Source organism: Mytilus edulis, chromosome 8 (assembly GCF_963676685.1).
Source record: "Mytilus edulis chromosome 8, xbMytEdul2.2, whole genome shotgun sequence".
Taxonomy (NCBI): domain Eukaryota; kingdom Metazoa; phylum Mollusca; class Bivalvia; order Mytilida; family Mytilidae; genus Mytilus; species Mytilus edulis.
In genome coordinates, this window is record NC_092351.1 from 72857595 (window position 1) to 72929683 (window position 72089).

The 72089-nt window shown below is 33.0% G+C and overlaps 1 protein-coding gene and 1 long non-coding RNA gene across 2 annotated transcripts; both read left to right on the forward strand.

Annotated features, from left to right (window-relative positions):
• The first annotated feature begins 1765 nt into the window (after positions 1-1765).
• On the forward strand, positions 1766-42527 carry LOC139486229 (uncharacterized). Its single transcript, XM_071271018.1, has 22 exons — positions 1766-1868; positions 2496-2544; positions 5828-5920; positions 7624-7722; positions 8078-8179; positions 8727-8825; positions 11126-11227; positions 12487-12585; positions 13721-13819; positions 14873-14971; positions 16496-16594; positions 18450-18548; positions 22036-22116; positions 23572-23587; positions 27528-27788; positions 29629-30426; positions 32228-32343; positions 35419-36684; positions 37100-37133; positions 39212-39490; positions 41016-41046; positions 42063-42527. Exons 2-20 carry the CDS (start codon positions 2509-2511, stop codon positions 39331-39333), a joined length of 3720 nt encoding a protein of 1239 aa, XP_071127119.1. The 5' UTR covers positions 1766-1868; positions 2496-2508; the 3' UTR covers positions 39334-39490; positions 41016-41046; positions 42063-42527.
• Positions 42528-57095: 14568 nt separating this feature from the next.
• Positions 57096-57994, forward strand: LOC139487099 (uncharacterized). The gene is made up of 2 exons (XR_011655746.1): positions 57096-57246; positions 57904-57994. It is a non-coding gene; the product is annotated as an uncharacterized lncRNA (long non-coding RNA).
• Positions 57995-72089: the final 14095 nt, after the last annotated feature.

Genomic DNA, 72089 nt, shown 5'->3' on the forward strand with positions numbered 1-72089 from the left:
ACTACAATATACATGTATGAAGGGGGGTTGGAATCCCAGCTGCACATCTGTATCCATAAATCCATGTTGAGACCACCCAAATACGCACCCCGGTGGCCAATAGCATGCACTTGATAAGTGGTTGTCATTGATTTATGTCTGTCATAATGGTATTTCGTAAATTATATTGTTTACATTCTGCCGTAAGCATGGTAAGTGTTCTCGTTTGAATTTCTTTTTTAATTGTTCATGCAGAACCGTTTATTGCTAACTGTACGGTAAAAGTTTTTTTTAATGAATGAGGGTTTTAACGTGGCTTATATTTGCTTTTCTTCTTCTTGAAATCTAGTATATAGTTGACTTATTTTATAACTAATGTAATTTAAATATTTATTTAATATCGGTTTAGAATTAGCTTCTCTTATTGGATAACAAGAGGCCACACGATATTCTTTATTCTTCAGTAATAATTTCCATCGGTCCAGAAAACTGGTCGTTAACAGATGTTTCAATGTTAATGGCCGGTGGGGCGTGGTTTCTCTGTCTAAGAGATGTCCCTATGATTAAAATTTATTTTCTTTTCAATTTTATATTGAAGTCGTTGAATTCTTTAATAACCATAATATTTTCTCGGGAATTATGAATTATAGAAACTTTATTTGTATTCCTATACTGAAAAATTGCACTTAAATGAATGACAGTGACTTAAAGTTATCACTATGACTGGTCTTCTATCTTTCCTATAGAAATAAGTCGAGTTTGCTTTGAACATTTAGCATTTATGTATGTGTATATTCAAAAACATGGTTCCTCAATGAAATAAACATAATAGTCATTAAAGAACTGGTCATTATCGTGATTCAAAGACTGCCTGTAGGACAGTGGGATTGACTGCGACAGCGAAAATGCCCTCGCCTATTACTCAGTACTTATCGCTCTCTTAGTCTACACCCCTGTTCTGTTGGCAGTTAATGATGATCCGTTTTTATGCCCCACCTACGATAGTAGAGGGGCATTATGTTTTCTGGTCTGTGCCTCCGTTCGTCCGTCCGTCCGTCCGGTTAAAGTTTTTGGTCGAGGTAGTTTTTGATGAAGCTGAAGTCCAATCAACTTGAAACTTAATACACATGTTCCCCATGATATGATCTTTCTAATTTTAATGCCAAATTATAGTTTTGACCCCAATTTCATGGTCCACTGAACATAGAAAATGATAGTGCAAAGTTCAGGTTAAAGTTTTTGGTCAAGGTAGTTTTTGATGAAGTTAAAGTTACATCAACTTGTTTAATTCCAAATTAAAGTTTTGACCCCAATTTCACGGTCCACTGAACATAAAAAATGATAGTGGGATTGGGGCATCCGTGTACTATGGACACATTCTTGTTAAATATTAAAGTAATATGTATTCCTCTCATATTAAACTTTATAATATTCGTTTAGATGTTATTACGTAATACACACAAATGTGAGATTTTTTTTTATACAATTTGGAGTTAAACTTTTCAGTTAAAAATTTATCTGATGAAGAAAAGTTGATTTTTTATACTCAATCCATCAACATCATTACAAGTAAATAAATTAGGGTCTTACATCAAAAAGTCATTAGAACTGAGTACAAGAAACACTGGACTATTTGCTGTATGTAGTTGAATGATTGTGTATATATATTTGAATTTAAGTTATATTGTTTATCTATTTATTATGTCAAAACTTAATATTTAAAGTTGATACGCCAACACATATTGGAAATCTAATAAACCAGGAAGGATATACTTGACGACATTGTCGTTTGTGATATAAAAAAAAAAGATTGCCATTTTTGTAAAAACAAAACATTCAAATCAAAGGCGTGTTTAGGATAAATTACTAATGCTTAAGAACAGATTATGGTAAGCTTTAATTGGAATGATAATAATAAAAAAAAAAATGTCTCATTTCTAAAGTAAAATGTATTGGAAGTAGTTAAATGAAGAACTTTGATATTACGTGAATATTTCTGTATTGGCCTTGTTTTTGGTCCGAGGCTTGCTGTTTTGGCCTGAATTATAATTCTAAAATGCCCTGTACCAAGTCAGGGAAATGGCCATTGTTATATTATAGTTTGTTTCTGTGTGTGTTACATGTTAATGTTGTGTTTCTGTTCTGTCGTAGTTCTCTTATATTTAATGCATTTCCCTCAGTTTTTGTATGTAACCCGGATTTGTTTTTCTCTATCGATTTATGAATTTCGAATAGCGGTATACTACTGTTGTCTTTATTTAATATCAACAATTTTGAAGGCAATATAAATTGCGAAAGAACATTTGGGCATACGTCTAATAGGTAGTAATACATCAAATACAACACAAGGGCAGTTATACATGAACACAGAATGAGAGCTCATTCCTGCCCATCATCAGGTGTCGTGATGATACAGACTTAAATTAATTACGTTCCAACTGACTTTTCATTTAGATAATTTCAGAACCAACTTTAATTTCAATTTTAACTTCGTATATTTTTGCTTTTTATTACAGTTAGCCTATTTATATGGATGTTGACGCAGATGTTGAGAGTTTAAATAGTGTAAGTAACAGGCCTGGGGTAATGGTAATTTGTAATTGTAATGCATTGTAATATTACATTTTTTGGATGTAATGCAAAGTAATTTGTAATGCACATTTTCTGCATTACAATTACATGTAATGTAATGATTACTTAAGTTAAAAATTGATGTAATGCCTCAATTACAGTACATTACTTTTCATTACAAATTGGTAAAATACATAAAATTGAAGAATATTGTATAATAAAAATAAAATGTTAACAAAAAGAAAAGAAAGTATGGAATAAAATTTTTGTCACAGTTAATTACTGTATTAAATACATTAGATCAATCTTTAAAACACACATTAAGGTAATAAACATAAAATGGTGAAAATTATCAAGTCTTGATCTTGGTTTCTGATATTTGTTTAAAATGATATTAGGAATATTTTGGTGTTTGGTGGTTTGGTGTTCAATGAAAAATGTTATAAAAATTTATCAAACAAAACTATATAGATGAATGGAAAAAATATGAAGATGAAATTTTCATAATTCTATACACACCTTACATGTATTTCAGTGAAAGATTGAATATGTCAAACAACATTTTTAAATCAAACTGTGGTTTGGGTCCTGTCTGTGTTGTTATTTCACCTAATTAATATCAAAATGTTTTTATTGCAATCAAATCTTCTCAACTTATGTTTGTCCTCACAGAGCCCTTGGGCATTTTAAAAGATAATCCTTTAATGACACATTTATTATATTCCTTTAAAATCCCTTAATGATGTCTTAATGATTAAGTGATCAATGTTAGAAACAAAATTATATGATAATTTAATTATTTTTTACCACCACCTAAGAAACTTAAAAGTGACTTTTCCAGTTTCATGCCTCCTACTACTCCATCAAAGAGTATAGACACAGGTATGGTGCAGTACATGTCTGAGCCATGTGAAGACAGTTCAATCAATGCACTGGAATGATGGAAGTCAAATTCAGTGTGCCTTTCTTCTTTGGCTAATACAGCTATCAAGTAGTTAGCCATTTCACACACATCAGCTGCTGTAGAAAGGCTTTTTAGTATTGCCAGAAAGGTGTACAGAACTGATCGCTGTTCTCTTAATGACACCACTTTTGAACCTCTTATGATGATAAAGTTCAATGGACATATTGATTAACCAGTATTTGAAGTCTATGTCACTAACACTGTATATATATCTACATATACCCCTGTAATATTTATCATTTTTGAAATGTTTTTAGTTTTTATATTGAAAAAGTAATGTGTAATGTAATGCATTACATAGGCAAAGTAATTGTAATGTAATGCATTACATGTGAGAAAAAATGTAATTGTAATTGTAATTGTAATGGAAGAATCACAAAGTAATTGTAATGTAATGCATTACATTGCAATGTAATGGCCCCAGGCCTGGTAAGTAACAATCTTCTCCTCATTTGATAAAAGTTACAATTTCGATAAATTTCTTTTTTCGAGTTCATTTTAAACATACGATGAGTGACAAATGCTTATGAAATCCAAAGTGAATAGCGCTATGAGTTAGAACTATAGACTCTAAAGAGCCTGTGTCGCCTACCTTGGTCTATGTGCATATTAAACAAATGACAAAGATGGATTCATGACAAAAATGTGTTTTGGTGATGGTCATGTGTTTGTAGATATTACTATACTGAACACTCTTGCTGTTAACAATATATCTATCTATAATGCACTTTGTCCAGTAGTTAAAGAGAAAAGCATATGGTAAACATTTACCAAAAAATACAAAATTTACGAAAATAGTTAAAATTGAGTATAAAGGGCAATAACTCCTTAAGGGGTCAATTGACCTTATGGTCATGTTTGACTTATTTGTAGATACTACTTTGCTGTACATTATTGCTGCTCACAGTTTATCTCTATCTATAATAATATTCAAGATAATAACCAAAAAACGGCAAAATTTCTTTAAAATTACCAATTCAAGGGGAGCAACCCATCAATCGGTTGTCCGATTCATCTAAAAATTTCAGTGCAGATAGATGTTGACTAACCAATATTACCCCATTTTAGATTTGCTCTAAATGCTTTGGTCTCAGAGTTATAAGCCAAAATCTACATTTTACCCCTATGTTCTATTTTAGCCATGGCGGCCATCTTGGTTAGCTGGCCGGGTCATAGGACACATTTTTTAAACTAGATACCCTAATGATGATTATGGCCAAGATTAGTTAAATTTGGCCCGGTAGTTTTAGAAGAGAAGATTTTTGTAAAAGATAACACACGACGCCGGACGCCGGACGACGGACGCCAAGTTATGAGAAAGGCTGTTTTATTTCGATACCTTATTTAATTCAAACATGTTGGGTTTAAACACAGTCTTCGATTACAGACAAGTTTCCGAAAAAATGTTCAAGCCTTATACGTTATATGTAACACTATCATTCAAGTCATCGACTTCAAAACATTATCGTTTAATTGTTATTGTTGTTGTCTTCGTTATTTTGTAAGAATCTCACGACTTTTCAAAAAGATTATACTGTGGATTCATTTATTTTCGTAGGTACCAAATTTAGTGGATTGCGGAAAAGTTACCTTTTCGTGGATAGTTGATTTTGTGGTTTTGCTAAATAGTCTGCATACAACCGGATAAAAATGTGTGTCGTTTATCATTTTAATTCGTGCTTTACGTACCAACGAAACCCGCGAAAACTAGAATCCAACGAATAAATATGATTCAACAGTAATCAGATGTTCAAAATTTTATTTGAAAACTATTTTGATTTCACAATTCGAAAAATCTATTTGGGAAGACAGAACAAACTTATACGTTGTTTGGCAAAACTTGCATGATGTACCTGTGTATCCATATAAGCAAAGTATATCTTTTAAACAAAAGAGGGATTAAAGATACCAGAGGAACTTTCAAACTCATAGATCGAAAACATACAGACAACACCAAGCTGAATAAGAAAAAGACAAACAGACAAAACATACAAGACACAACATAGAAAACTTGAGACAAAGCAACACCAACCCGACCAAAAACTGGGGTGATCTCATGTGCTCAGAAATGGTAGACAGATTCTGCTCCACATGTGGCAAACGACGTGTTGCTCATATTATTGCAAAATTTTTATAATCAGATGATGAAGATGTTAATCTTTTTTTTTAATATAACGACAAGTTTCATTAGCATGCAATTTCATACAAGCAATCACACATTCAAATGAATGTTAAAATTTGAAGAAGTTTTGTCAATTACGTTTTGGTTTATTTATAATTAAAATATATTTGCTCTTTTTTATATAAATAAAGGAGCTGATTGAGGCTGTGAAGAGTGGTAACCTAGACGCAGTGAAAAAATGCCTCCAGAAAGGAGCACTGCTTAATTATGTTGACCAATCCGATGTAAGTTTAATTTTCATCCATTGAAAAAACAAAGTAAGATTAATTTTATATAAAACTAACATTGCACTATCAAAAAACCCGCACAATGCATTTGATTAACGTTTTCAAGAAAACTTGAGTCATATCAGCTTACGAAACGAATAGAAAACAACTGTCACACGGTCCTGACTTGAATGATAAAAGCATCAATACGAAAATGGTGATCGAGTTGAACCTGGTTTTATATCTAGCTAAACCGCCCACTTGACAACATTGGGGAAGCAACCTAAAAAGAATTGATTGTAAACTACAACTGTGTAAACATATATTACAGACATACACAAACAACCCAATACTTTCCTGTAACAGTAGGCGTCAGAGGCACCAGGACTATAATTTAGTAAGCCAGACGCGCGCCTCGTCTACATAAGACTCATCAGTGATTCTCATATCAAAATATTCATAAATCCAAACAAGTACAAAGTTGAAGAGCATTAAGGTTCAAAATTCAAAAAAGTTGTGTCATGACTACTGGGTTGGTGCAGGGGTGGATCCAGCCATTTTAAAAAGGGAGGGTTCCTAACCCAGGAGAAAGGGGGAGTTCCAATTACATGTCCCCATTCAAATGCATTGATCGTCCAAAAAAGGGGGGTTCCAACCCCCGGAACCCCCCTCTGGATCCGCGCCTGTGGTGTTACCCTCGGGAACGAGACAGACACCAGTAGTGACATCGACCCAGAGGTGTAAATAGCCATTAAAGGCACCAGGACTATAATTTAGTACGCCAGACGCGCGCCTCGTCTTCATAAGACTCATAATCAGTGACGCTCATATCAAAATATTTATAAAGCCAAACAAGTACAAAGTTGAAGAGCATTGACGATCCAAAATTCCAAAAAGGTTTGCCAAATACGGCTAATTGTAGTCACTATTCGCGTACTGACTATTGAACAACGGACGCATTAATCTAATGAGGTGTCAGATCACCAATTAAAAATCTCTATCTGATTAGCCTAATTTTGCATTTTTCACAGCTTACTTGATATTTTACCTTAAGTTTAAACTTATAGGTGTGTCCTGAATTATACCTGTGTCAGCTTTCTGCATGCAAATTTTCAACATACCTTTAAAATCTTATAAGAAAAACTTACATTCGGAAAGAGTTACTCCAAAAATAACCACTGGAAATGTTTAATTAGTATACTATGGAGCGATGAATTTTTAATGCAGACTCATAAAAAAGTTAATTTTGAATCAAAATGGTCTTAATTATCTCTTTCACCAAAAGTTTCATTTCTGCAAATTTGTTGGTTAGTTTAAGTAAACACTGACATCAAATGCACTATTTTGTGTCAGAGTACATACGTTCTAAATTAGACGGAGTAATTGGTGGTCTGACACCTAATGATAACAAAATAAAATCATATATATTCCAAGCTCTTTGTTCAGTTCACCAGACGTGAAAGGAGGAAATAGCTTACAGAAATGGTGAAAAAGGAATAAGAAGTCATAGTTTAGTTAGTTTCTATTAACTTCACTGCTTGGTTTCGGTAACAAAAAACTACCACCACAATGAAACCTACAGAATAGGAATGGCAAATTTGTCTTACAGACAGTATTCTACATAACATACTTATTTTCTACACCGCATGTAATAAAAGTCATGTTTTAGCCTTTTTATAACATATTGATAAAGGTGTTTATGTGAATGATCTTTTTTGCAGAACTTGACTGCACTTCATTATGCATCTGCTTATGGACACAGGGACATCGTTTCAATTTTACTTGACAATGGCTTCAACTTAAATGCATTAACACTAGATGTAAGTACTGTGTCTATGTAAAAAGAGGGAAATATCAGAGTGTCTTTCAACAACTGAAAAAAGTACAATACCATGGCAAAAAACAAAAAATGAGGAAAAAAGACGAAGAAGGCCGCAAACAAGAGAAAATAAAAAATTGCAAAAAATAAACATCACACTATTGTTATATACATAATAATGCAGTTTCATGGATCTTCAGGATATGAGTCTCCTAGAGCGCCTGCATCAGACACACATTTATCTTAAGACAAACAGTCCATTAATAGATGCATGAGTTATTAGTCTAGTAAATAAACTATTTAAAGTTATCACTAGTATGTTAACAATTTCATATATTGTATTATCGTCAACACAGGGCTGGACAATCCTTCATATTGCTGCCTTATATGGACATAAAGAACTTGTTTCTGATCTTCTTGGTAGAGGACTTGACCCAAACAAAGTAACACGCACACATGTAAGTATTGGAAACACAAAATTTTAATCCTGATGGATTTGTTAACTTTTTTTAATGTTCTATAAATGTGATGCTCTAATTTGTAGATAAACATCACACTATGGACGTGACCGTGGTTTCGTGTGTATTGTAGAATCACAATATACAAAAACAAACTCATTTAGAAGTCAGGAGGCTTCAGAGAACCCTTTTCAAGATTGTAAAGGGTATTTCTAAAATGAAAGACGCCCCTGTTGGTGACCCTCTGCTGTTGTTTTTTATTTGGTCGGGTTGTTGTCTCTTTGACACATTCCCCATTTCCATTCTCAATTTTATCTCTTTATAACTGATTTCAATTTAACTTTCTGAGTAGAAAACTGCTAACCAAGCAAAAAAAGACGTGCTTACAATATTTTTAGCGGGTTCTCATACTGTGATTTTATGTTTTAATATCTTTTTTGTCTTTAGTTATTTTTTATGTTCATGGCCATCACTGGCTGTCTGGCATTTATTCATAGATGTTATATGTGTATGTTCATATAATTACAATTATACTGATTATTGACAGGGCGTGTCTGTACTCCACTGTGCAGTTGAAAATGGACAAGCGGAGATTGTGTCTGAACTACTTGACAACAATTGTGATCTTCACAGAGTGACAGACTATGTAAGTATCATTTGATATCTATCAGAAATAAATTGTACTTGATAGAATGGATAAAAGATAAGCTGAATACATAAATGATTCATTTTTTAATGATAAATCTTTGATAAAATTTATAAATCTCATATTAAATTTTAGAATGTTTAGACTCTTTCGCCATTGAGGGTACTCCATTGAGGTTACGACGAATAAGGCAAAATTGGTATATTGGTCAAAATAAAAGCGAGCTCATATTATTGAATAATATTTTTTACAGCGTAAAACTTAGCAAATTACAACTATCTTTCCAAATTGGTAAATTGTCTTTTATTAAACACCTGTACAGTTGGACTCCGTTTTAACTTTCCTAAAATATGTCAGAAAAAGTGAACAGAACTAAAATTTATTCTATTTGTTTATATTGTATTCATTTGTTGTTATCTAAAATATTATTAGTTACATAGTGTTCTAGTGACCTAATACGGTATATATAGGGTCAGTAAATTCCATATGGAATTTACTGACCCCATATATACCGTATTACGTCACTAGCACACTATGTAGCGAATTTATCTTACCGATTATCTGAACGTGTGAAATTAAGACTAGGGATTCTCAAAATGAGCAAGTCTTCAATACTGTTAGCATTTAGAAAATACTTCCATTGATCGAATTTACTGACCCTATATATACCGTATTAGGTCACTAGAACACTATGTAACGAATTTATCTTACCGATTATCTGAACGTGTGAAATTAAGACTAGGGATTCTCAAAATGAGCAAGTCTTCAATACTGTTAGCATTTAGAAAATACTTCCATTGATCGAATTTACTGACCCTATATATACCGTATTAGGTCACTAGAACACTATGTAACGAATTTATCTTACCGATTATCTGAACGTGTGAAATTAAGACTAGGGATTCTCAAAATGAGCAAGTCTTCAATACTGTTAGCATTTAGAAAATACTTCCATTGATCCTACAAAAACAGATGCCAACAATAACGACTTGTAAGGTTTAAATGTGTTTTATGAATTTATTTCAATCGTAATCATCAATTTCTTCGTCTGTTGGACCTTTTAAGATTTTTTCTCAGTACTGTTTTGTTTTTATAAAGAGGCATAACACCATTACTAACCGTGTAGGAAATAAGCCCCGCCCCCTTCTTATCTAATATGGAATATAAAGGGACATAACTCCACTTCTAATCGTGTATGAGATAAGCCCCGCCTCCCTTCTAACCAAATATCAAATATACACGGTTTGCACACGGACGCTTTTAACCAATCAGATTCCTCGAAATGTATAGGAGGTAAGATAATGTAGGATATGTTTGTTTCTTCTTTGAAAAGTTCTTATTATTGTATACAAAAAGGAGATGTGGTATGATTGCCAATGAGACAACTCTCTACAAGAGAGCAGAATGACACAGAAAATTTGTTTTAGAAAATTCGATTTATTGAACAGCGGTATGCTACAATTGCCTTTCTTTGCTAAATTGACCGTATGATCTTATGAACTATTGTTATTTACTAATAGCAAACTTTGAATGAATCTTGTTAAACCACTTTTGTAATACAAATCTATACAAAAAGATTTTAACATGTGATAATATTTATTTATAATTGATACGATCACCGTGTAATAAAATATTTACCTCTAATAAAAATCCCAAAAGAGTTCTGTATATATTTGTGTTTCTAAAGAACATGTACTATTTTTGTAAATAATAACTGAAATAGTACATATAGCTAGGATTATTAGATATGAATGCCAATGAGACAACTCTCCATCCAAGTCACAATGTACATTTTAAACTACATACGCATTATCATAAACAAACATTATTAAAATTAAATTTCAAACGTTAATCCATAGCAGCTTTCACCTATTCTATCCAACTGATGATAAATCTTAAAACAGTTTTGAGCAGCACACGCCTATAACATATTTTGACAGATACACAGGAGTACAGACCAGTACTTTGGCAGATTATTTTGGTTGATGTGAAAAAAGGTTACTGATCCGAACAAATATAATGCGACTTTCATACAAGTGGAAGGTTGCTAACTATCAAACCAGGTTTAATCCTCCATTTTCTACGTAAGAAAACGCCTGTATCTAATTAAGTTTATGACAGTTTTTATCCATTCAATTGTTGTAATTTTGTTGTTTTACTTTCTAAACATTTCAAACTTCTTTGTTTTCTTTATTTCTTTCGATTTTGTATTATCTATTTTGTGGTATACATCATTTTGACATTTCTACAGACGCCACATATAATTTTCTATTTATATATTTTATGTATTTATTTTGTAGGGTAGAACAGTCCTTCATTGGGCAGCTGACAATGGACATATAGAAATAGTTCCTGTACTGCTTGACAAAGATTTAGACTTGTTGAATTATGTAGACAAAGATGTTAGTATATGCATTAGGGTATATTCGTATTTTTTAACCAAATTGGAATTCAGAATGGTACATATTCATTCAGTATGAAATTTCTTTTACTATTGTGTAATATTGTGAATGTGGGAAATCTCTGATTGAAAAGCAAACAAAATCTGGAGTTATGCTAATCTTTTTTTTTTCTTTGATGCTTATATCGACCGTTTTTGTGCGATTTTTGGCGTGTAATGGTTCCATGGCAACTTTTTCCTCATTTTCCTTCTCTAAGACTCGCAGCGATTTTGTTTAAAAATATTTTACAACTTTTGTCCTTCAGTGATTTTTGCGTTGCTGATAGTTATCAAAGGTACAAGAATTATAATTTAGTACGCCAGACGCGCGTTTCGTCTACAAAGGACTCATCAGTGACGCTCATATCAAAATATTTATAAAGCCAAACAAGTACAAAGTTGAAGAGCATGGAGGATCCAAAATTCCAAATAGTTGTGCCGAATACGGCTAAGGTAATCAATGCCTGGGATAAGAAAATCCTTAATTTTTCGAAAAATTCAAAGTTTTTTAAACAGGAAATTTATAAAAAATGTCCACATAATGAATATTCATATCAACACCGAAGTGTTGACTACTGGACTAGTGATACCCTCGGGGACGAAAAGGCAACTAGCAGTGGCATCGACCCAGTGGTGTAAATAGTTATCACAGGTACCAGTATCATAATTTAGTACGCCAAACGCGCGTGTCGTCTACATACGACTCACCAGTGACGCTCATATCAAAATATTTATAAAGCCAAACAAGTACAAAATTGAAGAGCATTGAGGATTTAGTATAATTGCCAATGAGATAACTATCGATTCAACATGATTTGGACGCAAGTCACTAAAGGTAATCGTACAATGAGCTCAACCCATACCATATAATTACTCATATAAGACACCAATATGATACAATGCTAAAAAATTTAAACGAAAAAAATGGTATGATATATGATAAAACAATTATCAAAGAACAAATATGCCAGATAACAACAAACGACAACCACTGAATGATAGGCTTTTGACAGTAAAGTACCGATGACTTTCTCCATTGTTTTTGAACGATTTGTGGTGTTGTAGTTTGGTCTATAATTGGTATACCGTTAACACCTATTGTAATACATATACAAGGTGCGTACTTTGATATCGTCCCCTTACACAAGACAAATGAATCACAATCAGTGTTTGGTAGATTCATAAAGAATCAAATTATTATATCATTTTATAATTATACAGGGGTGCTTAGCACTCCATTTAGCAGCTCAAAATGGAATTATGGACATTGTTTGTGAATTACTCCGCAGAGGATCAGATTCGAATGCAGCTACTTCAGATGTAGGTATAATTTAAGGTAGATTCATGGTATACTGCCATCTTAGATTGTACAATCACGGTACAAAATCGGTCTAGTTATTTGCCTAAATCTGCAAATTTGGAGACGGATTTAGAATTCAATGGTTAGACTGTTTTTTTATATAAAGAAATCTTGTTAATTAATTGTATTACAGAAAATATTTGAACAAATATCATTTTTTTTTTTAAATAATATTTTTCAAATGAGCCATGTAAGGGAGATAACTCTTTTAGTACAAATATTATACTGGGCTAATAGGAATTTTTATTTTTTATTTTTACTTCTAGCAAGAAAACAAGTTCGGTGACACCATGTTTTCTTTTAAAATATATTATGAAACATATCTTCTCACAATTTATTTCAAAATTCTATATCATAGAATTTTTTTTTATTCACACTGACGTGGTTTTTCATGAACAAACTAACCAAATTTTGGCAATTTTAGCGAGACATAACTTAAAAAATAGTACGGTGACCCATACTTTTTATTAGATTTTTGATAAAAGCATAGTAAATTCTTCAATTTGGCAAATTATAAGAAAATTCTGTTTCAAAAAATATGTACTTATGATCTACCTTAATAGCTTGCGAGCAAAGGTTTCAGGATCATTATCATTTTTAAAAGAAGCCTACCATTTTAGGAATGGTATCATTGGTTTGCTATCAACTTCTGCATACAAAAAAAAACTTTTAAAGCGTGGGAAGAATGACTGAAAGCATGTATATAGAAGTTCGTGTAAAAAGTAAATTGGGAAAAGCATCATGAAATTTTCAGATATTTTCACAACGTTTTTACACTATTTCTTGTACATAAATCTTGTCGCTGTTTAGAAAAAAGTTGCCTATCATGAATTTAATATTATATATGAAATGAAATATGTTTAGTTATCATTTATCTAGACTAAATAACACATGAATTTTACCGTATGATAAAACCATTAAATTTATGAAAGTTCCATATTTTTCGAATTGGGCTGATATGAAAAGTTTCTCACATGCTTCAACTTTTATCACTTGGTGCTTGGGTTGATATTGCACCAATGGCTGATAATACATGCAATATAAAAAATGCCATGTAATAATCTGATAATATCAAATTTTATCACGACAATATAGGGCAATACAGCATTACATTTGTCATCAAGCACTGGACATAAGGAAGTGGTAACTGTCCTCCTTGACCATGCTGCAGATCCAAATACAAAAAACGAAGAAGTGAGATTTAGTCGTGTAATCTAATATCTTATGTAACGAACTTTACTTTCGATACACGAAAAAGCAAATTTCTATAAACGAAAAGTTAAATGCTGTTCATTTTCATAATCACTGTGATATCTGATAGTAATTAGAATTAAGGATTCTATTCAAATCTTAGATAATTCGGTGATATCGATGTATGATCTTATTTTGAATGCGGTATATACATTGGAGCTTAACATCTTGCACTTGAAATGGCATAAACATTATTCTGAATAAAAGGAAATGAGGCAAAACGTCAACGAGACGGGTGCAAAACAATAAAACTCTAAAACAAAATAAAGTAATTTTCGAAATCATGTATATTATTGATAAGCGTTTAATACAACGTAGTTTGACATAACGGATAGAATGGTATGCAATCAATTTTACATGAGAATGAAACACCTGAATTAAATCATATTCTTAGCATTATTGACCAATTAAACATTTACTATACAGAACTACATGTATCCAAAAGAAGATGTGGTATGATTGCCAATGAGAAACCTCTCCAAAAGAAACCAAATGACACATTAATTAACAAATATAGGTCACCGTACGGCCTTCACCAATGCGCAAAGCCAATACTGCATAATCAGCTTTAAAAGTCCCCGAAATGTATGTAGTTCTTGCAATTTACAACTCACAGAATTAGTAGCGAATATCAGTCTTTTAATTGGTTGTAAACTGTGCACGGTTAAATACTGTAGCAACCTTGAATTAAAGAAATAAGCAAAGCAGTCACCATGGGGGCGCAAATAAAACTCATATATGTATGGCGTCATCCATCTGAGGAGCTTCATGATTTGCACTATTATTATTCAATTGTTATTTATAATCTCCATTCGTTTGTATCTAGCCGTATTTGATCTTGTAATTTGAATAATTTGTTTGATTACAATAGGCACTTTTATATAATGCATTATTTAAGTATCGGGTAAAAACACATTTGCTTGATAATGCATTGCAGTAAAAGTACATATTAAATGACTGCATTTTTGAATATTAAATTGTATCATCACTGTGTAGGGAAACACAGCATTACATTTATCTGCAAGGAATAGACACAAGGATGTAGTTTTAGTTCTCCTTGACCATGCTGCAGACCCAAACGCAGTGGATGCAGATGTGAGTAATTAGCTAAGGAGGTTATGTCATGACACTATATATATGTTCCTTAAAATCATTTATTTAAGGGCATACGATACAGTTTTAGGGGAGGTAAAAACGTTGCTAACGTAAAATATTATTTTTGCAACTTCAAAATCTGACATATCGGCAAAAAAATGCATTTTTCGACTGGTTTTTATCAGTCAAACGTATTTGACTTGAAAACGAGTTCATAAACCCATATTTTTTTAAATGACATTTCGTTTGATTACGTATGAAGATTATTTTACCAATTTTTATCAAAACATCAATAGTGTAATTTTTTTTAATTTGATAAATATTCAGCAAAAAAAGACGTTTTGTTCTACATTCATGAACATTTGATAAAGATGATTTATTGGTAAAAATAAAATGCATGAATTTATAGGCCATTTATATGTAACAGGAGTAACAATAAATTTAACAAAAAACAGCTTGTGGGAGGGAAAAATCCTACTGCATAAAGAATCACTCTGATTCAAACCAAAAATTCTCTGAAACTCTAATTTTTGGTGGAGTTCGTGTTGCTTAGTATTTAGTATTCCATGTTGTGTCTTCTGTACTATTATTTTTCTGCTTGTCGTTTTATTTTTAGCCATGACCTGTCAGTTTATTTTCTGTCTATGAGTTTGACTCTCCCTCTGGTATCTTTCGTCCATCTTTTGTGTTTTTATCTTTTGAAAAAGATTTTTTGACCTCATTTTACTAAAAAAGTATCAAATGAAGGTATATTTTTAATTGCATATTTGATTTAATCAGGTGAAAAACAGCATATTTGGAAATTTTCATCAACATTTGAATACGGAAATTAACTGTTTTTGAATTTTGAATTTTTGAAATACTAAGGCTTTTCTACCTCAGGAAATGATTACCTTAGCTGTTCAATGTATTATGCAATCCTGATTAGTCTTTTGTAGACGAAACGCACTTCTGGCGTAAATACAAAATGTTATACTGGTATCTATGATGAGTTTATTTCCGTGCAGATACAAAAAGTAAATTATTAAAAAGTAAAATCACAAAAGTACAGAACTCGGAGGAAAATTCAAAATCAAATGACAAAATCAAAAGCTCAAACATGCCAAACGAGTAGACAACAACTTTCATATTCCTGACTTGGTACAGGCGTTTTTTATATGTATAAAAAAGTGGATTAAACTTGGTTCTATAGCAAGCTAAATCTGACACTTGAAATACATTGTCAACCAATGCGGTAAGTAAAATATAGTAACACAATTATGCAATACAGTGAAACCTGATTAAACCGAACCCTGAATAAACCGGACACCTGTCTAATCCAAACTTGTTCTGAAGGCCAATCATATCACATTTTATGCATTGTGAACCCGATGAAACCGAATACCTGCCAAAACCGAACAACATCTCATGTCCCGAAAGGGTTCGGTTTAGTCAGGTTTCACTGTAATAAAAAATATATATGTAAAATAATAGATGAATAAAATAACAGATATTTGAATGTGAAATTGTATCGTTACTGCATAGGGCAATACACCACTAATTTTATCAGCTGGTATTGGACACAAGGAAATCGTTTCTATTCTACTTGACAAAGATGCAGATCCAAACGCTAAAAATGTAGATGTGAGTTATGTACATGTATATGTGTTTGTGACGTTGTTCTGTTCTTTTCTGTAAGAAAACTATGTATATAAACAAAGAGCAATGTAATATATATGTCTTATAGATGTCTATTTATGATCTTGCAATTAATTGTGATTTTCCAAGAAATATTGCTCTGCCAGAACTATGTTTCATACTCACGAGAGATAACTAATTCCACCACCTTAGTAACGATATAAAACGCTTTTAATAGTTCCGTGCAAGTAAATCCTTTGGAGTATTATGCATTTATACTTATCTTTAATCGGACAATATACTTTGTACTACAAATGCTATGTGTAAACGGAGGTAGATGATTGTAGGTATATGATTGTGTAAGATTGATCTTTCAATTACCGAACGTGAGCTATTCCCGATTATTACTGTTTTGCTGAGTGTGAATTCGCATTGTTATAAGACGTGTCACGGTACTTTTCTATCCCAAAGTCATGTATTTAGTTTTGATGTTATATTTGTTATTCTCATCGGATTTTGTTAACTGTCTTAACGTCTTTTTTGTTATATTCGTGTGTTATGGTAATGATAATTAATCACCCCTTTATTTATAAGATTTTAGTTTGGGTCAAGGAAATTTATACGATATATTTGGTTTACAGTTTGATTCAGAAGAAACACCGACATAGCTAGATAATACAATTGATTATCTAATTACTACCACACTTTGATATTAATAAGTATTGCAATTTCCCTTGTTATTAATAAATGCAATATCAGTATTACAAATCTATTCTTGAATCAATCCTAATTCTATCTTATTTTTGGGAATTATAATTAGAAATTCAAATATGACGTCACTTTGTGTGATTTTTTAGAATTTCAAATGTGACGTCATTTTGTGCGTTTAGGCTTTGACTAACTCTGCTGTGTATTTTTATGTGCTGGATTATGTCGTTTATATTTTGTAGTTAGTCACCACTTCGGTTTTATCATGTATATCTATTATATAGTCATTTTATAAAATTGACTGTCTGCGGAAGTATAAATGATTCAAAATAATAAGGATGTTCTTATCCCAGGCAGAAAATTCTAGCCGTATTGCACACGACTTTTTGGAACTTTTATTCCCCAGTGCTCTTCAACTTGTTTTGGCTTTCGAACTTTTTTCATCTGAGCGTCACTGATTAGTCTTGTGTGGACGAAACGGACGTCTGGCGTATTAGATTTTAAACCTGGTACCTTTTTTAGCTATTATTCGTGTGTTTCTCTGTCCTATATGTTATCCCATTTATTCATATTGTAGTCCTGTCATGTAATGTTGTCATTTTAATGTTATATTCAACATTGTCATAAAAGCGGGAGGTTTGGCATGCCACAACACGAGGTTTAACCCACTATTTTGTTCTAATTAGTTATCAAAAGTACCAGAGTTATAATTTTATACGCCAGACGCGCGTTTCGTCTACATAAGACTCATCAGTGACGCTCAGATCAAAATAGTTTAAAAGCCAAACAAATACAAAGTTGAATAGCATTGAGGACCCAAAATTCCAAAATGTTGTGCCAAATACGGCTAAGGTAATTATCTACTCCTGGGGTAAGAAAATCCTTAGTTTTTCGAAAAATTCAAAGTTTTGTAAACAGAAAATTTATCTAAAAATGTCCTGTGCCAAGTCAAGAAAATGGCGATTGTTTAATAATAGCTCGTTTTTGTATGTGTTACATTTTAATGTTGTGTTTCTGTTGTGTCATTGTTCTCCTCTTATATTTGATGCGTTTCCCTCCATTTTAGTTTGTAACCCGGATATTTTATTTTCTTAATCGATTTATGTGTTTCGAACAGCGATATACAACTGTTAACTTTATTGATATTCTATAGGGATACACAGCACTCCATTATGCAGCTACTCATCTTAAAAGGGAAATAGTGTCAATACTTGTTGTGAGAGGCGCTAAATTAGATTCATCCACAACCGACGTAAGTATCTAATAAAAGTTATGATTTATATTTTTTTTTTCAATTTAATCCCTTTCATTATTTTATATCATATATTTTTATTTAAGAATACAAAAATATGAAAAGAGAAATTCGATATGATTGACAAATATATTCGCCTTCAGTAATGAACAATTGCATGCCATATAGATTTAAAAAAAAAAATAAATAACAAAAGATTGGACATTTCATAATAAGAAACCAAATCCCTGAGTTGTAAGCATATTTGATTAAAACAAAAGGGAGGAAATAAAAAAAAAAACAATATCTTAATTACAAGCTTCTACTGACTGTGGCCAGTTTGAACTTGTTTATTACTGCTCAACGACCCTTCTGACACAGACAATCACAAAATGAGAAGAAAAAAAAATGAAAATTGACTCATCACAACACCCAAAGAACCACAAAAAACCAAGTCAAGAGTATGTGCAGCCACTGAAAGTTAGCTAAAAAAATGTCGTCAATGTTCAAGACTGCTCGCATAGTTATACAAATGACGAACGTTGACGTCAAGCCATCAATGGACTATTGCTTGCGAATTTAATTTATTCTCGTTTCTTTTTCTCTGCATTCAAATGTCTTATATTCAAATACCAGCAATTGTAAACTAGAAGAGTATAGCTCCAACAAATATGTAAAATTTACAAAGTTTAATAAAACGTTTTTTAATTGTTAAAAACTTTTGTATCACGTAAAAACTCCGAATTCAGTGGTCACAATTCCCTGGCAAACATGTTTTTGGAAATTTGGGTATCAAAGGGTAACATTCATACTGAACCCCACTATTAATTGAAAAAGGTGAGAGCAAAGCAGCTACTATTACCTTCAACGACAGTTGATTATATAAATAAAATTCAGTAGGCAAGCAACACAGACATATTTCTCAAATAAATTTGTACTAACATGTTACCTATTGAACACTGTAATTAAATCTCTGAATATTGTTTTAATTGGTGTTTTAATTGGTTTTGATATCACTAAATTTAAACCATAATTAATATTACATGTAATTATGTAATTTCCAGCTGGTACTACTATCTGTCGATACTTATAGTGTGGCATTGCACAAAGTCGTGTTTTACTCTGTTCGTAAATGACGTCCTTATATACAGTCCGCCAAAAGTTAAGCACCACCTACTTTTATTGCATCGATTTTTTTTCAAATTTAAAAAATCAATTGTTCCTCGAAAAATAGAAAACAATCATATAGCAATTTTGCTAATGTATACCATAAACAAACCACAAATATAATTTTGGTCACTTATGAAGGTTCTATGCATATAGGTTTTTCGTTCATAGAAATAGTGTAAATTACACAATTAAGAAATGGAATTTAAGTTTCACTGTGATTTTATTTTTTTACAACAATTAATCACCCAATACCATTAAAATTTTCTACACATAATCTTTGGTATGTTTGGCAAATTTAATGTCAATATTTGAGTCAATAGCATGTGTAACAACCTCATTTCCGGTACAGTTTCATAACACGACCTATCTTTCTCGGTACAAGCCTTCAAAACTTTAGTTGAGGAAATCTGTTGCATTAAACAACAAATGTCACTTTTAAATCGACAAACTTTTGTAAAGGTGAATCTCTGCGATTGAGATTTCCGACAATGGCATCTCAGACATGTTTGATAGGGTTCATGCATGGAGTCAAGGAAGGCCAAAAATTAGTGTAAATGGCTGGTTGCTGTTTGGACTCGGTTAAAATTCTTGCCCTGCGTGGTATAGCGTTGTCATTCAGGTACAAGTGTCTTGACAATGTTGACGCAAGTGGGGGATTACTAAAATGACGGACTACAATATGTTAAGGCACCAAATCTCTGTATGTCTGTCCGTTTATGTTACCCTGCAGAATATGCATACCCAGCTTATAACGGTATAAGAAGCAACCCCGTACTGGAACACAACCAGCAATGCATGCAGTCCTTGTGCAAATATTGTTTTTGGTCATAGGCCGTTTTTTCCCCCTGCGAAATTCGTATTATGGCGTCTTCTGGCAGTAAAGGAAACTGACTCCCATCTGACCAATGAGTGTTTTGTCAGGTTCTTATGTTCAAGCATAGATGTTCATTATCCCATTTAAACCTGACGGTAGAGTGCCTGCTTGAAGGTACAGGTCTCTATACACCACGACGTGCTCTTCGTTTTCCTCTATAAAGTCGACGGACCAATGTACGAACACTTACACGACCACCTGGAGAAACAGTTTATTTATAAACGCACATATGACCTTTGATAAAAGGTTGGTTGACTGCTTTATCGGAGTGCAATCTTTTTGGTCGTAATGAATTTTTTTAGTGTATGTTAAAGGTAATTCATAACACCAAACATTAATATTTTTTTTGCAATAGTTAAAAAAATATTGCCAGTTATATTTCGGTGGTGCTTAACTTTTGGCGGACTGTATACTTAATTCAATGGATGTTGGATGTGTACTGATAAATATTTTAGTCTAAGATATATTATTTTTGTCATTAGTTGTTATTGAATGCTTACTAGCTGTTAGTAAAAGCGAATAATTTTAGATCTGTACTTATTGTCTTTTTAATTTTGAAGGAACCCGTCCACGTCCTCTGTTTTTGTTAGATGTATTTCTATCTATATCCATTTGATGAGCAAAGCCCTTTTCAACTGATTTTTATAGTTTGTACTTATATTGTCCTGTTACACCACTGTCCCAGGTAAGGGAACGATTTAACGTTGACAATCATGTTTAACAACGCCACATTCTTTATGTATTCCTCCCAAATCGGGCACCTGTAGTTCAGTGGTTGTCATTGGTTTATGTCTGTTATATTTGTTTTTCGTAAACTGTTTTGATATAAATAAGCAGTTAGTTTTCCCAACGAAATAGTTATATTTTCAGGTTTCAAGTTATACATTACGCAACGGTGTTCTGGCACGGTGCATTAAAATCTCATATAAATTTTAAAGGAATACTTTTATCTGCATAATAAAGCAGGATTTATATATTTTCTCTCATTCTATTGCAATTTAAACGTTTTCTAATCCATAAATTGTATGAAACAATTTAATCGACATTTTGGTGACGGTAATTTCAGAAGATGATTGGAGGATTTTATGGGTCAGAACCTTCATCAGCTCACTGGATGTATCAAAATATGCTAAAAGGTGTGAATGAAGAGAAACAGACTCTTTCAAATTTACACGTGGATTATCGGATTTATCCTATATCTATCCAAGGCTCTGACTTTAAAATTTATAATTTTACTATGTCTATTGGATAAATCATATAATACAATAGTATCAATGTAAGAATCTATAATGTGATTGATAATATTACAATAAATTCAATCAATTGAAATTGAATAACAATCATAAACTTCAAAAATAAATGCCGAACAATAGAGAGTATATATAATATGGTGTGTACACGAATCAATTTCTCAATTTTCCATCTGTTTTTACGAAATTATCTCACTTATTCTTATTTTCGAAGGGAGAAACTGCATTAGATTTGGTATCCTATCGTTGTCTTCCTAAGACCAACCGACGAAGAGAAATGAAAAGCTTTCTTCAGGTAAGAATTTGCAAAATATATTGTTATAAAATATTATTGTGGTCTAAAGAATGATTATTTTTTTTTCTGTCGTCTGAGATGCTTTTTTGTCTTACAACATATCGAATGGATTTTTTGGCCAATGATGTTGTACAGTAATGGGGGTTTCAAAACTCACCCTGTGTGACCGAACACTTATTCTTATAGGAGTTATCTCCCCGCATCCCCTTTTTCTTGTTATCGCTATATCTCTAAAACCGTAATAGATTTTAGCAAACTGTTTTCACCAAATTGTTCGTCTACTCTTCAGAAGGATTTGCTTTATTTTGACTTGAGTGATCGGAAGACATGGGAGTTATTTCCCTTTGAAAATTTGTTGCATAAATTCATACATTTTAAGTCGTAGAGGCCTACAGTCTTTTGATATGAAGTCCTTGGTCCATTTGAAGGAAATTAAGGTCAAGGTCAAAGGACAAGGTCATGCTCTAAATTTTAAATTTTGCTTGTTATCGTTATTCCACAGAAACTGTGACAGTAAATGATATGATGTGTTTGCCAAATAACTGTTTACAATAAGGCGCAACTTCAACCTATTTCAGTCAAATTGTTATGGGTAACCCTTATATGAGTTTTCTCCCCTTATGTATTTGAAATCAGTATTTCTCCACAACCATACAAACGATTGACCTGGGGTCTTTTGATTTGAAATCACTGACCTATGACCTTGAAATTGAGGTCAAGGTCAAAGGTCAATTTGACGTTCTAGATTTTGACCTTTGCTAAAAATTATTTTCTGTTCATAATAAAAATAATTAAGTCTTCTGCATAGACCGATTAATCTTATTTTTTTATATCAATTTCAAGAACCAAATTACATCAACAAGGAGTGACATTTTCTAACATCGTTTTATTAAATTTCATTCTTATTATCGAGGTGGAAAGACCTTCAATTGTTCTCTGAAGAATTGGTTTTTAATTGCAATTTATGTTTCTGTTTCATACATTTCACACAGAATCTTGTTATTGACTTCCTAGTGGACAAATCATAGATCAATAAAGTTTTTGTATGTGAATCAAAATATATGGCAACTCCTTTTTTATTGAAATTTCCCATTTTAATGAAATTGCAAAATAACATGAATAAACTTTTTCATTGTTGAACACGTTCAATCAGAGGTGACAACACTAATTAACCCTAGATTGTTGGATTAACAGATTAAGTGGGTTGATTGGGCCATACACATGTCGTTTTAGGAAAAGGTTACCGGTACATAAACAATCTACAAATGTTCGTTGACTTGTAGAATCAATTCTTTTGAAATAATTTATATTTTCGTATGAGATTTTATGATGATATACAATGAACACTTGATTATCGCATATCATCACCGTAAGTCTGACTTTTATCGATCAACACTTTCACAATACACATTAAGAAATTTACTGTTGCCTTTATTATTCAGCTCTTTTTTTCAGGAGGAAATACAGAAAGGTAAGAATATGTTTTTACAATTCTCAATTAATACGTTACGTTCAGATAACAATTGTATTTGCTACAGTATCTGTGAATTCACAAATATTCATTGATATCAATTTTCGTGGATTTAATTGTACCGGGAATCACGAATTCCAATGTCCAAAAAATACAAACGACACAACAGAAACACAACATTAAAATGTATCATACACGGAAACGAACTACAATATAACAATGGTCATTTTCCTGACTTGGTACAACAAAAAAGAAAAAAATATGGTAGGTTGAACCTGGTTTTGTTGCATGCCAAACCTCCCCCTTTAATGGCAATGTTAAATATAACATTAAAAAGACAACACAACATGGCATATAAGCGATATTAACATAAATATAATATAGATAGATAACAATATCGTGCAATTGAATTCTCTATGTCTACTTCATTTCATATTTAGGTTAAACATTTATTTTAATCATCGATTCGGCCATTTCTAAAAGAAGGAACTGAAGATATCAGAGTCAAACTCATAAATCTAAAATAAACTGACAACGCCATGGCTAAAAATTAAAAACAAAACAACAGACAAATGATAGGACAAAAGACACAACATAGAAACTAAAGACTAATCAACACGAACCCCACCATAAACTGGGGGTGATTTCAGGTACTCTGGAAGGGTTAGTAGATCCTTCACTCGTCGTGTTACTCATGTTATTACAAACCCGGTAGTCTAAGTTGGCAGGTCACAATCGTTGTGAAAATGGAAGTGAATTGTGGTTACGACATAAGAAACATATCCGATATTATCTGTGAAACAGTTATCCCATATCAGTCAACCAACTCGTGATGGTGTAATAAGAATGAGTATTTGTGGATCGAATAAGAGAATCAAATGATTTGCCTTTGTTTCACTTTCAATGTTGACAAATCTTTCCTAATAATACCGATAACGCATAATTAATGAATACTCAATCTGGGGTTATTTAAAGGCCACATGAATACGTATCTAATGAGGTCAGATTATTCACTTGCAAGTGAATAAATAATCATCGACGTGTATTAGCTTGTTTTGGAAATATTGAACCATTCTGGCAGCTAAAATCGAATTATTATTTCACTATTTCACTTTCATTAATACTTGAAAAAAATAATGATATTTTGATTTTTAGCTCACCTGGCCCGAAGGGCCAAGTGAGCTTTTCTCATCACTTGGCGTCCGTCGTCCGTCGTCGTCCGTCGTCCGTCGTCGTCCGTCGTCAATCGACGTCCGTCGTCCGTCGTCGTCCGTCGTCCGTCGTCGTCCGTCGTCCGTCGTCGTTAACTTTTACAAAAATCTTCTCCTCTGAAACTACTGGGCCAAATCAAACCAAACTTGGCCACAATCATCATTTGGGTATCTAGTTTAAAAAATGTGTGGCGTGACCCGGTCAACCGACCAAGATGGCCGCCACGGCTAAAAATAGAACATAGGGGTAAAATGCAGTTTTTGGCTTATAACTCAAAAACCAAAGCATTAAGGGCAAATCTGACATGGGGTAAAAATGTTTATCAGGTCAAGATCTATCTCCCCTGAAATTTTCAGATGAATCGGTCAATCGGTTGTTGGGTTGCTGCCCCTGAATTGGTAATTTTGAGAAAATTTTGCTGTTTTTGGTTATTATCTTGAATATTATTATAGATAGAGATAAACTGTAAACAGCAATAATGTTCAGCAAAGTAAGATCTACAAATAAGTCAACATGACCAAAATGGTCAGTTGACCCGTTTAGGAGTTATTGCCCTTTATAGTCAATTTTTAACCATTTTTCGTTAATTAAAGTAATCTTTTACAAAAATCTTCTCCTCTGAAACTACTGGGCCAAATTAATCCACACTTGGCCACAATCATCTTTGGGGTATCTAGTTTAAAAAATGTGTGGCGTGACCTGGTCAATCAACCAAGATGGCCGCCACGGCTAAAAATAGAACAAAGTGGTAAAATGCAGTTTTTGGCTTATAACTCAAAAACCAAAGCATTTTGAGGAAATCTGACGTGGGATAAAAATGTTTATCAGGTCAAGATCTATCTGCCCTGAAATTTTCAGATGAATTGGTCAATCGGTTGTTGGGTTGCTGCCCCTGAATTGGTAATTTTGAGGAAATTTTGCTGTTTTTGGTTATTATCTTGAATATTATTATAGATAGAGATAAACTGTAAACAGCAATAATGTTCAGCAAAGTAAGATCTACAAATAAGTCAACCTGACCAAAATGGTCAGTTGACCCGTTTAGGAGTTATTGCCCTTTATAGTCAATTTTTAACCATTTTTCGTAAATTAAAGTAATCTTTTACAAAAATCTTCTCCTCTGAAACTACTGGGCCAAATTAATCCAAACTTGGCCACAATCATCTTTGGGGTATCTAGTTTAAAAAATGTGTGGCGTGACCTGGTCAACCAACCAAGATGGCCGCCACCGCTAAAAATAGAACATAGGGGTAAAATGCAGTTTTTGGCTTATAACTCAAAAACCAAAGCATTTTTAGGAAATCTGACATGGGGATAAAAATATTTATCAGGTCAAGATCTATCTGCCCTGAAATTTTCAGATGAATCGGTCAATCGGTTGGGTTGCTGCCCCTGAATTGGTAATTTTGAGGAAATTTTGCTGTTTTTGGTTATTATCTTGAATATTATTATAGATAGAGATAAACTGTAAACAGCAATAATGTTCAGCAAAGGAAGATCTACAAATAAGTCAACATGACCAAAATGGTCAGTTGACCCCTTTAGGAGTTATTGCCCTTTATAGTCAATCTTTAACCATTTTTCATAAATCTAAGTAATCTTTTACAAAATCTCCACTGAAACTACTAGGCCACAATCATCTTTGGGGTATCTAGTTTGAAAAATGTGTCCGATCACCTGGCCATTCAACCAAGATGGCCGCCACGGCTAAAAATAGAACATAGGGGTAAAATGCAGTTTTTGGCTTATAACTATGAAACCAAAGCATCTAGAGCAAATCTGACAAGAAGTTTAATTGTTAATCAAGTCAATATCTATCTGCCCTGAATTTTTCTGATGAATTGGACAACTGGTTGTTGGGTTGCTGCCCTCCAATTGGTAATTTTTAAAGAAATTTTGCCGTTTTTGGTTATCTTGAATACTATTATAGATAGCGATAAACTGTAAACAGCAATAATGTTCAGCAAAGTAAGATCTACAAATAAGTCAACATGACCTAAATGGTCAATTGACCCCTTAAGGAGTTATTGCCCTTTATAGTCAATTTTTAACAATTTTCATTAATTTGGTAAATTTATGTAAATTTTTACCAAATATAGTTCTCTGTTATTAATGGGCAAAGTTCATTATAGATATAATTGTAAGAAGCAAAATCGTTCAGTAAAGTAAGAACTTCAAACACATCACCATCACCAAAATACAATTTTGTCATAAATCCATTTGTGTCCTTTGTTTAATATGCACATAGACCAAGGTGAGCGACACAGGCTCTTTAGAGCCTCTAGTTTTTATATATCTCTCGTAGCCGTTACTATTTTTAATATTATCAAACAAATTGGTTACAGATGCGCATGAAGCGGGTCTATGTGTAGCAACGCTAAAAAAAATCTGTGTATTTAAAAGCAATAAAGGATAGATATAACATGTATAATAAGATTAGATATGAGTGCCAATGAGACAACTCTCAATCAAAACAATTTGTAAAACTAAACCATTATAGGTAAAAGTACGGTCTTAAGCATAGTGGAGCCTTGGCTCACCCCGAACAACTAGCTATAAACGACCCAAAAATTACTTCTGTAAAGCCATTCAAACAAAAACAAAAACATCGGTCTTATATTTATGTATATAAAAACGGGAAACGAGAAACCCTTATGAACCACATAAAAAATGGCAACTACTGAACATCAGATTCCTGTTTTCACACATCATAGTTATGCCTTTTTAGGTGAACTTCTGCAAAAGCTGAGAGGGTTAGGGTTTCAAACAGCTTCTGATTTACAAGATCTACTACTTGTTAGCTCATTTAAGAGTTACTGGAATAGGGTATATTTGGTGGGTCCATATTCTGTTGGAAAAAGTTGTTTAGCGAAAATTCTCGTTGGTGAACCAGTTCCAGTATCAAGAGAGTCCACCGATGGCATATGGATCTGCATGGGAAAAGCTGGTATGGATGTGGATGAAATGAAATGGATAAATTTTGAGAAGGGTACGTTTATACGTTCATACATGAGGTAATCATCTTGACATTTTTCTTCTTTCTCAATGATGTAAATATCTACACTTATTCGAAGGTTTGCTGCAGATTAAAGCGTCATGTAACAAGGTAAATCTTTCATTTTCCACAAAAAGTCATGTACTATGTTAAGGAGTTTCCGGGTTTTAACTACTCATTCATTTCGTTGATATAGTTAACCATTTTATTTTGTTAGTTTTTATAGTCCACGTTTTTTAAATTACCTTCAATTTCAGTATTTTTGTTGGTCTTTTTTATAAGTGATCAATATCCATAGTAGTATATATTATTGTTTATTAATTTCAAACATTTTCATAAGTGATCTTGTGTGTGTGTGTGTGTGTGTGTGTCTTTGTCCCCCCTAGTGACGTCATTTTAGTGATATTTTTTAACATTGGCGCATAAGCGGGATGATTGGCTAGCCATAGAACCAGTCTCAACCTAAAATTTTCCGCTAATACATTGCAGTAATCAAAGGTACAAATGTACCAGAATTATAATTTAAAACGCGTTTCGTCTTCATAAAACTCATCAGTGATCCTCAGGATAAAATAGTTATAAAGCCAAACAAATATAAAGTTCAGGCGAATTGAGGACCCAAAATTCCAAAACATTGTGCCTATCAAGGCTAAGGTAATCTATGCCTGGTATAAGAACATCCGTAATATTTCGAAAAAGCATACTTTTGTAAACAGGAAATTTATAAATATGACCATATAATTGATATTCATGTCAACACCGAAGTGCTGACTACTTGGCTGGCGATACCATCGGAAACGAAACGTTCACCAGTGGTGTGAATAGTTCTCAAAGGTACCAAGCTTATAATTTAATACAGCAGACGGGCGTTTTGTCTACATAATACCGTCTTCACACATTGGCGTATAGACCAACGTGCACCAGACGTACAGAGAAAATTCCGCATACGTTAGGTGCACGAACGTTGCATAAGTTTGAAGTACATCGAAATGCAAAGGTATGTGCTTGGTGAACGTTATAACTCTAGGAAATTTTTCATAAGCATACAAATTTAAATCTAGCTCTAGTGTTTGTCAAGATTATGCATGTTGGCTACACGTACGTAATCATATACGCTACAAGCGCGTTGAAAACGCTACAAAAAAGTTTGAGACACGTTTAAAACACGTTGTATATACCTCAAGATTGTTTGACGTTTACTTTGACGTATGCAGAGCGTGCTTGTAACAAACACCCAATAATAACACGTCCCAGATACGCCGAAAGCACGAATAACCGTCTCAGATACGACTGGGACGCGTCTTAAATACTTTTAAAGGACGTTTTCCTTCGTAACGTGGATTTCAACCACGTAAGTCAAACGTCAGACATACACCAACATACGTTATTTGAACGCCCGATAAACGCTTATGCGTACAAAACACGCTTAAAGGTCGTTGTGTACACGATACAAATATGATTGACAAGTTGAATGCATCCAAAAATACTAGCGTATTGGCAGCGTACATTTGTTTTTACCACGCCCGGCGTACGTCAGTGCTAAACGCTGATGCATGACGCTGGTATTAGACTCATTAATGACCTAAATTATCCTGTATGAAGTCCGGAATATGGCAGTTGTTATCAAATAGTTTGTTTATACATGTTATATGTGTACTGCCGTTTGTTTGTGTTGCACGTCAGTGTTTTAGTTGTTCGTCTATTGTCCTCTTAAAGTTGATGTGTTTTCCTCGGTTTATGTTTGTAACCGGATTTGTTTTCTCTCAATCGATTGATATTAACAGCGGTATATTACTGCTGTTTTTATCTAACTTTTTAATGTTTTTTTTAAAAGGTCACGCTTCAACTGAGATACTGACGACTATGTTGATGTCACTTTCAAGTGCCGAGGAATCAGCACAAACCCGTGTTGACAGTACAAATGTCGAAACAAAACATAGGACTCTGGAACCAAAACAAAAATGCAAATATCAAGGAATAAATGTATATGAAGAACCTTCTAAATGTTCATTAGTGAGTGCAGAGGAAGACATGTCCGATGCATCATCTCATAAACTATCAGAAAGAGGGAGTACAGACAAACATGAAGACCTTGTTTTATTCAGACGCAAATGCATGGATGTTCAACAATCTGAAAAGAATATAAATTCCGCTTTCTCATTAAATGTCAGTCAAGACAAATATAACACAGATAATAAATCGGAAGTTTGTTGTACTAAAAGTTCTTCCAATGATGAGAAAAAAGCTGCATTTAGGCTCGATTCGAGTATGAAAAGACTTATTCAAGAATTGCCTATAATTGATGAGAGAAATCGAAACTCCACAGAAACAATCAAGGTAAAGTCAGGAAACTTTGAAAGCGAATGGATGAAGGATATTTCAAGCGACATGTCCAAAGACAAAATACATGAGTTAATGATCAAAGCAGTGAAAGACGGAAAATACAAACAGAAAATAGTACCAATAGATATTTGGGACTTTGGGGGACAGAAAGATTATCATATGACTCACCAGTTGTTCATTACTAGCAGAGGTATCTTTATCCTTATGTTCAATGGAAGTATTGGAATACACAAACACCAACCAGACCTTGGGTCTCTACCGGGACACTTTGGGAAACCAAAAGTGGCAGGTAATAGTTAGGAAATTGTAAATGCTTAACATTTATGTCATTTTTTCAATAAAACAAAAGAGATCTACTTAGCTATAACAAATTTTAAACCCACCGTTTTTACCAATTCAGAAATACGATTGTTGTTTTACATTTGTTTGGTGTGTTTGAGCTTTTGATTTGAAATTTGATAAATGACTTTTCGATTTGATTTTTCCTTGGAGTTAGATTTTTCTGTTGTTTTACATTTAACGCTAAACCCGATTGTAAAAAACTGAAATATAAACACGTTTTTCATAAAAAATATATATATAAGAAAACAAGATTGTGTCCCTAGTACACGGATGTCCCATCCGCACTTTTTTTTTGTTCAGTGGACCGTGAAAATGGGTTAAAACTCCAATTGGGCAATCAAATTAGATGGACGGACGGACGAACGAACGAACGGAAGAACGGACGCACAGACCAGAAAACATAAATGAGGCATAAAAACACAAACTGTATAAATAATAGAGATAATGGAAAAAATAAAATACAAAAAAAACATCACTTAAACTAAATAAAACACGAATCCGTTCTTTTCATCACCGGGGCCCTGGCTAATTAGTAGATTCTTGTCGTGTTATTCGGTGTTAATATAAAACAGAAGATGTGGTATGTTGCCAATGAGACAACTCTCAACAAAAGACAAAACTGACACAGAAATAAACACCTATAGGTCACCGTACGGCCTTCAATAATGAGCAAAGCCTATACCGCATAGTTAGCTATAAAAGACCACGAAAAGTTAGTGTTAAACAAATCAAACGAAAAAACTAACGGCCTAATTTATGAACAAAAAAATGAACGAAAAACAAACATGTAACACATAAACCAACGACAACCACTGAATTACAGGCTCCTGACTTGGAACAGACACATAGATACAGATTGTCGCGGGGTTAAACATATTGCCGTATCCCCCTAACCTAGGACAGTGGTATAACAGTACAACATAAGTCTGGTTCGAGATTCTGATAAGACACTTGGAAACCCAAATATCTGTCCTAATCTTCTATCTTTTAGCTAAAACATAATTTGTTCATGTCCCAATTTCAATTCTCAATTTTAATATTCATTAGTGTTTATATTTATGAATATATATTAGTGAACAGTTCAGTAAAATAGATTCAAAATTTTTACGTCATGTTTCTCAGTCCTAGTTTCATCGTAGATGGCGTATCGTTATTATTTATCATTATTATCTAAATATTGCTTGCTGTTCGGTGTAAGACAATGCTCTGTTTTGAAAACCGTACTTTGACCTATGATGGTTTACTTTTACAAATTGTGACTTGGCTAGAAACCTGTCATATTTGCACTCATAACACATCTTCATATATATATTAACTATAGTGTTGGTTATATGCAGGATGGTTCTATAAGTAAGACAATATCATGTTAGGTTTGTTGGTTTTGTTCAATTAAATGAAATTGTTTGCGACATTCATGCAAGTGAGAGGTTTAACCCACCATTTTCTGCTTAAATGATATACCACGTTAGGAATAAGTCGGTTGTTTTTTATTCGTTTGATGTGTTTGAGCTTTTGATTTATCATTTGATAAGGGAATTTCAATTTTCTTTGAAACTTTGTATTTTTGTTACTTTACTTTTTACCTATTCCAAAAATAATCATATTGTGACATAAAATCAAGTACAAATGACAAACGGACGGTTGGCACTGTTCAAGAAAAAAATAGAAAAAGTTAAACCGCGAACATAAGAATTAAGAAAAAAAGATGGTTCAAAGTAGTGATAACCTTACATTTTATTTTATTTCAGATTACCTTTTACATTGGGTGAATTCGATCTTGACGTTCTGTAAACGATCAAAAGAAGGTTTTCCTAAAATCATATTTGTTGCTACTCACAGGGACATGGTATCATGGGTATGGAAGGTAAATGAAACTCAGTATCGTATTTCAGAAAATAGAAAGAAACCAATGGTACATTCAAACTCATAAGTCGAAAATAAACTGACAAAGCTACAGTGTATGGCAATATAAAAAGAGACAAAAAGACAAAAAATGGTATAAAAACACAACATGGAAAACTGACCACCAAGTTACGGGACTTCCGGAAAGATATGCAGATCATGCGACAGTCGCAATTGTGCTCTTGATATAACCAACCTGTTAATAGACAACCGACGCACGTTTCGTCAACAATACACTAATAAAAGGCAAAACAAAAACCGATATAAAAGGGCATTCAGGAAACCAATTCCGAAAGGTTTAGCCACATATAGCTAGGGTAGTCTATGGTATGTCAAAAATCTAAGTTGTAAACAGTTAATTCGTGCAGTTGGACACAAAATAATCAATATCGCTGGTGCAAATATATATATTAAAATCAAAATAAATACACAAAGTCTAGCTCTTTCGAGTGAGATTTCAATTCATATTTTATAGTGCGTGTGTACATGTTTTAATGTTACACAATTGTTTCAGATAAGGGTGGAGGTTTTCGTACCATTAAATCATCAAACCCGCTGCAATTGTTTGAACCTGTCGGAAGTCAAAAATCTGATGTTCAGTAGTTGTCTTTTGTTAATGTGGTTTATAAGTGTTTATCATTTCTCGTTTTATATAGATTAGACCGTTGGTTATCCCGTTTGAATGGCTTAACAGGAGTCATTTCTGGACCTTCCTTTTATAGCTTGTTGTTCGTTGTGAGCCAAGGGTCCGTGCAATACACCGTACTTTGGCCATATAAATGTTTTGATGGAGAGTTGTCTTTTTTTTTTTAGTAAAGTTTCTGTTTACAAATAATTATAGTTTTTGACTTATACTCTTTACAAATTCATTATTTTGAAATTAAAGACAAAAAATAAGAGAATTGGTTCTGTTTTGTTTAAAAATAGAATGGTCAAGGTATACATGGTATATACAAATATGAGAACCAACTATGTGACTCTACTTGCCGACCTTATCTTGTATGTTTTATTCATATGAAACACATCAGATTAAGACGATTCATGCAGGAACGTCTTAGAAAGAAAGACAAGAAGATAGCGATATCCTGTAACTCTACTTTCCGCTATATAGATGTTGTTCTTTCACTAAATAATTCAAAATTGGGTGACTATGTGGAACGCATCTATCCCATCGAACTAGAGATAAAGGTAACCACAGATACAGTTAAGTCAGTCTCATATCTTGACTTACATCTAGAAGTTGACAATAAGGGTCGGTTGAAAACAAAACTTTATGACAAAAGAGATGATTTCAGCTTTCCAATTGTGAACTTTCTATTTCTAAGTAGCAAAATTCCAGCAGCACCTGCATACGGGGTATATATCTCCCAATTGATACAATATTCCCGTGCTTGCATTTCCTATCAGCATTTTCTTGATAGAGGGTTGCTGCTCACAAGGAAACTATTAAACCAAGAGTTCCAAATGGTGAAGTTGAAATCATTCCTTCGTAAATTTTACGGACGCCATCACGAGTTGGTTGACCGTTATGGAATAACTGTTTCACAAATGATATCGGATATGTTCCTTACGTACAATCCCCTTCCCTTCACGAATTAGACTATTTACCGGATTTGTTATCACATCAACAACACGACGGATGCTTCATGCTCTTCCGGAGCACCTGAGATCACCCCTAGTTTTTGGTGGGGTTCGTGTTGTTTATTCTTTTGTTTTCTATGTTGTGTCATGTGTACTATTGTTTGTCTATTTGTCTTTTTTTCATTTTTAGCCATGGCGTTTTCAGTTTATTTTCGATTTATGAGTTTGACTGTCCCTTTGGTATCTTTCGTCCCTCTTTTGTAAAGAAGCTATGATTATCCTTTTACTACAAGTTTTGCTATACATAAATATGATGCCTTTTTACAGTTTGTTGAACGGATCTTTCCCATCAAATTAAATCATAGGATTCAACAGATACAGTTTATCCGTGACCTACATCTAGGGAAAAAAAATTAAATTAAAAAGACATTTGCAGTTTCCTAATTGTAACAGTTTCGATTGCATTTCAGCATTTCAATATGTGTTTTCAATAACATAGAAGATATAAACTTTTCATTCTTATGTAGCCACATGTCAACAGAGGGCCTGCATTTAGAGTATATATCTTCCAGTTAATACGAAACTCCAGACACTTCTGACATTTTAAGGGCGCATTCACGAGTTGGCTGCCAGCTATGGAATATCTGTTTAACTAAAGAGAAATTGATTATCCTTTCAGAGCACCTGGGATGATCCGACTTTGATGGGATTCGTGTACAAAGGCCTAAGATTTCTTTGTTGTACTCTGTAAACTGTTGGTTGCCTTTAAATCGTTTTTCGTTTTTTTCCCATGGAACTGTATTTGACGAGTTTAAAATTGAAATTTGCATCTTTATGGACGAATGGATGGGTGATTGTTTAACGTCTTGTAGCTTTGAACATCCCCGATACTGTGAGCTTAATCACAGTATAACAGTGTGTAGAAAGATTTGCACACTTCCCGGTAACATTTATCTGTCTCTCAGCTTTTCAAAAGTCACCAATCGATCGAGAAAAAACAAATCCGGGTTAAAAAATAATTAAAGGCAACAGTAGTATACCGCTGTTGATAAAACAGAGTAAATACATTAACTATAAACGGAAAACCACGAAACAACAGAAATACTGAAGTGCACTAAAACAAACGACAATGCAACTTACATAGAAACGAACTATTGGATAACAACTGTCATATTCCTGACTTGGTACATAACAATTCAAGAAAAATATGGTTGGTTGAACCTGGTGTTGTTGCTATCCAAACCTTGCGCTTCATGGCAATGTTAAATAAAGAACCAAAATGACATCACATCACATGACAAGAATACAGTTCAAATAAATGCAAGAACGCTCAGGACAGAGACATAGATAAATAAATTTTGAAATCGTTTTTGTATCATAAAGGTGAGAATGTCAGTACTGCTCATTCCAGTTTATACTGTTTACCAAAACATTTATTCTTCTTCTTTTATTGCAGTGGAGATTCGAATCATACAGACGTAAGATTGAAGACGAAATACAAAAGCTATTTAAATCGCATGCCGGCTGGATGCATTTAGAATTTAAGCCGCTACTGTTCATAAATTCATTAAATCCTGAAGACCCAGAAATAATCGAACTACAACACCGTATTTTAGAAAAAGCGACTCAGCATCCACTATGGGGGGACAAAATGCCAACTAAATGGATTCCACTAGATCTGCAGTTGGCAAGGAAAGCTGAAGAAGGTATTAATGTCATAACTCGGAATCAACTTATGTCTTTAAATTCTAAAAATGAGTCAATGGAGTTGTCTGAAAAGGAAATTGAAACATTTCTGGAAGTTCAACATTCAATTGGAAAGCTTCTGTACTTCAATGTAGAAAATCTCCGTGGCCATATCATTATATCACCAGTGTACTTAGTGGAAGTTTTGACGTCATTAGTGACAGCAAAACAGTTTTGGCCTAAAAGAGAGGATTTCCCTAGAATCTTGAAAAACCTGCAAACAACTGGATACATTGATAAGAAGGATATATATTACTTGTGGACACAAGAGGAGTTCATTCATATTCTGAAATACAAGGAATACATGATCGATCTGTTAGTACATTTAGATGTAATCATCGCTCCAAGAACTAACTTTGAACTTTCCATTATCCCATTGAGAGATGTTTCGCGTTTTCTTGTTCCATGTATGATAACCAAAACAAACGACACAAAGTATTTGGAAAAATTTCAGAATTATAATAATTCAATTGTCATGGCCTATAAATTTATAGAAAAAATAATACCGCCAGCATTGTTATACCGATTCCTTGGCTCCCTTGTTACTATGTGGCACGTAAAGAAATATGCATGTACAGAGAGTAATAGCGAAAAACAAATGCTTTTTCGTGATCTTTATGTGGTTGAAATTGGCAACAGTCACGAAATTGCTGTCCAAGTGAAAGGCAACAGAGTTGTGGTTTCACTTGTACATACAGTGAACAAGGAGAATATTATCCCAACCCTAGCTTCTTCTATTCAAGAATGTCTTACCACTGCAATGCATGGAGTTTGCGAATTTTACTCAACTTTATCTGATTCTCAAACTAGTTCAGAACATCAGCCAATGCCATTCAAAATAGAATTTGGTGTATTTTGCAAGTCAGATATATGTTTTTTTCATCACAATGAAATACGTCTAAACTCGCCGTGGTTTTGTAGTCAGCACAGCAAGAATAACGAAGTTGGATACCTTCAAGCTTGGTTTTCTGAAAAGGTAGCTATATATAGATAACCACCTTAACTGGAAAAGATAAAATATATGATCAGAATATAAGTAACATTATCCTACTTATTAGGTAGTATGTTATGTGATAGAAATAATTACAAACTATTACAAAAAATGTATAATCACACTGTACTTCAATAAGAGTTGGAATTTTTGAAATATGAAGTGAACAAATGAATAACAAGGAAGATAAGGGGGTTATTAAAAAACACATAAGAAATACAAAGAACATAATGGCTGAGTAAAAAAAAATACCAAACAGTAATGAGGGAATAAAACTAACTATTAAACAACATTATATCATGTATATAACACCTTCTTAGAGTGGATTTTACAAAACTGACTTCGTTGTAATTTCGAACGAAAACATTGCTTATCATGAGTTTATATCTCTCTGTTCCAGGAACCTTCAGATCACTGCCACAACAATTGCAAAGGTAAGTGTATTAATGATGTATTCTTCTGACTTTTCAGTCTCGTTCAGTCTCACTGAAATCTCGTTCTGGAATTATTTCCAAAACATGTGATATAAGTGGAAAATAGCAAGGAATTTGATAATTATCATAATCAAACATAACTCTGTGAACGAATTGTGTATTTCCAATAATGAGTTTTTGAGTAATGAGATTTTCAAATTTTATTATCAATCAAGTCAGTAGTCATTTTTAGTAAAAGTTTGAGAAAAATAGGTGAAGGGAACAGAAAAATATTTTACCAGAAACATAAACATCCCATATAACTTTTTCTTTTCAAACTTCATAGATATGTATTTTGTTTAATTATTTATAACAAGGAAGTTGAAAAAATGTGCATTCTGTTCTTTAAACAGAGAAAAATCACAAATTTACAAAATTGACAACATGGTAAATTTGACACGAAAAAGCATCAAAATATGATAAAACATATAGTATTTTAACACATACCTATAGTTCTTTTTTAGTTGAATTTATTCAGATTGGTCCCCTTCATCTTTATTAGAGTATGAAAACAAGTTTAATCGTGGAACTGGGATTTTTTTCACGATAATAGCCCAAAAATAGGAAAAAATTGATGAACAATGGAAAAATCATCAAAATTGGGTACTTTCAGAAGGCCGTAACAAAAAAAAAAAGAAGTGCACCACAATATGATTTTTTCTTCACCAAATATTTTTTTACAGTCATATAAACCCAAAAATCAGGTTTTGAAGAAGAAAAAAATTTAGCGCCTCAGAGGTGTACATTCTTAACATTACAGTATTTTACACGTACCCTTAATACATGATTTAGCTGAAAAAAGGGGGTAATGCAGAACTCATTTCAATTCTATAATTATGAGTAATTTACTAACTCAGGTCCTATTTTGAACATAGTCTGTTACACATATTTGTATTGATATTGACAAAGGTACGTAACCTCAAAGTAGAATCTATGACAAACATGACAAAAGCGATGCAAAATATACCATTGGGACATACAAACTCATATGTACAAAAAAAACCGGAAAACGCTGTTGCTACAAAAGAAAAAAACCAAAACATGCAAAAGACAAACTAAAGTACACAAACCACAACATAGAAAAATACAGAAAGAGAAACACGAATCCAACCGGAAACAGGTTTTATTTCAAGTGCTCCGGAAGGGTTTATAGATCGTTTTCCACATGTGGCACTGGTTATGTAACTCGTGTTATTGCAAACTCGATAATAAAAGTAAGTCGGTAGGTCCCTTAAGAGAAAGGGGACGCAATGTAGTTACAATGTATGAACATATCCGCTACCATCTGTGAATAATTATGTTCAATAACGGTCAACAAACTGGCGATGACGTCCGTAAAACTTACAAATGGATGGTTTTAACGTCACAACTTGGAACTCTTTGTTAATTGCTTCCTTGTGAGCAGCAAATATTGTGATTAATTCACCCTTCCGGGGTAACCGAGATCACCCGAACATTTTTGTGGGGTTAGTTTGCTGAGTTTTTAGTTTTCTGTGTTTTGTCTTGTATACTTTTATTTGTCTGTTTGTCTTTTTTCTCTTTTAGCCATGACGTTGTTTTTTTAGATATACGAATTTGAATGTCGCCCGGTATCTTTTGTCCTTCTCTTATAAATTATTTTGTTTTCAATTCATCAGCAGTAACAATCCATTTGTTCGATCTTATGGTGTTTACATATATCTATTAATTTTGCCATTTGATTAGGGACTTTTCGTTTTGAATTTTCCTCGGAGTTTAGTATTTTTGTGATTTTTATTTTCTGTACATTGGTTGTTACGAAGTAAACAAACGGTAAGTAGTGTTTTTAATCGAATATTCACAATCTCAATAATATGGAACACAGTCTATTACAGATCTGTCATCGACACCATATTCTTCACAGCACACAAAAGGGTATCAAACACACGAATACCCTAATTTCTCAAATCATCTTACAAATGTTCGCTATTCATTTAGCGATGACAGTTATATAAGTGTGTGTGTGTGTGTGTGTGTTAAAATGTTTAAACGTATTTACAAGTCTGACAACTTATATTTAGGACTTGGAACAATGACACAAGAACAATGTCCATCGGACAAACACCTGAGAAGACTGGTTAAAGAGCTCTCTCCGGGGGAAGTGTCGAGAACTGGCAATCGAACTCGGACTAGAGGTTCATGAATGGGAAAATTTTGAAACCCAATTTCAGCATCAAATTTCAGATGATTTTAAATTCGTAGCAGTGCAGTCTTGCACGGAAAAAAGTGGGAACTTTACATTTCATATGCTTGTTTGCGCCTTGGAAAAACTAAAGCTAAGTCATCATCTTCTTTGTAAGGTAAGACTGTTTCTTTATTTTATTAAATACCTTAATCTTAGGTAGTGCTTGTGTAGGTACACAACAGCCCGGGAGGAATTCGCCTTTTCCATCGAACCAACGTGGGCAGTCTACCCGTGCCCACACTAGCTATAATATCTTTTTTTTTGGTAAAAATAGTACATAAATACTGTACATGACAGTCCTTTGATTAAACATAAAAATTGCATGCCCACTCCTATGGGTCGACAGAGTGGACAAGCATGAAATTTTGCACACCCGGTGCCCACTCCCACTGTGGTCGGGTGGACAAAGCAAAATCCACCTGAGCTGTAGTGTATCATAAATTTTGAACCTTTTTCAAATTTCACCATTGAAAATATGTGGCAACAGCACCTTTTTAGTTAATTATCATTGAAAAATTACATTTAATTTCTTTCACTTCATTCGTTTGGTAAAACTATACAGATTAATTTGAAAACCTTATACCTTATTTGAACAATACCAACAAACAATTAAGAATTACCAGGTATGCTAGGCATACCTCAATCAGACTACAACAGAAAGAAGACGTGTGAATTAACTCTAGCTTGCCATCTGCAGGTCATCGTTTTTTCATAAAAGTACACATTCAAATGGTAAATAATTCATTGAAACACCTTGAATATTTGCTAGTTATAAGTCAAAATTGCCGCATTTTTGTGCCTGTCCCTAGTCAGAAACCTCAAGCCTTTTTTATTTCTTTTTTTTTTATTATTTTAGTTCATTTATATATTTCAGAGTTTAGAGTGACGTCAATTTTCACAGAAAAAGTACACATTTTGTGCATATGGCCCAGCTAAAGGCTTAAGCCCGTCTCCGGGTGCGGGAGTTTCTCCCTGTGTTGACGACCCGTTGATGACGATTGGCTATTATCTGATATCTGGTCGGTTGCATGTCTCTATGACACATTCCCCATTTCCATTCTCAATTTGATTTTCTTTTTTGTCACAATATATTGATAAGTGTTTTCTATGTGTGTTACATTTTAATATTGTGTTTCTGTTGTTTCGTAGTTCTCCTCTAATATTTAATGTGTTTCCCTCAGTTTTCGTTGATAACCCGGATTAGGTTTTCTTAATCGATTTATGAATTTCGAACAGCGGAATACTACTGTTGCCTTTATTTCCTTAGTTCTTAATTTGCTTTTCCTAAGGGACGACATCAAAAGATCGATGTAGGATAAAAAAAACTTAAATCGAATAGTTTGGGTGTGGGGGTCAACATTGCTGCAAGTTTTGTTAATCTAAAATCGATTTTACATATATCTATATAGGTAAATCAATTTTTCCCAAATTAAGTTAAGAAGGGGGGTAGGGGGTCAGCGAAAAAACTATGTGAATTAAGTTTTTTATCCTACATTAAACTTTTGATGTCGTCCCTAATGTGTGGATTCGATTAATTTGTTACTGATAATTCGTATCTTTACGACAACCCATGTCCTGCGTAATAAATCTTACGTCGTGTATCTTTGATGATTTGTTTTAATGATGTCTTTCCATTTTAGGTTTTTAGAGATGTGAATCCAGTTGTGTCAGGTATTACATGTTTTCTATTTCAATATATACTTTTTATACATAAATATGGTCTTTATTTCTAATTAGATATAGGAAGATTTAGTATGAGTGCCAATGAGACAACTCTCCATCCAAATAACAGATCTGTATTCAAACATTTACGTGCAATCCCAAGAAAAATCTAATAGACAATTGATACATTCACGTCTTCTATCAGTAATTGGTAAAACCTTTCAAAATTATAGGTCCTCAATGCTCTTTCAAAGTTTTTTTTTATTAGAGCGTCAGTGACGAGCGTTTTGTAGACGAAATATGTTTCAGTAAACATATTATAAAGCAGCATACGAACTTTTTGTACAAGTCTCATAACTCCGGGATATAAAACATAGTGTCGTGAATGACATAGAATTTCTGAAAACTCAAATCTGAATTGAAAGGATCGCGTCGCTACGAACTATTTTCCTTGTCTCAATCAGAGCATAACCCAGACCTCAACATTAACTCTCACCTTAAATGTAACCGACGTTTAAGTAACATTTTTCATAACCATTACCCATACCTGCAGCCTAACCTTAGCCCTGATCATAATCATAATACTAAACTAACCATATCACTATTGTTGATCCCTTTCAATCAAATCAAGAAAAAAAATCATCATGTCCTTCCCCCTTCCGAATATCAAATAATGGTCGTCCCAATTGATTTACAAAAAGTTCCGTATTGAAGCAAATAATGAAGAACGAGATGACTAAACGGACATGATTACAATTACAAAATATTAAATGTATTATGCCTAACATCTTTACTAATGTCATGTGTCACTTTGTTAAAACAACAGAAATGTAGCCACAGTAGACGAGGTATTAAAACGATTGTTACTACTTTCCTGCAGGTTTGGCATAAGAAATATTTATCTAACACAGATTACAAAGAATAACATGTAAATAAGTTTTTCACTTGACCAAACTATGCTTTTATTATTTTGGTCTGCTTCAAAAGTATCAAAAGCACTAGCACTTACTCTATTCTTTGTTTAGGAATACGAGAAGTTACATTGAACAACCCTCCATCAAACAACGTACTTTTGGATTTATCAAACCATATTGGAAATAGTACTATGCAACTTGCCATCGAGCTGGATCTAGATTCAACTACTATTCAACAAATACAGTATAAACATAAAAACAAACTGCCAGAACAGACTAAGGAGATTCTGCAGATCTGGAGTAAGAAGCAGCAACCAAAACCAACACTGCTTTTGTTAATTAAGGCTCTGCACAGAATTGGGAAAATGGGTGCATTGAGAGGAGTGAGATTTTGAAATTGATTTACCTCAAAGATAGTTAATACCAATGAATGATAATCAAATGGCAATTTTTCACCAATGTTTTATCCTTATTGAAAATATTTTACTGCTTCCGTAAATGTTTTGTCATTTTTAAATGTTGAATGTCTGTTTTTCTTTACCAAAAAAACAATGTATATATTTAGTCTGATAAGACGCTCTTTAAAACTCTTATATTAGAGATACCTGCTATACATAGCTTGAAATGCATAATAAAAATCGCAAATAATCTCATTCCCATGAAATATTTTCTCATTTCCTCAAAATAAAGTTTTATTTACTTGTTTCTGATATTTTAGTCCCCAGACATACATGTGTAGCTCCCATGATATATCATTAAACTCGTCGACTGAAAACATGACGTTCCTTCGGCAAAAAATATTCTATTCCGACCTCAATAAAATTAATATTCATATTCCGTTGACATGAAGTAGTTATTTTCTTTTTTGCATTGAACAGAGTGACCTGTATATTATCCAACCGTCTTGATGCCGCGTGTGACGGAACCATATTATGATTTTTAAACAAGTGATAATTTTATTCTTCATATAAAAAAATACTTTTAATTATTTTTATGGGAAATAAGATATTTTCCAATGACCCCTTTCTGTTTCTGTTTAACATTTCTATTTTACACTGTTTCTTTATTATAAATTAGATGTGTCATGCATATAAAACTCGGTACATATCTAATATGTAATGTCACTTGCAAGGGTGTGTATTCCTCTACTATAAATAGAAAGGGATGTGGTACTGTATGATTATCAATCCGACACTTATCGCCCTCGCAGATCAAATGACATGTTTTTGTAAGCAACAGAAGGTCACTGTATGACAAAACCCGTACCGTATAGTAAGCTATAAAAAGCCTCGTAATGACAAAATGTAAAATAACTCACGGCTTCCTCCTACTCATTTTAGTATTGTACCTTGAATTTAACAAAGGTCATCTCCGTACCAGAATCTATAACAAACGAGATATTAATTTTGAAATTGTCGATTCCTCCCACCTTAGTAACACTATACTTGCATATGGGATATATATTTACCAAATTATACGGTATTCAGGAGATTGCAGCTACTACTCAGACTTTGAAAAACGTCACCAGTGCCTGAGTTGAAATTTTATGAAATAGGGGTATGTCAAAAAACATCTCGTCCTTTTTCTAAAAGTTCATCGGAAGGTACCAAAAAGTAAAATCACAAAAATACTGAACTCCTAGGAAATTGAAAGCGGAAAGTCCCTAATCAAATGATAAAACACATCAAACAAATGGAAAACAACTGTCATATTCCTGACTTGGTACCGGCATTTTTAAATGTAGAAACTAGTTGATTTTCCCATGTCAACTTGACAAATAATACACGATGATCTCACGGTATGTAATAACGTGTTATATCAATTTTTATTTGTCTTGATGAAATCACTTTTAATGTTTAGTCTGTTTTGGTGATATCCATTAGACGTGGTTCTGTACTTACACATTCCGTCATTGTGTTATTGTGTTTTGGTAAATTTTGGTATTCTTGTCTTTCTTTTTTGCTTATGTGCTTTGCTTGTATGCTTTTTTGTGTTTCTTTGTTACTTATTATGTGCTCTGTACTTATACATCTTGTCATTCTGCTACTGTGCTATGGTAAATAAATTCTGGTATAATTGTCTTTCATTTTTGCTACAAGTGCTTTGTCTATATGCGATTTGTGTGTTTCTTTGTTACATATTTTTTTTTATAGTAATTAAGATTATAACACAATGTTGACTGCTGCACCCCTATTCTTAAAACTTTTGATTATTATGGCTGTTTGTTTTGTTCACACAACGTTGTCAATATATTTTAGAGTTTTATTCGACTTTCCTACAAGAGAGACGTTAGCAAGCTATAAACAGGTTTAATCCACCATTTTCAACATAAGACAATGCCTATAACAAGTCGTATATGAATGTTGTTATCTACTCGTTTGATGTGTTTAAGCTTTTGATTTTGGCATTTGATTACGGACTTTCCGTTTTGAATTTTCTTCAGAGTTCAGTAATTTTAATTTATTTAGCTCATGCTTCAAAATAACATAAACAAAAGGTTAAACAGTGGCAACAAACTTTTCACGATGTTTTAAACCCATTTGAACTACAAACCTAAAGAAAACTCAAAAAGAATCGCATGAATCCAAAACGGAGCTATGCTGATAATGTGAACATTTTTAGCGTCTCATATTTTAAAACACTCAACCCACCTTGCAAATACACACTCAGTAAAAAAAACCTGCTTTAACATGCATAGAAAATATGCTTATCCTTCTATGTCAACTGATGTTACGTTGATACAGCAGGTAGAACATTCCTAGAGCATATGTTAACTATCTATTGTGACTGCCTACCTTCGAGGTCATCTTTAATCTTTTTTAAGTTCCTATTGCCATAGGAATCAGTATGATGTTTTAACATATGTGCAATTTTGAGGTTTAGTTAGCAATATTTTCAATTTTTTATTTTCTATTTGTATATATTTTGTGTTAGGCAATCTATATTTTGGCTATAACAATAAAAGTTAAACTTTTTCTAGACTCGTCTCGTTATTTTTTTATTTTGTAGCTATGATCGGAATCGAAACCGGTTCATAGGAAGTCACCACGTTCCGGCCTGAAACCAATCAAATCTTGATAATTTACCCGCGGTGCGATAAGAATCGGTATTCACCCAAACCACTCTATATGGATACTGATACTCTCAGATCTGTACTTGACTTTTGTTGTTGTTGTGAGGGATGTTTAAACTCCCTGCCAAGTCTCTTCTGTGTCATTTTGGCCTTTATTTGGCCTTTTAAACCTTTTTTGGATTCGGGCGTCACTGATGAGTCTTTTGTAGACGAAACCCGCGTCTTGCGTAAAAACAAAATTTCATTCTGGTTTCTATGATGCATTAATTTGTTGAATTTTTTTCTGCTTTATATCGATCTGATGAGTTGATATAAAAGTAAGGAGATATGGTATGATTGATAATGAGACGTATATCCACAAAGTGGGTATTAACAGTTAAAGGCAACCGTACGTCCTTCAGCAATAAGTAAAGATCCATACCATATAGTCGATTATAAATTTTCCCGACATGAAAAATATAAAACAATTCAATTAAGAAAACTAACGGCCTAACTTATTACAAATGAGTTACGAAAAACAAATATAATTAATAGTGTTGTCAAATCGTACACTTTTGCCTAACCGGTTACTCGGATAATCGTTCGACCGATTAACCGGTTAACCGGTAATTTAAGTTGGTGTTTGAAAGCCTTATCAATAGAACCCTACACATAGATATAAGATGTGGTATGAGTGTCAATTTGACAACCTTTCATCAAAGTCATAAATACGCTTTTAAAATTGAAGTTTTTCCTTTAGCATTATACGGCTTGTCTGTGAGGATTCCTGGCGAAGTTTGACTTTTTTAAAATAATCAAATACACCGTATCAACTATAGCGTTTGTGCCAACTTCAGATTAAACAATTTAAAAAAAATCTTAATCTCGTAGAATTGAATATCATGTCATATGTCTGAAACCGATTATTTTTTCCTTTTCTCTTGTTGTCTCCGAAAATAATGGGATGGGTTTCAATTTGAAATGATTAATTATAAAAAAAAGAAGATGTGGTATGCCGGATTTCCAATGAGACAATTCTTCACAAGAGACCAAAATGACACAGAAATTAATAACTATAAGTCATTGTACATGCTGTACGACCTGTTTCTTCACTGTGTTTGCTTTTAACTTTAAGCATGTTACTCGTACTTTCACGTAAACATTGAGTACAATCAAGGTTGCACATTTAAATGTAGGTTTACATAATATTAAAACGTAAACGAAATAATGAAGTAATTAGTAAAATTAAATCTCATTACTGATTTAAAGTTACTGTTAAAACAACATGATTACCAATTATGTTTCTTAAAGATCCTGCCCCGAACTCTAATCAATTTTATGTTTTTAGGATTAACAATAGCAATCAATATACTGGACAATTGATCTGTCAAACTAATTACCACGACGACAATTTTTAAATAAAACATAACTATTTAATGATTTTCAACACAAATTTATATAAAATCTATCGAAATTGAAAAAAGTCCGGTTAACCGGTTAGCGTTTTTGGTATTCGGTATTCGGTCGTTCGACCGATTAACCGGTTAACCGGTTAACCGTTGACAACACTAATAATTAACGACAACCACTGACAACGGGTGCCTGATTTGGGCCAGGCACTTAATGACTGTGGCAGTGGTGGCAGTGCTAAACATAATTTCGAGTGCTTAACCCTCCCCTAACCTTGTACAGTTGTGTAACAGCGCAACATAGGAATAAACTATGAAAATCAGATAAAAAAGGCTAAATCCATCAGATTGATATAAATCAGAAATACATTAGCAGGATGTGGCAGGGTATATATCCATTCCTCATTCCTAAAAACAAAAGAAAAGCCTTATTCAACTGATTTTAAAATAAAAATAAGAACATGTGGTTTGATTGTCTATGCGACCACTCTCCAACAGAGACAAAATGACATAGATGTCAACATCTTAAGGTCACAGTATGGCCTTCAACAATTAGCCTAGTCAACAATGAAATGACAAATGTAAAGCAAATTAAACATGAAAACAAACGTCCTGGTTTATGGGCAAATTAATAAAAAAAAAATGGTATACTGCAACCAACATTAACTAATAAATTAAAGACATCTGACTAGGGACAAGCATATACAGAATGTGGCGGGATTAACTAGTTTGGCGTCAACATACTAACATAATGTTAAGACTAGACAGTAGGTGTTCTTGTTTAAATGGATTCATACTAATCATTTGTGTAGACCTTAATAGCTTGCTATTCGATGTGAGTCAAGGCTCTGTGTTTATGGCCGTGCTTTGGCTTCATAATGGTTTACTTTTTACAAAATGTGACTTGGATGTAGAGTTATCTCATTAGCACTCATACCACATCTTCTTATAGCTATTATATATTGATTCAATAATTATTTGCCTGTACCAAGGCAGAGTTTGTTTATTAATTTCGCATATAATTTATTTGTTTTTCGTTTATAGTGTTGCATTGTTTGTTCTTGTGCATTTTGTTACAGCACTGTCAAAGACTAAAAGAAGGTTCGTCTCCTTCGTACCTCTGAATTCACGTCTCACTCTTTATGTACCTTCCCAAGTCAGGAGCCTGTATTGTCATGGTTGTTTCTGATTCATGTTTGTCATATTAATCTTTTGCAGAGTATTTTGTTATAAGTTATACCGTTAGTATTCTTTATTGACCTTTTTCATATTCTTTGGCCGACTATACAGAATAGGGTTTTCGTATTGTAAAAGACCGTGCGATTGCCTGTAATTGCTAACGTCAACCCTACTTGAACTCTGGTGGATAGTTTTGAGGATTTTCTTGATAGAGGGTTGCTGCTTACAAGGAAGCTATTAAACCAAGAGTTCCAAATGGTGAAGTTGAAATCATTTCTTAGTAAATTTTACGGACGCCATCACGAGTTGGTTGAACGTTATGGAATAACTGTTTCACAAATGATATCGGATATGTTCCTTACGTACAATCCCCTTCCCTTCATGAATGTGACCTACCGAATTAGACTATTTACCGGATTTGTTATAATATGAGCAACACGACGGGTGCCACATGTGGAGCAGGATCTGCTCACCCTTCCGAAACACCTGAGATCACCCTTAGTTTCTGGTGGGGTTCGTGTTGCTTATCTATATTGTGTCATGTGTACCATTGTTCGTCTGTTTGTCTTTTTCATTTTTAGTCATGACGTTGTCAGGTTGATTTTCGATTTATGTGTTTGAATGCCCTTTGGTATCTTTCGTTCCTCTTTAGTCTCATCGTCAATCATACAATATCTCCTTTTTTTATATGAACCAGTAATTACTAGTAGTCTAAATTATAGTTAGGCTATTATAAAATGACACTGAAAAGCAATATTTCTCTTTAAAAAAAACTAAGGGATGAAAACAACACTTTGTAAAGTCCATGCCTCCAAAGCTCTTTTCTAGATTTACCTAAATCAGAAACGCTCAAAGCCGAATATTTGAAGGCCAGTGATGTTCAAGATCCGAACTTGTTGAAGATCTTTATTGCAAAAAAGGATAGAAATAAATAGTCAAATAGATCAAGTAACAAGACTTCTTAAGTTACAGATTTTAAAAAGATTCATACTTCACAGGTTATTTGATTGATTTTGTTTGTGTTAAATACCACTTTTAATACATTGTGCTATTTCGTGATGGTCAATTTTTATTGGTGGGAGAAGCCGTAGAATTAAGTGATTCTAACTTAAATCAAGAACTTTGAGTAAGTTCTTAACAGCTTTTAATTAAACATATATCATTAGAATTAAAAAAAAACATATATCAAACATAACATATGCAAGTTAAAAAAGCAAATCCAATCAAGGACCGAAGTTGTTAATTTTTCAAACGTTAAACTTTTCGGAATTTTTGAGTTTGCTTCGGATGATGTAACAAATGGTCATACATTGAGATGCACGGGGTAACAGGCTTATGTGAATGTAACTGCCAGTCACTCAACACAAAAACCGTTGCACTGCAACAAAAAAGATAGATCCAAATATCTAAAAAGGAAACATAGTTGAGCATGTATATGCGGTAAAACAAATTGCACTAAATGCTATGCATTGAAGTTCAAGGTTTCTTGATTGTCAATAGAATAGCCTGTAATTTGCCTGTAATGATAATTCCGGCAATAAAGTCTGTCAGTCTCTATAATATGCATTGTTTTGTCCTTTTATTTTATACTTATGGTTTCAGGTATTTCATTTTTATCTTTTGATAATCCTCTTTGTATTACGTATATGTTAAGCATTACTGTGTATTGGAAATATTTTAATACCATTTACAGTCATAGCAGGCAAAAGGACTGCAGGTCACAATTACATAGAACTTATTTTTAAAAGGTGTAGTAGATCTGTTTACGTAGGATAACATGGATTTGCAATTATTTATAGGTGGGACAAAGGTCAGATATGAAAAATTGTTTTCTAAATGTCTTATGAATATGACGTATATCATGAATAAGACGAATCTTATGAATTAGACATGTCTTACGTAGGTTCAATGACATGTCATAAGATATAAATTCCAAAGAGTCTAACATGTTTAACCCCGCCACATTCTGTATGTTTGTGACATCCCAAGTTAAGGAGCCTGTAATTCAGTAGTTGTCGTTTGTTTATGTGTTACACATTTGTTTTTCGTTCAATTTTTGAACATAAATCAGGCATTCAATTTCCGTTAGTTTTATCCCTCATTTGTCCTTTGAGTTGTTTTTTTTGTCATTTTCATGTCAGTGCCTTTTATAGCTGACTATGCGGTATGGGCTTTGCACATTGTTGCAAGCCGTGCCGTGACCTATAGCTGTTAATTTCTGTGTCATTTGGGTCTCTTGTGGAAAGTTGTCTCATTGGAATTCATACCACATCGTCTTTTTTAGATATCAAGTCATGGTATTCATATAACTTTTATCGTACCCTTGAGACAGATTGCGAAATGACGTATGTTTGTCAGCAATGCTACATGTACGATATCACACATTTGTTTTATTTGCCCATGCAACATGCAGATCCAGGATTTTGAAAAACGGGGGGCCAAACTAGAAATCGTTTGGAATGGTATATACTAAAAACATATATGTAGCTCCATAGGGGACGAAACCCTAGCCTGTCCGCTCCCGCGACCTGTGTCTGCATGCAGTCTTTCTTGTTGTCTTTGTTTGTTCTATCGTTTAATCTGTTAAATACTGAAGATTTGTTATGGTACATACAAAATTCTGTGTTACATACAAGCACTTTTGATAAATCTGTAGTCACCTATGTTGGAATATGATAAATAAAAATGCTGTGTGACCTACACTACATATGATAGGCTATGGTATAAATATTAACAGGCACGTATGTAAGTCTTTGGTAGAGATCAATGGTGGCGTGGCCTGTTGTCACCTATGATAAACTATGGTACATATTTTTGGTAACGTGACCTACAGGCACCTAAGAAAGACTTTAGCATAGATAGATATCAGTATGACCTGCATGCATCTTTTATAGTCTATGATAAACTTGACTGTATAACCTGCAGTCACCTATAGACTATGTTACAGATACAATGGGTTGAGACCTGTAGGCACCCATGTTAAGGTTTGGTGCAGATATATAGTTATGTAAACAGCAAGCACATATAATAGGCTATGGTACAGAGAAATAACAGTGTGACCTACAAGCACCTTTGATAGGTTAAGGTGCAGATAAAAAAACGCATGACCTACAGGCACATATGATAGTCTACAAGGCAGATCTGTATTAAAGTAACCAAAAGGCACCTACGATACACTTTGGTACAGATCTTTGATAATTTAATATGCAGGCACAGAAAAATAGTAGAGTGATCTGTATGCACCAATAACAGACTATAATGCAAATATGTAGCGATGAGGCACATACAATACAGATGTATAAATGACAGAGTGCCCTACATACACCTTTAATAACATATGGTGCAGAGCTATGGAGATGTGACCTGCAGGCACATATCATCTGCTATGGCATAGATTATTAGCAGTGTGACCTATAGACTCAAATTCCATGTTTAAGGTTATGTTACATATATTAAATGATGTGATATGTAGGCACCTATGGTAAAGGTAGATTCTAATGAGACAATTTGGCATTATTATCAAAAATGCAGGCAGTTGCAGCAATTTCCTAGAAAATATCAAATTATCACATGGGGTGAAGTATTTTTATTCCTTAATCAGTTGAAGTACTGTTTGATATGAATTACTGAAGGAATATGTAGATATTGGGTTCCATTTTAATTTCCACCGCAAATATTATTTGATTAATACTATTTTCGATCTACAACTAATTAAGCGAAGTAATTTTATCAAAAGGGCCAAAGTCACGTAGTACAAATCATAATAATAAGGTATTTAGGATTTTGCCATATGTTTAAGTATAACCTACCCATTCTCTATTTTCCACATATGAAAATGTCTGTATGATATCAGGGATATGACATTTTTTGTCAATTTGTTTTTGATTTTTTGATTTTGATATTTCATTGAGATTTTCCTTTTTTTTATTTTTCACGGAGTTCAGTATTTTTGTTATTTTACATTGTCTCCGGAAAACTCCGACACTCGGTCAAAAACCTTTATTAGAATTATAAAGACAAATATATTAGTATCCAAATTAGTTAACATTCTTTCTTCAAATACCCAGTATAAACGTGGTTTCCTTGGCGGAAGAAGAAAAATCACACATTTAAATTTAAGCTTTAAGTTCTGAATATTTTCAACAATGTTTGATACTGTCTCAAAATTTTACAATTAAACAACTCTAAGCCCAATGTTATAGATAAATGCACATATTTATCAAGATTTTTACTGCCTATTAAAATAAATAAAATTATTGTTTGATTTCTCTAAGACCAGACCTAATGTCCCTCTTGAGGAAATTGAAACAATAACACAACTAAGTTTGAACTGAAACTATCATAAGAATAGGAATAGCTCGTAAAAGAATGAACAATGGAATATTTTACGCCCTCAGTAGAGAAGTCTGAAAAGCGTTTGAAAAACAACTGAACACAACTTAATAGTCTAATGCTCAGACTATTCAAATGTGGTTAAGATCAAAATGATTTTTTAAAACTTAAATCAATTAGCTAGACAAAATGTACACTCGTACGGCACTTGAAAAGAAAGAAATCATGAACAACCATAGGTCTTGTTAAACAAATATTTATATTAATAAGCAAAGATGAGAATTGGATTGTCATTTTATAGTGTACCCATATTCTGTAAAAGTCTTCCAAATGCGCTAATTTATACTCAAACCTCTTTTCAAATTTTTTTTTTATAAATAAACAATGACAAAACTAATTCCGAGATACTGAAAATTATCTACATGATCTAGTTACGGTCGCTGTACCTTACACTGATCTGTACACCGTAATGACCTTAGTTGACTTAGACGTATGTTTGAAATAAAATCTAGTGCACTTAAAGAAAGTTTTATTACCAGCTTCAGTTTGTTTGCCGGATTTATTTTTGCTTACTCAAATGATGACTATTTAACAGCTTTATACTACAGTTGCCTTTATTTATGTACTACAAATATAATTGCCATGGCAGTCCTGCTTCTTAATTGACCGCAATATAAACTCAAATTCAGTACTGGATACATTAAGAACAACCCAAAATGGTTAAAAATGATTCATTAAATTGGTCGCAAATCCGAGCAATTAATTTAGCTGATTCACCAAAGTGCTTATCTCTAAGATTAAACAAGAACTATTCGCACCGGGAAATTAGGTAAACAATTATCATTCAAAGTACATATTTTCAAAATAATGTTAACAAACCAGTATCTCCATTACTATAATGACAATCTTAATGTAGTATGTTCATTAAAAAAAAGCTTGAATTTCGATTAAAACGAATCCCTTTCAAATTAAAAAATAACTAGCAAATCATTAGCGTCATTGCTTACATATGAAAGACAATCCTGCTGAAATTTGGTCTTTGAATTGTCACATTTCAAAGTGATTTAAATATACATGTTATGGTTTTATCATCAGACATTTTACAAATAGATAAAAACGAATTGTTTTTATTTTTATGAAAAATAATAATATTTATTATTATACCTTACATATATTTTAAACAATTCTATTGGGTAAAACGTTATCACGTGACAAGGAATATTTCAGTTGTTTTTCATTCAATTGCAAGGAAGGATGAATAACCCTAAAAAATGACACCAACGGTGAATAACCCTATTATTCACCGGCGAATAACCTTTTTAGTGTCTATATTTGCACTCTAGTAACCTCCCATGAAAATGACGTCACAGACGTAAAACAACAAGACGGCAGAGTTCACGTTACACTGACAGGCCACCGAGAGACGAGGAAATAAGGCATTGGACATGGATAGAGTGCTAGCAGCTGATGATATCTCTTATCAAGTTACGGTCCTTTTCAAGGCCATCAATATTTTACAAAAAGATCTAACTTTCTTGTCCATTCTAGAAATTCTAGAACACAAATGTATTTTCAAACGTCAGCTTGTCTTTGTTATGTAAAGTTATATAGCACGTGCTCAAAAGGCCTTTACACTGTTAGTTCGGTATAAGAAAACAAATTGTCAACCCGTAAAAGCTGCGCCCTCATTGAAATAACATTCTCGTGTTGACAATTTTAGATATTCACCTTTTCAACGGGCCATAATTGTATATTGATTTCATCTTACGTAGATATTTTCAAAACTTGAAAAAAATGATAAACAATGATAAATATACATCAAGAACGGATATAAGTATAACAAAGGGTATCATAAGTGTGAAAACAAGGAAATAGATAAAGCACGTTTTTTAATCTGTAAAGGGAGATCTAGAGCAATGGATTGTTTCGGATGAATGGCTAATGGGGCAATCGTTGAAAGGTAAGCTAAATTATTGGAATGAGAACAAAACATTAACATTCTCAAACATCTAAAATAACAAACCACATGAAGGTATCACATAAGAAATATACTTATTGACAATATGCTTGACTTTTAATAGGAATGAGGGACGAAAGATACAAGAGGGACAGTCAAACTCATAAATCGAAAATAAACTGACAATGCCATGGCTAAAAATGAAAAAGACAAACAGACAAACAATAGTACACATGACACAACATAGAAAACTACAGAATAAGTAGCACGAACCCCACTAAAAACTAGGAACTTAAGCATGATGAATATGACACGGGAATACATTAGTCTGTTTCATATCTAAAATCTCCTATTTTTCGGTAATCCTGATCGGTAAAATCTACTTAACTCCCTGTCATTCAGTCTGTTTGTTATGTTATTTCATAACTTACCGTTTAAGAATGTCAATACATTCTGGATAATATTTTTAAGTGTAAGCCAAAACGTCGAGAGTGGCCGAAACTGTCAAGGAAATTTAACCAATGATGTGACATTATTTTTATTTAACCCATAGTCCTTTAGATTCCTCAACCGCGCATTCAATGGATAGAGCTATAGTTATTCTTTTAGGTTATCATTGATAATCCTTTTTTCCAAGGAAAGATGACAAGTATTAAGACAACTGCAATAGCAGAAAGATTAAAACCACATATTCACTCTCGTTGTAAAATCAAAATATGAATAATATTTTGTTCTGCCTCTTCACTAGTCCCTCCAAAATCTTAAGTAAGAGAAAATACTGAGAGTCAGAATAATATGCATATATCATGAAAAGTTGCACGTTAAAATCCAGCTTTGATTATCAGTCTAGTATTAAGAAGGATCTTTTCTTATATTCATAAATCAACTGTTTACAAAATTTTGAATTTTTGAAATACTAAGGCTTTTCTACCACAAACATAGATTACCTTAGCTGTATTTGGCAAAACTTTTAGGAATTTTGGTCCTTAATGCTCTTCAACTTCGTACTTTATTTGGCTTTTTTAAATTTTTGGATTCGAGCGTCACTGATGATGAGTCTTTTTTTTAGACGAAACGCGCGTCTAGCGTATATATACAAAATGTAGTCCTGGTATCTATGATGAGTTTATTTACAACCACTGGATCGATGCCACTGCTGGTGGAGATTTATTTCCTCGAGGGGTCACCAGCGCAGTAGCCAGCACTTTGTGCTGACATGAATTATAATTGCTATGGTTATATTTATAAATCAACTGTTTACAAAATTTAGAATTTTTAAAATACTAAGGCTTTTCTACCTCAGGTATAGATTACCTTAGCTGTATTTGAAAAAACTTTTAGGAATTTTGGTCCTTAATGCTCTTCAACTTCGTACTTTATTTCCCCTTTTTAACTTTTTAGATTCGAGCGTCACTGATGAGTCTTTTGTAGACGAAACGCGTGTCTGGTGTATATACAAAATTTAGTCCTGGTATCTATGATGAGTTTATTTAAAACTACTGGGTCGATGCCATTGCTGGTGGAGATTTATTTCCCCGAGGGTATCCCCAGCCCAGTAGTCAGAACTTTGTGCTAAAATGAATTATCATTGATATGGTTATATTAATGAATTAACTGTTTACAAAATTTTGAATTTTTGAAATACTAACTTAAAGGCTTTTCTACCTCAGGCATAGATTACCTTAGTTGTATTTGGCAAAACTTGTAGGAATTTTGGTCCTTAATGCTCTTCAACAACGTACTTTATTTGGTCTTTTTAACCTTTTTGGATTCGAGCGTCACTGATGATGAGTCTTTTTTTAGACGAAACGCGCGGCTAGCGTATATATACAAAATGTAGTCCTGGTATCTATGATGAGTTTATTTTCAATATAAGTACAATATTGACAAAAACGGGTGGGATGCAAATTATTATCAGAAAGACAACTATAATCTTGGTCAAAATGGGGTTAAATAAAATAAACGTACAGAGGTTAATATAATTATTGTGTTGTACATGGAGTACGGAAATTTGTTTTACCAAAAACAAAAACTTTGCTGTTCATATTACGAAAACAGAATTAAAATTTTATCGCGATACTAAATCGTGGTACATCTTAAAAATAAAAAAGGAGATATAACACATAGTTGGTAAACATTGAATAACAAAAACGCATTACAAATAGTATCAACCGATCAAATAAAGGAGAAGGTACGATTTTAGAGTATTTCCAGTTATTAAACACTAATTAAAAATCCAAAACAATTAATTTTTGTATGTCATATTTGCCACGGTAAATTAAATACTTGACCATCATCTGGTATAATTTATCTACCGGAATCGTTTTTTATTATGTGCTTTGTCTTTAACCTCATTGGTTGATATCTTTGGCGGAAGTACATGTGATACATCCTCATTCTTTCAATATCCAAGCTTTGGGAAGGTCGTGCTCCACGTGTTGTCGGCAAAGTAACTATATTCTTTAACTTTTACTTACATTTGCCTTAGTGGCAATATAGCCTTGGTGGCTTTAAGACCTTAGTGGTCATTTATATATGCCTTGGTGGCAATAGACCTAGGTGGTCATTTATATATGCCTTGGTGGCGATAGACCTAGGTGGTCATTTTATATGCCTTGGTGGCAATAGACCTAGGTGGTCATTTTTATGATTTTTTACATTTGCCTTGATGGCAACAATGAAATAAAAGAACTAGCCTTGGGGGCGTCAAGACCTTGGTGGTCATTTATATTCGCCTTGGCGGCTTCTTGATAGAACTAGATGGTAATGTTTGACCTTGGTGGCAAAATGTTTTGGGATTTAACCCTTGGGTAGTTATTATCAACCCAGGTGTTCAGATATTTGTTATGCCGTGCGCCGGTTAAACGCAGGGCAAAGTGCTATCGCTATATAAAATATATGTGGAAGTGGGGGCTCTGGCCATTTTGGAAAATTGTAGTTGAAAGGAGAATAATAAATTGTTTATAGGGTAAATAGTTTCTTATGTTACTTTTGACTGTGTTGTGGACTTTTCATTTATTTTTACATCGTACATACTGATAGAAATGCTATTTAAAGACTTTGTTAGAAAAGAATAGAATTATTGAGAAAGTGGAATAATTTAGTGTGACATGTCACTTGAAATTCATGTTTTTATCGGAGTGATGTGTATTGTATTATAAGGTGTCTTCGTCGAGGTCCGCGATCAGCGGTCTGTTTGATTGTAAGTAGAATTGAATAGAATGTTTTTGTTTTCAGATGGTGTTATTTACAGCTTTGACAGGGTGACGAATGAAGGAGAAGTAATATGACATTGCACAATGATTCATGTCAATGAGTTCGAACAACCTTTTTAAAAGGAAAGGATTTTTTTCTAATCAGAATATGGTGAGAATAAATTGCAATTGAAGTAATGTTTTGATTTCTGAAAATAGGAAAATAATGAACGGGGAAAATATTGATACTACACTAAATTATGTATGTCTGTGTTGAGAAAGGCAGAAGATGCCAATATGGCACGGTACTAAAAAAAAAATCTGTGATGGAAGCAGCTTTATGTTCAAATGAACCTATTTAAAAGTCGTGCTAATAATTTTTCCGTAATTTCATGATGTTTTCTATTGGATGTGTATTTAATACCGTTGGTGTGTTGAATTATGTCACAAAAATGTTTTTGTCATGGGAGATTAAATAATGGTTGCAATATTTTTGTTTTGTTTTGTTTTATCTGAATGGTTATTATCTAATGTTGAATGATTTTGTATACTAGTACAAATGTATACTTATATTTTTCGCCGCGATATAGCCTTTTTGTGCTAATGCGGCGTAAAGCAACCAACAATCAATCAATCAATCAATACTTATATTTTATGTATCACGGTTAAATTTTTTAATTTAAATTTCTTTGTCTACAGTTCGAGGGACACTGATTCCCTAGTGGTTTTCCACGTGGATTGTAGGCAAAGGGATTTTTCCTTTTCAAAGTGTGACTAATGCTGTCTTTAGTACAGATAAACAATTTGTTATTGGTTAATATATTTTCAGCAGACATGTGAAGAATCGAGTGGAAATACAATTGTCAATGTTCCTGATTATGAAGTAAAGAGTGTGTTTGATTCAACAACAGTAAAGAAAGCCAGCATAGTTTACACTTGGAGGTTAAGTCCCTTTGCTTACAAGCTTTCCACATGCTGAAGATGTTATTAGAATAATGACAATGTTCATTTTGATATGAGTTCATTGCCTTAACTTAACTTTTTAAAGTCCGTATGTGGTCCAATTCATGAGAATTTATTGAATTATGAACGATTTATAAAGAACTGTTGACATGCATCTTTAAATGTTTCGAAGTGTTTTAAAGTCATTTTACAAGGAATAATATTTAATAAAAGTGTTGAATTTGTTTTGAGTATTGGGAATACTATTCCTTAAGGGAAAGCCTTGCTAGTGGTGTATTTTGAGATTGGCCTGCAAATATGCTGTATGGACTATAGAGTTTTCTATGCCCATAACTTAACATGAAATGGATGCAAGATTATATCAATCACTGAGGATATGTGTATAACCTCATTGGTTGATATCTTTGGCGGAAGTACATGTGATACATCCTCATTCTTTCAATATCCAAGTGGTGGTTGGTTTAAGGGCTATGTTTGATCAGGCAATACATATTGCCTATTGCCTGCTTGGGTTGATGAGGTTCTTGATAAGTTCCCCCCTCTCCCACCCATAAGTACCAAAATGTGGATATGTTTTTATATTTATATTTTAATATTGGTATTACATGTATGCATTTTGGGTTGATGAGCACGAGAAACACTAGAAAAACATAAGCATTACCATGGAATCATGTTGACAAAACAAACCTTCGCTTTATCGATTTACAAGGGAAAGGTAAATTAGGGCAAATGTATTGGCATGTTTGTGTTTGCTTTTTCATTACAATGGTAAACATAAGATTATATATCTCGGATTACAATAATGTTGATTATAATGCTTCATTTTATGAGATCCAAAGTAGTTTTATAACTGAAAAACTCCTGTGCACTATATCCAGTGAGCTCTTCTGCATTGCATTGTGCATGGTAGTACACATTTTGGTTTCTGAAACGTTAAGATATTATCTTGTATTCGGTTCTTTCCTCTAGAGTTTTCTATGCCCATAACTTAACATGAACTGGATGCAAGATTATATCAATCACTGAGGATATGTGTATATGCTTTTTTGTTTTTCTTTGTTGACAGATTTGTTTGTTTTCATTGTGATTAAGATCTAAATATAATTCTGACTGATGTACCCCTATTTTTTGACATTTTTAACTATTGTGTCTGTTTGTATGTTGTTCACGCATAGTTGGCACTATAATGAAATTTTATACAACTGTCATACAAGTGCGAGTTTGAGCTAGCTATTAAATGAGGTACATTTCAATCTACTTTTTCCAGCATAAGAAAATACCTGTATCACATCAGGAATATCATGAATATGGCAATGTTATCAATCCGTTTGGTGTGTTTGGTGTGTTTGAGGTTTGGATTTTGCCATTCAACTAAAGACTTTCCGTTGTGAATTTTTCCTCTACGTTTTGTGTTTTTGTTTTTCTATTGAACTATTAAACCACCACAAAAATGAAAATATGGCTTATTTAAAAGAGACACACGACTGCCACTTTACAATTGATAAAATGATTTTTTACATAAATTATGCCGTTAGTTTTCTCGTTTGAATTGTTTTACATTATTTGTCATTATGGGGCCTTTAATAGCTGACTATGCGATATGGGCTTTGCACATTTTTGATAGCCGTACCGTGACCTACAAATGTTAATTTAGTCTCTTGTGGAGAGTTGGCTTATAGTCAATCATACCACATCTTCTTTTCTATCTTTAAAGTGCATACACGTCTTTATAATGATACAATGAAAGACCTTTCTTAACATAATATGCTTTTTCCTGTCCACCCACAGGTAATGCTATTATAGCGACTAATCACTGCGAAAAAGTTATGGTATATACTCATATAATTGAAAAGTGTGAATTGTATTTAAGTTTCGTTCCAAATTTAGAAAATAAAGAAGCATGAGCTATTTATCATTTTTACCTTTATATTTTATTGCAGTTAGCCAGTGAAATGGATGCTGACTTAGATACCAAAGATACAGATCGTTTAAATAATGTAAGTTTAAACTATCCCTTTTATGAATAAGATTATACTTCACGATTTATTTAATATAAAGTTAATCGCGAAATATATATAATGTGCTAAATGCTAATCAAATAGAAAATAAAGTTATTTCATCGATTGGACAGCAACCCAAGGATACACAAATGCATGTGTTTCAATTATAGACAGGTCTCAATAAACTATACGGACCGTGCGAGATCGATCCTTATGGGTAGTCAAGGTCGTTAAACACTCCCTAGTAGTCATAAAATAAACACATAAATCGCCCAGACACTTTCAAATATATAAAACATGACAAAAACAAAACAAAACATTATGATCTAATAACTATGTTGAAATCCTTATTTTTTTTCAGCATACCGACAGAAGCTATCATACAAAGTCAAGCGAATATTTAAATCTGATATCAGTATAACATTGTCAATCAATGTGGTTTTATTCATAACTAAGCCCTTTTTTTATAAATAAAGGAACTAAATTAAGGTGCTAAGAATGGTGGCCTAGAAGCGGTAAAAAGATGCCTTCAGAAAGGAGCGCTGATCAATTATGTAGACAAATCCGATGTAAGTATAACGTTAAATATTTCCCATTGGTTACTACATGAATTTCATACTAACTTTAAGTAAAAGTGTTTGCATCGCAGGAGGCAGTAAATTAGCAGGACGTAAATGATGGCAGACAACGGTTAAATTCTTCTTTCACCAAAGTAATTAAAAATTGCGTTGATTGACGGAAATCCAGTGGAAATTTTGTCGTTTATATAAAGTTTTAATACAATAGTCAGTTTTGCGAGGTCAGACGGACATGAAAGAGAGCGTTGATTTAGACTGCGACTAAAAATATAGGCATGTCGGATAGGGGTGGATAATTTGCATTGTAACAGACCATTTAAGGACGCTTCAAAGAGTGATTACAATGACTCTTCAAAGTGGGGACAGCATAGCATTCACCGAACAAGAGGCATCGAATTTAAGGTATTCTTGACGACCACACGTGGATTTTAATTCATTCCTTTCACAAATAAAATAAAAAATTGACTGCGACACAGATTTTACTTCTTGAAGGTGAGATTTCAAGGGATGATTATTTGTATATACCAAAGTCCACCCTTGCAGTTTTGCACAAAAAAAAGGTTTAAACTAGTTGCCTTGTGTAATGAAGTTAAACTATGTTTCCCAATAGAGAGTAAAAAGTCCATACCGATTTGATAACTATAAACGGTATACAGAAGGCAACAAACATTCATTAAAAAAATAATTACCATTACAAAACATATAATGTTATACTAGTAGTATAATTTAAAGCATAGTCAAGTAGTTGAATAGATATACCGAGTTGATAAAGTGACCATACACGTTTCATTTTCAATAATGCTCAAATCCGATCTTTTGGAGAGAAAAAAAAGTCACTGTTGATTCATATCTAACATAGGAGTCAAACAAGGGGATAATTTAAGCCCCACTCTATTTCAATTTTCTATAAATGATATTCTTGACTCATTTGATGAGACCTGTAAACCTGCTATTTTGAATTCCTTACAGATTAATTGCTTATTGTATGCAGATGACTTAGTAATGATGTAAAAAAACAGCTGCTTGTTTACAGAAGTGTATTGATAAACTATATAATAACTGTGATGAAAGGGGTCTCCAAATGAATATAATTAAAACAAAATCAGTAGTATTAAATAACACAGGAAAATTGTATGAAAAAATATTTAATATTAATAATGTTCCTATTGAAAGGGCTAGGGGTTATAAATAATTAGGAATTTATGTAACTGCAAGTGGAAGCTTTACAGAGGCTAAAAAAAGTTATCAAAGATACCAGGATTATAATTTAGTACGCCAGACGCGCGTTTCGTCTACATAAGACTCATCAGTGACGCTCATATCAAAATATTTATAAAGCCAAACAAGTACAAAGTTGAAGAGCATTGAGGATCCAAAATTCCAAAAAGTTATGCCAAATACGGCTAAGGTAATCTATGCCTGGGATAAGAAAATCCTTAGTATTTTGAAAAATTCATAATTTTGTAAACAGGAAAAGAAGATTTATATAAAAGGGGATTGAATTTTCTTTGGTTACATCTTCTGACATCAGACTCGGACTTCTCTTGAACTGAATTTTAATGTGCGTATTGTTATGCGTTTACTTTTCTGCATTGGCTAGAGGTATAGGGGGAGGGTTGAGATCTCACAAGCATGTTTAACCCCGCCGCATTTTTGCGCCTGTCCCAAGTCAGGAGCCTCTGGTCTTTGTTAGTCTTGTATTATTTTAACTTTTAGTTTCTTGTGTACAATTTGGAGTTTAGTATGGTGTTCATTATCACTGAACTAGTATATATTTGTTTAGGGGCCAGCTGAAGGACGCCTCCGGGTGCGAGAATTTCTCGTTGCATTGAAGACCTGTTGGTGACCTTCTGTTGTTGTTTGCTCTATGGTCGGGTTGTTGTCTCTTTGGAACATTCCCCATTTCCATTCTCAATTTTATTGAAAGCTTTATTTAAATATATTTTTTTTAACTTATATAAACCTAAAATTAACATTATTTCACATATATTTGATCATACTGTGAAACCTGTGTTGTTATATGGGAGGGAAATATGGGGAGCTTCAGTAATAGATAAAAACTAAATAAAAATGGACATAATCTATTTAAATTATGCAAGGACATGAAACAAGAAAGTATTCATGTCAAATTCTATACATTTTCTATGGGTTTAGGTAACAAATCTACAAATATAACTGTATTGGGTGGAATGGGAAGATATCCCTTATTTCAAGAAGTAATTTTAAATATGTTTAGATATTATAAATATATATTAAAGTCTAATGATATCCTTCTCTCTGAAGCTCAAAAAATAGTTGGTATAGTTGTATTGTTATTCTTATGAAATATCTTGATATAGATCTTAAACTTGATAAAAATTCAAAGATTAATTGAAAATCACTAATTTACCGGAAATTAAAACAGACATATTCTTGTATTTGGAAATATGAACTTTACAATGACAGACAAAATGTCCTGTTTAAAAAAATAAAAGATCTTAATATATAAATTGCTTAAAAATTGAAAACAACACGTTAAATGATTTTTTGTGTCCGAAGCGTTTTTCTGGATTTGTCTTCATGAGGAACGCTCAAAGCCAAACATTTGAAATCCGAAGATGTATAAGTACAGAAAATCTTTTAAGAGCTATATTTCAAAAATACCTATAATAAATAGCCAAATTCATCTAAAGCAAACTTTGCCGGAGGGAGTTGAAACCTTAGTTTCATAATAATTTCAAAATTTATAAACGGACAATTTTAGAAAAGTTTGTTAAATCATGTCAGTACCGAAGAACTGACTACTGAGCTGATGATACCCTCTATGTTAACAAAAACTTTAAAAGCCTCCCAAATAAATCAAAATTGATATGGTTAATGTCATCTTAGGATAATGTTATAATAAAAAAAGTAGGTTTATCATTGTGTACTTTATTCAAAGAGAGAAATTTAATTTTAGATACAGTTAAGTCACCAGTAGTTTGTCCATCTATATTATATTGTAAAACTATATATATTATTCCTGTAGAAATCATTCTACTGAAAAAGACTTGATTTTGTTTAATTGTTAAATAATCAATGTAATCAATAGGTACACAAAATGTAATCACTTGTATGAAATTGAACTTAATTGTACTGCACAAATTATAGGGCGACATAATTGACAATAACAAACTTTGTATTGTATTATTATTCGTTGGATACCAATTTGTGTGGATTTCGGGGTACAGTTGAACCACTAAATTAGAAGTTCAACGAATAACACATTTCATTGGGTTGTATGCAAAACCTCGAAGTTAAATATCCATGAACATGTTATTTTTCCTTACTCCACGTAAATTGATACCCACGGAAATAAATGAATCCACAGTATTAAACTTTAAAATCTCAGAACAGTGGATTAGAACACCATCGTTCGCTGAGCATAGAAAAGCTCTAGTTGTTTAAAGGTAAAAGAGTTTAAATGTATTTTTTTTTAAATTTCTATTTCTATTAAAAACATAACAAACAATAGATGGTATGACAAGAAATACCGTGCGAGAAACAACAGCACACACGACACAACATAGAAAACTAAAGAATAAACAACACGAAACCCACCAAAAAACTAGGGGTGATCTCAGGTGCTCCGGAAGGGTAAGCAGATCCTGCTCCACATGCGGCACCCGTCGTGTTGCTTATGTGATAACAAATCCGGTAAATAGTCTAATTCGGTAGGTCACATTCAGGAAAGGGAAGGGGATTGTAGTTACGACGTTAGGAACATATCCGATATCATTTGTGATACGGTTATTCCATATCGGTCAACCAACTCGTGATGGCGTCCGTAAAATTTACGAAGGGATGATTTTAACTTCACCATTTGGAACTCTTGCTTTAATAGCTTCCTTGTGAGCAGCAACCCTCTATCAAGAAAATCATGATAGGAAATGCAAGCACGGGTATATCGTATCAATTGGGAGATATATACCCCGTATGCAGGTGCTGCTGGAATGTTGCTACTTAGAAATGGAAAGTTCACAATTGGAAAGCTGAAATCATCTCTTTTGTCGTAAAGTTTTGTTTTCAACCGACCCTCATTGTCAATTTCTAGATGTTAGTCAAGATATGAGGCCGACTTAACTGTATCTGTAGTATCCTTTTGCATAGATTCGTTCTACATAGTCACCAAATTTTGAATTATTTAGTGAAAGAACATCATCTATATAGCGAAAAGTAGAGTTAAAGGATATTGCTAACTTCGTATCTTTCTTCCTAAGAAGTTCCTACATGAAGTCAGCCTCATAATAATAAAGAAACAAGTCGGCAAGTAGAGGGGCACAGTTTGTTCCCATTGGAATGCCGACAGTCTGTTGAAAAACACGTCCTCCGAACGTAACAAATATGTTGTCAATCAAGAAATCAAGCATCTTGATAATATCAGTTTCAGAGAATTTTTTGTTCGAATCAGAGTGATCCTTTACAAAGTAGGATTTATCCCTCCCTAAGACAAGATACTTGTATCTACGTTGGCCATTCTTTTTTACGAAGCAAAGCAATACCAACTCTTTCAATTTGTCTTTTAGTTTGGAATGTGGAATACTAGTGTACAGAGTAGAAAAGTCAAATGTTTTAATACTGTTACAAGATGAAAGAGAGTTAGATTGTATGTACTCTAAAAGATCTTTGGAATTTTTAAGTATCAACATCTGATTCACGCTCCCTCTAGAATAGGCAGTTTTGAAGCCCGTCTTTGATTGCTGATAAAATAGATGTTAATAATTTAGAAAGAGGTTTTGGGGAGCACTTGGAAGACCCAGCAATATACCGTTGTTTGTAAGGACACTTATGTAGTTTAGGTATCCAATACAGTGATGGCAGATCCAGTTCTTCATCTTTGGTTGAAATTCCAAAGGAACACAGAACAGACCTATGATTATCCAGGATTTCCTCTTTGGTAAGTGTCGTGAGGGTATATGTTGAGTTTCCAAGTGAATTGTCAATACCTAATTCGTTTATCAAGCAGTTAATGTAATGAATTTTACATACAAAAACGATGTTGTTTGGGGCTGTAACATTCTTTTAAAGTATTGAAGAGTATACTGTATCTGCAACCCTGTAAAAGAAACAACTATATGTATTGCGGTTGAAGACAATTGTGATTCAATTTTGAATATTTTACATGTTTTGATAAACTTTTGTATGGAAGGACATCCTTAATCAAAATACATAATTTATTGGAATTTTTTTTTATGTTGAGAATTATATTTGTATTCATACTATGGATACTACTTTTCAAAAAATTGTGCAGAATTTATCTTTGTTTTAAATAAAGAAATACTAGGCATGAGTAAAGTTTCATCCTGTCCTGTACTAGAGAAGAAATTAAACATAACATTCCGTCGCATATAAGAAAATAACTATCACTGGAAGTTAACCAATCACATCCCCCCTTAGTAGTTAACCTTTGTACACGCTTTAGTAACCATGTAACCTCAAGTTTCCAAAATATTCCATAGAAACACAAAACAAACAAATAGTGGTGCTTTGAAATACCCAAGATATATGTTTATGATCCAGAAATGTTTTACTGCAATAAAATGTAGGATTAATTACCTACAACTGTAAAATTCAAGGGAATATTTTTTTCGACCTATTTTCGTTTGCAACCGGATGTGACATACCATGATTTGGTGGTATTACACCTTCATTTTGCCTTCGTTTAAGTGTTTTACAACTATTTTGTTTGTCGTTTCCTGACTACTGTTATCAAGATTACTATCTTGCTACGTTATATATAGCTTAATATAAACATAGTTTAATTTTGTTTAATACTTTAACAGCGTAAATAACTGTTTGGATGTTTGAGATATATTGTACCGCTTTTAAGAAATGTTCTTTCAGATCGGTTGAAAGACCTCGGTGGCCGAGTACTCTATGTAGTTTAGCGATTGTATCACTTGACTGCATGTCAAATTGAAGTTTTTAGTTCGAATCCTGCACGTTGCAGGTGCATTCGACTCCAATCTAGATTGACTAGCTCAAGTGTTACTGCCAAAGGTCGGTGGTTCTCTCCTGGCACTTCTTCTCCCTCCATCACATAAAACTACCAATTGCAAAACAGATAATAGTGCTGAAAATTGCGTTAAACAACAGATCATTCTTTCTATCAATCAATTTGATTAACCGTTGATCGTCTGTGCTGTAATTACAATGACATTACTAAATATATACTGGTATACAGATATGAACCCTTATGATCCTATGCCTTGTCGATGATCCACTAATCGGAATTATTCGTTAATTCTTTTAGAGACTGTCTTCTAGCTTTTAGTTGCTGTGGGTACTCTTAGACGAAGACGTCCTGCCTTATTTTTTTTACTTTTAATTGGATTAGTCCTGCAGAACAATTTTTTACAGTTTTTTGTTTTGTGATGCTGTGACACCACTGACGCCTGAAAACATGTTAAACTACGCCACAGTTTGTGTGTGTTTTATCTCAAGTCGGAAACCAGATATTTCGTAGTTATTGTTGGTTGCTTTTTGTAATATTTGTTTTCCGTTTTGCTTTTTTCATAAATCAGACCGTTAACATTTCGTTTGATCTTTTTTTTAACATTTAATCAGGTCGGGGGCTGTATTAGCTTATTATACTATATTATTCTATATTGGTATTGATCATTGTTGAAAGCTATATATTTGGCCTATTGTGGATTGTCGTCTCTTTTTACACTCGTACTACATGTTCTTAATTTCCATAAGAGGGCGTAACGATTAAACATTACACGGCTTAAATTTTGGAAATGAAAGTCTTGTTAATAATTTTTCAAAAAATCATTTAGAAAAAAAGTCGTCCGGATTGGCTGTACAGCAAATAACAATAATGTTTAAGATAAAGGGAATACAAGTATTATAATTGATCATATTAACCAAACATTAAGATTCTCACACAATTAAGTGACTGCACAATTGATTAAAAAAAACGGCTGCGGATCACCGTCATCACTCACTACATTTCAGGAGTAACAATTTCTATTATCAAAGAATTGTCTTATTTTGTTTGTCGATTTCAATATGCTCATTAAAGCCTATTTGACAACCAAATTAAAGTCACCCATCAAACAATCATAAAAATAAATAAATAAAATGAAAACCTAAATTTTAATATGTTGACCTATTATCGTTAACCAGTATAATCGCAGTATATCTACTTTTAGCGCAAGCGTATAAATACACACAACTGGCTGTTCTGCGTTACTCCCAACATAATTATACTACCAAGTATTCTCAATTTTCGACATCAACACCCACAGGTTATGTTGGCCAAAAATCAGAAACAGTTACAATATCGTTATCTCTATTCTAAAGCAAACCAGATGAGTCCATTTCAATTTAATTTTTGTGGTAAAATTAACGAAAATTCCAAGAAATGATGTTATCGTCTTTGCTTGGCAACGAAACAAGGTGACGTCATATGTTTGTTTCCGTTAACAAAGAATCAAATTTAAAACATTGTTGTGACGTATTTCTATTGTTGTACCCGTTCTTTATTTCAGTTTTTGGACTATCATTTACCTGTATTATGTTACCTTTATAGCCTTCCTCTTTCTTGAAAATATTGGACAGCTGAAGGTAGCATAACTGATTCTTACAGGTAAATGATAGTCCAATCACTGAAAAAATACCTATCAATTCTGCCAAGTGTTTTCATCATGTGACAAAAACTCAACCAAAGAACAAATGAAAATTACAAAAAAACATTTTATTAAAATCACCTTCCAATACAATAATGTTGTCACTCATTTAAACGGTTTCTTGAGAAGAAAGAGCACTTTCAAATTGATTTTAACACTACCAATACCGGTACTTATATCACAGCCATTTTTCTCATGTTTTGGGTTGTCTCCTTTAGCACTAGTTCGATTAGTTGATAATGCTCTTTGTAAGTTTTTTTTTTTGCTTTTATGTATTTCTTTTTTCTTTTTGAAAAAATGTTTATCCTCGTCCGTCTATTGTAACCAAAATTGACCTCTTGTGTTGTTCTCATTCTTTCTAACATCATTTTAAACGACAATAGAAATAAAAGAAAAAACAATAAAGTAATGCTTTTAACATTTGATAGATCATGCCGCAATACAAGGACCATAAACTTACCATTATTCTGTGTACAAAGTGCAAATCTAGATCTTGGTTCCAGAATTAACTTTTGTTAAACTAAAATTCAATTTTTTTCGTATTTTACTTATAACTGGACTTAGTTTTTCTGCCGGGAAACATTACATTCACTCTGGTTAAAATTTTTAAATTTTAATAACTTTCTTAAACTATCCTGGATTTCTACAATAGTTTTTATTAATTTTAGGTTTCGGCGTTGTTTTTTTAAGTCTGATATTATTGCTTGAATATGAGTTTAATGCAACCATTCGTTTATGAAGTATGAATATGGGCAGGACAATAAAGGAAGACATTTCCGCATGTTATCTGTCAAACAAATCAATGGTGTGTCCGATTTGCACTTTGTTCGTAGTGATCGTTTTAAGTTATAAAAGAAAATAAGAAAGAATTTATTTTGCCAAAGGACAAAAAGGTAACATTACAAAATAAAAAGAACACAAGGGACATCAATACACAAATAAACGAGACAAAAAAGAGAGAGACGATCTTGCAGAAAGAAAAAAAACAGAAAGGGCGGAGGGGGTATGGATATGATCAGGTGGTACCGGTTGGGTAGACAATAACAGTCTCTTGAAAATTCTGATGAACAACAATAGAATTTTAAATGATTGCACGTTGTTATCTCTTCATTTGTTCATATTTTTTATATATTTGAAATAATAAAAAAAAACAATGCGGTACACTCGCTATGTTTCAACGTGAACCTGTCTTCACATGTTTTTCTTTTTTTTTTCTAATTCAACTAGTAAGAAATAAAACCAGAGAAGAAACATGAATTAACAGGAGAGAATAACATTTTGAAATATAATAAATATAATACTTGCCATTATTAGCTAATATAACTATATCCTTTTTGTAATCCACACAGAAAATGAGTATATCTTTATACACATTTGATTTTAATCCAAAGTTTTAAACCACACAACCACTAATAACGACATCACTTTTTTTTTCGTTTTATGCATCTAGAATATACTTCCTTCTTCTTTATCCATTTTGAAACACAACATGCATGAAAAGGTATTCACGGAAAAAATTGAGATTAGTCCTTGCGCCCGCCAAAATCATTATACGCATACTCTGTGTTTTAATCTTTATGTAGCAATACATGCTGTTTACCTTCAGCTGTACTTTCTGTTTGTCCATTGTTTCATATTTACTGTTTAAAGAGGCCAACATGTAGGATAAAATTTATTGTAAAGAAATTGTATTCCTAAAACAATATTTCATACTAACTTGATGAAAATAAATCTTAACAAATATTTGTATTTGCTTTCATTTTTTCACCTTTTTTATGCGTTAAAAATATGTTTTAAGTAAGATATAAGCCTTTAACAGTCCATTTTTTTAAATATTGAACATGTCTATGGCCTGCGGCCTCAACCCTTCCAATATTTTACAGAGTGCACTGTTATTGTCTTATATCCTTTACGTAATCATTAGGCGTTTTAAAACATCTTGTACGCCTAAATATGCAATGACATTACATTAACAGAACATATGAAGTTGAAAAAAATGTATAATGGAATAAGATGATATTACTAATATTATCATATCGGAGTAAACGGAACAGCAAATTATCGTGTGTATAGGGCTTTCACGTTTACTTGTAACACTATGAATTTATCATATTAGAATCGAAATAAGTCATGGCAGCCGTAGATGTGTTTTCATTTAACCATGGGGTGGGTATTAATATTCGCTGTCGCTCGGCAAACCCATGGTTAAATGAAAACTGCCATGAACTATTTCTTAATTGTTGAGTATGTTTTTTTTATCTTAATAGTTAATCCAGAATTTTGCAAATTCAATATGGCGATTTACTAAAAGCAAATTCTAAGTCATATCTCCTATTGATTAAAGGAGATATGAGATAATCAAAAGTATAACAGCAACCCAATGAAACGAAAATTAAGAAACATAACATATTTTATAGATGATAATTCGAAATTTGGTGTCTTTGTTGAACGCATCTATCCCATCGAACTAGAGATAAAGGATACACCGGATACAGTAGAGTCTGTCTCATATCTTCTTTCAGTGGTTGTCGTCTATTTATTTGGTTCATAAGTGTTTCTCGGTTTTCGTTTGTAGCTTACTTTCATTTCCATTCTAACTATAGATTATTGTTGGATATCTCAACAATATTGATTTTCTCGCTTGAACAAGTACGGCGTAAGTGAGAAAAGCAATCCAGTTGAGATGACCAATGATAATCTGTTTACGGTGTATATATCTCCCAATTGATACGATATCCCCGTGCTTGCATTTCCTATCATGATTTTTTTTATAGAGGATTGTTGCTCACAAGGAAGCTATTAAACCATGAGTTCCAAGTGGTGAAGTTGAAATCATCTCTTCGTAAATTTTACGGACGCCATCACGAGTTGGTTGACCGTTATGGAATAACTGTTTCACAAATGATATCGGTTATGTTCCTTACGTCGTAACAACAATCCCCTTCCCTTTCATGATAAATCATCATAGATACCAGGACTTAACTTTGTATATTCGCCTGATGAATGTGACCTACCGAGTAAGACTATTTACCGGATTTGTTATAATATAAGCAACACGACGGGTGCCACATGTGGAGCAGGATCTGCTTACCCTTCCGGAGCACCTAATCATGAGCTCACCCCTAGTTTTTGTGGAGTTCGTGTTGTTTATTCTTTAGTTTTCTATGTTGTGCCATGCGTACTAATGTTTGTCTGTTTGTCCTTTTCTTTTATAGCCATGGCGTTGTCAGTTTATTTTCGATTTATGAGTTTAACTGTCCCTCTGGTATCTTTCATCCCCCTCCATAGATTTTGAACTTAAAGGTTTTCAATTACATCTGGTTTGTCATGATTGTTCTCAAATTTAACCATGCCTAAAGTGGCAACTGGTTTACTTTCACATTCATTAGTACGATCAAAATATGGTTTTAATATATTAATATGACACACTCTGTTTTGTTTGCGCCGACCTGGAGTTTTTACAATATAATTCAAATCAATGATTTACTCTTTATAGTATAGGAACCACGATATTTCGCCTGTAAGCGATTTCCAGGGACTGGCAAAAATACTTATCACCAGGCTCAAAAACTCTGGAACCTTTATCATACCATATTTTCATCTTCAGCAATTTGACAAGCAATATATAATTTTACATTAAATCAAGATACATAGCCTAAAAGATTCAAGTCAGTATGTTCAGTAAGCCACTTTCCCTAAATCAATTTTAACGGTCACATTACAGTATGGCCAAATACCAACTCAAAGAGACTAAATCCAGTGGATTTTTGATAAACCTCTCGGACTGCAAAAAGTGGAAAGTAAACTCCATCATCCCAGTCA

What these genes read in the sequence shown, in the direction of transcription:
- LOC139486229 (XM_071271018.1), top strand. Translation starts at nt 2,509, where the DNA reads ATGGATGTTGACGCAGATGTTGAGAGTTTAAATAGT. An exon ending in TAAATGCATTAACACTAGAT is followed by an intron (nt 7,723 to 8,077) that starts GTAAGTACTGTG and finishes TCGTCAACACAG; the next exon opens with GGCTGGACAATCCTTCATAT. An exon ending in ATGGATAAATTTTGAGAAGG is followed by an intron (nt 27,789 to 29,628) that starts GTACGTTTATAC and finishes TTTTTTTAAAAG; the next exon opens with GTCACGCTTCAACTGAGATA.